This window comes from Perna viridis, chromosome 7, assembly GCF_037379345.1.
Source record: "Perna viridis isolate PV_CMFRI_1.1 ecotype Kerala chromosome 7, ASM3737934v1, whole genome shotgun sequence".
Classification (NCBI taxonomy): domain Eukaryota; kingdom Metazoa; phylum Mollusca; class Bivalvia; order Mytilida; family Mytilidae; genus Perna; species Perna viridis.
In genome coordinates, this window is record NC_142451.1 from 6333056 (window position 1) to 6405144 (window position 72089).

At 34.1% G+C, this 72089-nt stretch overlaps 2 protein-coding genes and 1 pseudogene across 2 annotated transcripts; 1 reads left to right on the plus strand and 2 right to left on the minus strand.

Annotated features, from left to right (window-relative positions):
- Positions 1-7349: 7349 nt before the first annotated feature.
- Positions 7350-12974, minus strand: LOC148611098 (uncharacterized). The gene is made up of 2 exons (XM_088591253.1): positions 12855-12974; positions 7350-9687 (listed from the first exon to the last, which is right to left on the minus strand). Exons 1-2 carry the CDS (start codon positions 12855-12857, stop codon positions 8611-8613), a joined length of 1080 nt encoding a protein of 359 aa, XP_088447379.1. The 5' UTR covers positions 12858-12974; the 3' UTR covers positions 7350-8610.
- A 4194-nt stretch (positions 12975-17168) lies between these two features.
- Positions 17169-18276, minus strand: LOC148611099 (uncharacterized; annotated as a pseudogene).
- A 43303-nt stretch (positions 18277-61579) lies between these two features.
- Positions 61580-62914, plus strand: LOC148611100 (acetylcholine receptor subunit beta-type acr-2-like). The gene has a single exon (XM_088591254.1). The coding sequence runs from the start codon at positions 61737-61739 to the stop codon at positions 62883-62885; it is 1149 nt and encodes a 382-aa protein (XP_088447380.1). The 5' UTR covers positions 61580-61736; the 3' UTR covers positions 62886-62914.
- The last annotated feature ends 9175 nt before the right edge of the window (positions 62915-72089 follow it).

Below are 72089 nucleotides of genomic sequence, written 5' to 3' on the forward strand. Positions count from 1 at the left end.
AGTTTTAAAAATGTAAAACGAATAAAAATGAATATAAAAAACCACAAACACTTATAAGGGTACTTGAAAATCATACTTTGGTCGATGAGTGTGGGGAAAAGGGGGGTAATCTCAGCCCACGTACTACATGTAATAGTATAAGCTTCCATTTTGAATAAAAACGCATGATAAACTAATTGGCCAATTATGAGGGTGGCTACGATGGGACATTTTGGATGAAAAACATTAGCCAACAATTAGGGAAATATGGGACATTTTCTTTGTTGTGTGTGTGTCTATTTTCCCTGTCTAGTATTTTTCGTGGAAAACATATCGAATATCGCTCGAGTCTCGTTTGGTTTACACCATAATTGTGTTATGCTGTTGGCGAAACGTTTTGTTCAGTTTTGGCTCAGTGTATGGATTATGTAAATAGGCCAAAATCCTGCAATACTCTGACAAAAAGCTAGCTTTTACAAATACTTTAAGTTCATAATGAGAAACATGAAATGCACCGGTAAGATTTGTATCAATAAACCTGATGCGATAATGTGTTTTGTCCTCTTTTTAAATCAGCCTCTTGACCTGACTTCTTTAAAAATGCAGACATCAATTTGCATCCTTGGTAAAAAGTGTGTATTTTGAGGAAGTTCTGTTCTGCCTCCATCCCTAATGAAGATGAATTTGTCGAATACATGTATTAAAAAGGAAAGTTTACACGAATCGATCCCTCAATCTTTACGATTACCCTCATGGGGAGCGCATTGTGCAATTATCATATTCGGTGAGCATACTCTCGTAACTACTCCATTTTATAAGTAGGACACTTTCATTCGAGTCCAGTAAACAGAGAGTATATATATATATATATATATATATATAAGGTTTGACCTACATTTAGTAACATTTAGCCTTTAAATAAACAATTACAGCTTGAAAATGAGCGAAAGTATCAATTTGTTAGTATGATTATCAGACAATTGTCACTTTTGACCTACAAATAAACTTCTTTTAAAAGTTAACATTGAAACAGACAAACAACAAATAAAGATAAAAACCTTTAAATAAGTCTGAAAACTTCATTTCAAATTTAGTGAACAGTATAAAGCTTTTTGAGATAAATATCTCTAGGCCACTCAATCAGTAGACAGTTTCGTTTCTCATACAATGTTAGTACATAAAAAATGCGATTGTTGCCAAATCAGATATTTGATATTTTTTTAATGTTGGAAGTATAAAAAATGTTATTCAGGAAAAAAAATATGGCAAAACATATAATGGTGACATTACTGTTTTTTTTTTTCTGAAAGCAGGTGGAATGTTCTCATTCTTAACGGCAAACATTAAGGTAAATGTGTAATAAATATTTTTTGTTTGAGCATTTTTACTTGACGGTTTGGGTCTAAAACAAATCAACAGTTAATAGACGTACGACAAAAATGAAACTCTAAACACTTTTTTATCCTTTAAAATAATCCCTTGCCGACCATTTAGTTCAGTAATATATTTTAAAATGAGAATATTGTCATATAATTTAAATGCGCCATTTTTGTGATTAATGCCTCATTCGGTTGTCATCGAAATTTATCGTTAAAACATAATAAACATAAAGAACTAAAATCTCCGAGAATAAGTCTTGCTATCTTTGATTTTAAGATATTCTGAGTATTTCAGGGATAAGAGTATACTACACGTCGCATAACACGTTCACAGTGGTAAAATGGGAGCAATTGTCTACGGAAAAATATTTATATTTTACATATAATACAGTGGATTAAATTGTCACTAAATAGATGACATGATAAAAGATTAATCGAGGGAACCAAAATTCTAGCGGAAATCAAAAGAATGTTATCCAGGGACAAAGACGTGACATGGAAAACAGACAAAAACAACAAAGAACATAAAACAACCAAATTATTACAAACAAAGTTAAATGAGCCATTCGGACTCCACTAAAAACTGGGAGCATGGACCAGGGGCACTGGTAGGATAAGCGTCCTCTGCTTTTCTAGAAACATCCGCTGTTTTGCTCATAAAAATTCAAGACCGAGGTAGACAAAAGAGGAAAGGAAAACTATGACACGTTGAACGAATCAGTTTTCATGGTGTAGATGAATACACGATAACGATCCACGAGTTCATGATGACGACCTTAAAACTTCTGTAGTGATGACTTCAATCTTGTAGCAACATAAACCAGTTCGAGAAGCCTAATTGTAAGAAGTCTAGTGCGATGCAAAAAACCTGCATAGTTACGGCAAGCTCTGGAATAGCGTATGAATTGTGATATGAAAACTCCATAGGCAGGTAATGAAGAGATGTTGCCACAGATGAAGGGAAAGTTGACAATACTGAATGAAAAGACATTATGGTTGTCGTAAAGTTTGGTCGACAGTTTTACTTTACCATCGATATCGTATTGTTGGTCAACATATTAGGCTGACTTCACAGTGCCTGTAGTATCCTTTATCTCGAGTTCTTTGGGGTAGATGCCATGTATCAAATCTCCAAAACTAGGATTGTTTAACGCAAATACGTCATCTATAATACGGAAACTAAGATTAAAGGACCCAGCTAAAAGATTTTCTTTTTTTTTCGGATCAGATACCTACGGAATTATATAATATCAATGTTTTATAATATCTTGTAAACATTCACGAAATATAGTGGTATTCTTGAATACATATTAACAATGACAATTAGACATTGCAATTATATGTTTTATAAAATAGTGATATTCGGTCATCTTGTCGATCACTTGATGTGATACGTGTTTGCTCATCTCAAATATCAATCGTCTTTAAATCATTAAGTATTTTACTAAATTAAGCTCAGAAAGTTTTGTTGAAAAATGATTCAAATGATTCCAATACCTGAATCATCTCGATATAAATTTTATACGATTACTTGAAAGTTTTGAACAGTTTGAACATTCATTCTCATCAGTTTTCAATCTTGACCTTAGCAAATTTCTCCCGCAAAATTCAAAATAATTAATCGTAAGCTCCCATGTCAGTTGACTTTATTTCTCGATTGTAGATATTTGGGGGTTTTCCTCATTTCAAATTCGGTGTGGAGGCCTCACATTCTTTATTAACGCGTTTTATCTGTATTTTATGTAGTGGTTAGTTCTTTTTTGTGCCTTCCAAATGTAAAACTTTTATTTATATATTCATAATAAGTGGCATTTCCAAAAGAGTACAAAACGGAAATCCTCGTTTTTTGTGTACGTTTGGCTGTTTTCAATTGGTGTGAGAAAAGCGTTATTAAGTATTAAAAAATGAATTGTATATTGTTTGATATCGTCTATAGATGACAAATTGTTTGAATTCCATTAACGTAATAAAAAAATGATCCTCCGTGATTGTAATGTTTGTTAAGATGAAATTGATGTTTAATAAATAAATATGTTGAAGTCCGACAACATGCAAGTATTTTTACAAATTGTACGTGGACAAGTCTTTTAAGAGTTCAGGAAAAAACGGAAAAGAGTTTTAGACGCGGATCATTGTAATTCGAACTGAATCCACAAGAGCTCCTTTAGAACCGCCAAAAACTTTAGATTACAAAATTTTCAATAAAAATGTATATCCGTCAAATGTTTGGTAACAACGCTTTCCTATGTAAATGCATAGTATTGCTTATTGTAATTTTGAGCGATTTGGAGTATTTCAGTTTTTGTTTCTTTGTTTAGGTTTAACGTCCGAGCAGCAATATTTAAGCTATATCCAGACGATGAACATGAAATTGATGATAAAATGAACATGAAATGATTATGAAATGAAAAAGGGATGGGACACAAGGACAATGGGGTCGACAAATTTTGATTGCCACTGAAAATAGGGAGAGGTGGGTAGGGTCGGGCAATTTAGCCTCCTGTGGCGGAGCCCTATGGTTCCTACTCCGGGAGAATACCACAGTAGGGTTCTTTAACGTGCGAGGAACGTGGCATCTTTCCCAACACGGTGCACCACTATGGTTTGCGGTCAGGTTTTCCGTATTGTAGCCTGACAATCCCAGCATGTAACACGCCAGGGGTACCCCATTCCACCACCTGGGGCACACATCCCAGTTGCCCTGTGGGCAGGGCGCCCTAGCCCCCGGCTAAGGTTCTGAGCACTATTTAGTCGCCTTTTACGACAAGCTTAGCGCTGCTGCAGGTCTATTCTTTTAACACCCGGACCTGAACGGCGCGGAGTATTTCAGGCATTCCAAGTATCGCATGATAGTTAACACGTTTACAGAGATAAAATAGAAGTAATTGTCTACGGAAAATACCATCTGGAGTAATATCACCACTTTATAATACAGTTCATTTATTTCTTTCATAAAGCATGATGCGACATTGTTATATGTAGACGTTTACGTTAACAGGTTGCCATTTTAATCACCAGAAGGCCAAGTTTAATGAGCACGAGTTCAGGTTTAATGTAGGGATATGTAACCCTTAAGCTCAGTAACAGTAGAGCGAGCATTTAAATAACGCAAAAATTCAGGTATGTTTACAACATTTTTTAGCCATTTATTTCCTTCCGAAATTGTTGCTGACCACAGTAGCTTAAAATGACTAGAGTTCAAAATAATGTATTGAGTAATCAACAGGAGGAGGTTTTTTTTCATTACAATGAATGAGACGCGCGCAGCTTTACGTTGAGTTAAACATTTTTTTCGGCATTCGAGGTCACCCATATTTCACATGTGAGTGGAATCATGTGGTTCCAAATCATAACGCTAGTGACAGGGAAGGTTTTGTTAAGCTGTTTTGATGCATTTTCGTTCTCTTGGTTGTTTTGATACATCGATTTATTACGATTCCAGCGTACACGTATTCGTCTTTATTTTCAAAAAGTGTTTCGAAGACGAAGAGTTCGGATTCATATATCATTCAACCCTAAACTTTTTGTTCCAAATGAGTAAATGACAAGACAACGACATGCATATTCCTGAACATAATCGTTAAAGTTCACATGAGGAAGTTCTGAGTAAAGTTGGGTCATCTGCAAGGAAAATGGCCGGAATGTCCAAGTCTCTAATTCTGATTCCACTGTTCATAGCTTGGAGTTTAGAAATCAAGTCATTTACAATGAATGTGTACAGAGAAAAACCAAGCAGAGATGACTCATTCGTGCCCGTCCATTTCGAATATTGCAAAATCTTTACCTATGTAACCGTTGTATTGCAAATGCGCACTAGCGTTTTTTTATATGAGAGAAACAGTGAAAAGAAAAAAAAGTTTCAGAAAAAGTATGCCATGCAATATTGTGTCAAAGGCTTTTTGGTTATCAAGAAAACAAATGGGAAGTGTGGATTTGCTGTACTGAAAAATGTTTATGCATCCCTTTAGTGTGTAAGGAGCTGATAAAGACCCATGCTTAGGAACGAATCCGAATTGTAGAGGATCAGGAAATATCTTCCTCATCTGGTAAAACGTGATAATGTATTCTTTTTTTTTGTACATCTTTACTTTACTATAACTGACCTTAATTTTGATAGTTTGTTCTTTTTATATCCTTTGTACAGAAGAATAATCATTCCATGATGATAGAGGACGAGAATATATTCACTCTCAAGTATCATATTGAAAATATAATAATATCCTTTCACAAGCGTTTTACCTCCGTGAATGATGTTCATTTGTTTTATAGGCAGGCACTGGAGAACACTTGCCTTTAAGAGTCTGAATATGCTTCCAGACTTCATCTATTGTATACGGATTATCATGAATAGTATAAGATGTTTTCGGAGAATGTTACTACATTCCTTGACCTTTGATGAAACAATGTTATAAAACGAATTATTCAATGGAGTCATTTAATCACTTAAATATAAACAGTTTGCAAATACCACTGTTAGCTGTTGCGGTCCATTGTCAAGACATTGAGCATGTATGTGTCCCCTAAAATTCTCGCATCATTTCTGTAGAACATATTCAGACCAATTATGTCCCCTTTTACAGACTTTCTCCACAAATTATGACCCTTTGAAGGAGGCTTTTCACAATCAATGTTGGTAAGTTTGCCATAGAAAATTATAATTGTAAAAAATTCGTTAAACATATCATGTTTACATTATTTTAAGCACCATTAATTATTTGAAAACATATATGTCTGAATGCTTTTGAAAGAAGGCAGACATGAATGTTCCATGTAATAGGTACAATCTACATAAAGTATGGATTCTGAAATTTATCTGTCGGAAATGAAATAGTTCGATCTTGATTATTCAATCTTAAGACTATAAAGCAGAGCTAATGTTTCTAGCAACTCTGTTTCCACACTGTGATTATTATAACTAATGGGAAAAAAACTTATCGTCGAAGACGTTCAATTGTTTTGAACAGCTTGAATGGTCAAGCACATTAGCGACAACAAATATGTTTTTTGATTTATTTCCTTTTTAATCTTGACATCAGCATTTCTTCCACAAAGACATATAATCGTAAGCTTCCGTGGCCAATTTACTTCTCTGGTGTCGACATTGAGGAGTTCTCCTTTATTCTCAATCGGTGTGAAAGCCTCATAATCTTTTTTTCACGCGCTTTATCTGTATTTTATTTGTATTCGTTTTTTTTAAACGAGAATGGTTATGGTAATTTTGTCATAGAGACAACAACCCGGGAATGAAAAAAATAAAAACAAAATCGGGATGAAAAATGCAAGTTTAAGTTTGATCCTTTCATTTGTTATTTTTTACCTATTTATTATTCATAAAAATGTAGTTGAAAAATATTCCTTGTTATATAGATATTAAATAAGGAAATAGGTTTGAGACCAGCAACATAAGAAAACTTCATCTTCAGCAGAAATCACAGAACAGTTAATAGAACTTTTTGGAAAGTTGTGTCCGTGAAATGAAAAGAACAATAAACCATATTTTGTTTGCTATACTTGCAGACTTGAAAATTGTGTATGATTGATATCAAATGGTTTTCAATTTAGATATATCAAAGAATGTCAATACTATACACTATTTCCTCTTGTGCAATATTTATACATTTGCTGTTTTTTTATTGACAAACTTTGGTATAGCTTATCGCCGCTGGCTTCCTAATTTGATGATATAGGTTTTCAGTACTTCTTGATATGTCTGCTGTTTTAGTACTTCTTGGGTATAGGAGAGTTCTTCGTGATGTCATCACTTACCTGCGATTTGGTTTTGGTTGGCAAAAAAATCCATGGAATGGCATGGGGCATCAACTTTAAATCATCATAACTTTTTCAATTTTAAAGATACATGTAATTGAAAAATTATTTTGGTTCCCTTAACTCGAAATAAAACTCTTTTTATCCTGGAATTTTTAAGTAAATATTCATTAGTTAGACCATATGAGCATATAATTTTTAAAAAATATTTTATATGAAAATAGAGGTTTACAAATAAATATTATTTCAAATTTATTCTTCAAGTGAAAGAGATAAAAATTCCCATACAAAGTATGAATTATCTAAATAAAACATTTTACAGGACCAAAATTGGATTTCAAATAACAAAGTTATAAAGATTTGAACATTGGGATTATAATCATGAAATTGGCATTTTATTTAGTTGTTTATTTACCAACCAATTTCACACTTAATGATATGCCTATTTGTGAATATGATATCACTAATGAGATTGGCAAAATCTCCTATACTTTACTTAGTAGATCTTTACCTTACAAAGTTTTTATAAATATATACAATGATTGGTACTGTTGTAATTCAAATACAAAATTAATGTCTTTTTATTCAACAAAGCAATTTCGAAATTTTATTTTTTTTTCTTTTAAGCAAACACGCATACAGAAATATCATATTTATGTTTGATCAAGTTAGTCCAGAAAAAATGCATATATTTGGATACATTATCTCGTAAAAACAATTTTACCTTTTTGTATTAGTATTGAGTGTACCTGGACCGTTAACCGTACACCTCGATTTATATATTTCTTTTAACCTCGTATCATTGTTTGAGGGAAACAAAACCCCGACTTAAGAGGTGGATGACCTCGCATAAAACTGACATATTTCAGTCTACTCCTTAGAGTGGTAGACCATGTCGGGAAATATCAACGAAAAAAACAAAAACAAAAAAAAACAAAACAATATATATACAAGTTAATTTAAGGAAAAATCATTCACAGAGAAAACTTTTGCAAAAATTAAATGTCTCCAAGAGATGTTGTTCTGAGTTTTATAGACAAAATTTTCAACATAGACGTTAAACATGTAAGAAGGATATTTGAACACTTTTTTTACAAATGTAGGGATGTGCTGGATTAAATCCATTTTATCGGTGTTTTTTTTAATATTTGAAATATAACATTAAACTTGAGTAAATTTCATCAATATATGCTTCTCCTCAGCAAAAATAAAAAATAAAACAAACGTCAATACACTGAGTATCTAAGTGTAGGTAGTTGTTATCAGTAATTATTCAGCTATCTATAACTTACCGAACATACCTTTTTCCATACTGCCTGTATTTAAATGAGTTTATGAGTAGTTATATACGGACTTTTAGACTTTTCTCTATAGAGCTGTTTCTTCCATATATTTCAAACAAAAAAATAAAGAAAATAAAGCAGATTTAAGGCGCAAGGTGCAGAAGCAAACACAAAAGTTGCAAAAAACTAGTTTTGAATAAATGTTATTGAATGGGAGGTAATTTTGCTAATGTTTTTATAATTCCACCCTCCACCATAGCCTTGTCAATAGAGGATACTTTCACTTTCATAACCGATCTTTTACGATGTTTTGTTGTCAAATCGTCCGGGAAGTTCCTGTCGACATTTGAATCTTCACAGTGGGTTGGCAATTTCATCACAAAATCATTTTCTTCTTTATAGGTTGTGTTTGTGCTTTGGTGTTTGAAAAACACAGTACTACTTGAACGATGTTGTAGTTTTTGTTGGTGATTGTGACCATTAGCTGGGTCAGATAGAACTCTCTCAATCTGCGCCCTCTTCGAGCAGGCACGCTCAATTCCATCATCCGAATGAAATTTATTGCTCAAGCTTCTATTGAGATTACCCATTCGTTCTATGTGATTGACAGATCCACAATGAGTGCTTGAAAAGGATTGCGTTTTTCTCCTCGATTTGTCTTGAATATCATATAACGCGGGCGGGGTATCGGACGTGCGTCGAAGGGTATCAAGCTTAGCGTTAACAATTCGACCCCCTATATCGTTGGTGTTCTGAAATATATTTAGGCTTGTGCGTTGTTTTCTCTTACTTTGTTTTCCAGTGTGATGTTGAGCCTGAAAATCGATCTCATTATTATTTTCCTCAATTTTCTTTATCCTTTGCTTATACTCTATACTGTTTTTCATGTAATGCCTGTATTTTGACCATACTTTATCACTAATGAAGTCAAATGCATTTAGTCCGTTCATATCAGTAATGTAGGGATCTGCACCATTCTTTAATAGTTCGTCTATTACACTGAGGGACAGAGCATGGCGAAACGCATACATGATAGCTGTTTTCCCCATTATGTCTTTCATATTTGGATCTGCACCATTTTGAAGCAGAAGCTTTATCAGCACCGCGAGAGTCTCTGTGTCTCGATCTTCTTCCTCTGGTACAAAGCTGCATGCTATGATTAAGGGCGTTTTGCCGTCGTAACCTTGATTATCTAGATCGACACCACCTTGTACCAGAACTTTGACCAACTTTGTCTTCCTTTGTGCTACAGCTTTGAGAAGTAGATCTTCGTCCGTCACCTTTCATGTTAAATTATGAAATAATTAAAGCAAAATGGACATGGATACTATGGTACTCGAGTTGGAAAATGATGATTAGACAATTACAAGCATAATAAAATCACATGTTATTGATGAAGTTGATCTAAAATTGCAAACAAACAGTAAATATATAATGGAAGGACATGCTACAATGTATGCATGTATTGAACATTAACTTTACAATAAGATTTGGATTTTTATAATATTATACATTTGACACAATAGTTGTTCATTTACTAAATCATAGCACTGCAATTCTGCATGGAAATACAGTGAATAGATAAACTGATGAAATAATTATGCTCGCATTATGTCAAAATATTTTAAAAATGTATTTTTAAAGCATTAAGTATACCTATGAAAACGTTATGAATATAAAATTAATGCTGATAAGGACAAGAGCCATGATACATACCGCCCCGTGCAGGTCCGGGTATTAAAAGAATAGGCCTGCAGCAGCGTTTAACTTGTCGTAAAAGGCGACTAAATAGTGCTCAGAAACCTTGCCGGGGGCTAGGACGCTCTGCCCACAGAGCAACTGGGATGTGTGCCCCAGGTGGTGGAATGGGGTACCCCTGGCGTGTTATATGCTGGGGTTGTCAGGCTATAATACGGAAAACCTGACTGCAAACCATTAGTGGTGCACCGTGTTGGGAAAGATGCCACGTTCCTCGCACGTTAAAGAACCCTACTGTGGTATTCTCCCGGAGTAGGAACAATAAGGCTCCGCCACAGGAGGCTAAATTGCCCGGCCCTACCCACCTCTCCCTATTTTCAGTGGCAATCAAAATTTGTCGACCCCATTGTCCTTGTGTCTCATCCCTTTTTCATTTCATCATCATTTCATGTTCATTTTATCATCAATTTCATGTTCATCGTCTGAATATATCTGAAATATTGCTGCTCGGACGTTAAACCCCAACAAACAAACAAACATGATACATACCTCCATCTCAAATGCAAATCAATGGTAAGATTTACAAATGATGACAGAGCATGATATATAACTGACTGTATATTAGCACCTCATTAAAATATCTCACTATCTGATTGTTTGATACCATACGATTGGACTTTTGTAGAGACATTTAGCTCGTTAGCTTGGTGTAACTTAAACGTTTATGAAATTGAAATAGCAACAACTTAAACCTGCAATAACAAGACTACCTTTTCGATCTTTCAATACTTTCAAAAAATCGTTCGGATGACCATTAAATAATCAAACGTCGTGGATCGAAAGTAAATTTCGGCAGTAATGCCCCCGCACTCAACATTGACTATATAAGAAAAACAGTCTAGGCAAGAATATCCTACACACATTTTTGTGTATGGGAGACACATGTGATGCCTCCTCACAGAGAAAGAAATATTTTTATTGACACTTATGCGACTCAATAAAAAAAAACTTTTCACTAAGTAGATTTTCTATTAATACTCCATACACAAATGCATATTGCATACATTTCCGTAACCAGAAAACAAAACATTGGAATTTTTCCAAACATTTATTTCTACAATGAATATATACACTGTCCCAGAATATTATTATAATTTGGGAAAACTGGAAAACACTCATCATGAAAACAAACAAGCATCAATTTTGAATTTTTTTTAATTACTTCATTTTTTTATTGTTTAAAACGTGTATTTTCCTTTATTTGTATTTATGTTTGGTACCAACCAATATCAAAGTTTCTCAAGATCAGTTAAGCATGGCACTCACTTTGCAATCTCTTAATTGCAGCATGTCCTCGTCGTCAATTTAGCGCTGCACTTTTCAATGTTCAATGATATCATTTCTTTTATTTTCCTTAAAGAAGATTTGCATTTTTCAAATCTATAGATATATACTTGAGCAAACAATAAATGTGTATTTTAGATTATTAATAAGTAGATGATACCTATTACACATGGCATTATTTTCTGTCATCTTGCTAAATCTTACTGAAGAATGTTTCGTCAAAGAGCAGGTAAAATGTCCTTAAATTAATCCAAAAGATTTAATGGTATAAATCTACATGTATGGTAAGAATACAAAAACTTTGATTGTAAAAATCCTCTGTAAAAGGGGAAATAATTTGTGAGAAAATGTTCTACAGAAATGTAATGTAGCGGGAATTTTATTTCTTTTTAATATTTCTAAAAAAGAAAAATGGATGACCCCAAATTTTATTTTGGAAATTATGATATAATCATTCGAACGATTTGGCCGTGACGATTATCGTTTGTAAAGCTCATATTATCATGATTATGCAATACGAATACTACTTTAAATATTTTCTTTCACACATACCCTTTCGTTATGACATGAAATGAGAATCTTCAATAAATATTTAATCGTTGATTGTAAACCAGTGTCAATTTAATTTTTACTGTTCTGTTTCCTTCCATTGAAAAAATACGTATTTCTTGTGTATGTAAATAATTTACTTTTTACTGTGCATATCATTAAAATGGTTCACGCTAATCTCATCGGTTTTATACAGGGCATGCCTACAATATTCAGGGACACTTGAAGATTTCTAAAAGACGTTGAACCTCTGAAATGAAATCAAGATTGATTGTTGAGGTTTAACGCCCGAGCAGCAATATTTCAGCTATATTCAGGCGATGAACATGAAAAGGATGATAAAATGAACATGAATGATGATGAAATGAAACAAGGGATGGGACACAAGGACAATAGGGTCGACAAATTTGGGTTTCCACTATGAAAAGGGGGGTGGGTAGGGTCGGGCAATTTAGCCTCCTGTGGCGGAGCGCAAAGGCTCCTACTCCTATCGAATACAACAGCAGGGTTCTTTAACGTGCGAGGAACGTGGCATCTTTCCCAACACGGTGCACCACTATGGTTTGCGGTCAGGTTTTCCGTATTATAGCCTGACAACCCCAGCGTGTAACACACCAGGGGTACCCCATTCCACCACCTGGGGTACACATCCCAGTTGCTCTGTGGGCAGAGCGCCTAGCCCCCGGCTAGGTTTCTGAGCACTATTTAGTCGCCTTTTACGACAAGCTTAGCGCTGCTGCAGGCCTATTCGTTTCACACCCGGACCTGCACGGGTTGATTATACGAGGAAAACTCATAAGATATAATGTTGCAAATTAAAATGTCGCGTGAAGACTCCCACACTTACCACACTTACCATGTTTACAGTTGTTATTGATATTGTTGATCAATTAAATACTTGTTGATTTACGAATGCTATTCATATTTTAAAAGATTAGTTGGTATGTATCAACTAATCATAATGGTAGTGATATCGATGACGCATTGACTTGATGACTAGGGAGAGGTCCTTGACGAGGTATACGTAGTTGATGTTGGGAGAATTTAGCTTGTTTAATTTATTTTCTATCGTTTTATTCATCAAATATATGATTTAATACACTTAACAAAAAATCGACACCACAAAAGTCAATCTGCAATACACCACTGGTTATATAATAGTCCTTTGGAAACATCTTAAATAAACTGATCCTACGAATTGTCATTTACTCCATTATCCGTATCTTGTAAGGCTGTAATAGAAAACAGAAAAATGTTAGATTTATGAATTATCTAGTAGATACACACTTGAAGTACATCAAATTTTTAAAATATGAATAACACGTGAATATAGTATGTCTCAAAATATGATAATTCACATGTTGGAAACTTGATAACTTCTGACATATATGTGTTTCTGCATGTACGTGTGTGTGTGTTTGATACATTCAATCTACAATAATTTTCATTCCATCTTAATCATGTTGAATTCCCGGGTTCTGGAGGGTGGGCTTGCAATGCTATATCTTATTCATTTTCCTCGTATAATCTTGATTCTATTTCAGGCGTTGAACGTCTTCTAGAAATCTTCAGTTATACATCGGAAAACTCATAAGATATAACATTGCAACTTTAAAGCGAATATACATAATAAAATTTAATTACCTAAATTCACATCCAACACTCTTATCCCATAACTACCATCTTCCTGTGGTTCTGCTGGTTTTCTATAATAAAAACGTTTAAAAATTAAGACATTCGTTCAATCAGCTATTTTCAATATTTCTACTATAGAAATGCCTTGTTGGTTGGCTTTACTAGTGGATGATCCCCGAGAAGAAGGGCCCTTAAACTTATTTGTATCAATACCTGCTTCTTTCATAATATACATTTTGTATTTGATCCAATTTGCTATGGTATTAGCAAATGTCCCTTTATGTGGCTTAACCAAAGTTATTTGTTTGGATCATGTTTTCCTTCATTTCTGAACTCTGACGAATGTTTTAAATACACATGTAAACAATTGACTACACATAACGTTTCATTTGCATCATTCCTTGGGTAGAATATTTCCCTTGAATTACAATCTTCTTGTATTTTTGATAAACCTGGAAGTTGAAATTTCGCCCAAACACTATTGATATGCACGAACCTTATATCTAGACGCGCAAGATCTGAAGACCTTTTTGGAGCAGCATTGGATAATAATACAGCTAATTTCTTCGTCAAAACTTTAAAATCTAATTCCAAATTTGAATCAAGCCTGACAGAAAACTTCAGAACAATTTCAATATCCCACAATTCTTGATACCAAGAAAGAGGAGGATTTTCATGTAAAATACCCCTCATAAGTTTCTTAACCATCGTAGCTTGACCGACTGGTTGGCCATCGATATGGGGTAAAATGGATGAAAGAACTGACCTATGCACATTGACTGTTCTATACTGAAAACCTTTGTGAAACATCCAGGCCAAAATTCAAGGATGGCAGTTAGAGATGCCGAAAAGGGATCAATTTCCATCTCCAAACACCTAACCCACTTATTCCAGGTCGAATCATACGATTTCTGAGTCTCTTGACCCAAGGAGTTAAGAAGTTTTTAAACCTAATCTGATATTTCCATTGTTTGATATGATCTCCCGAGATAAGCCCACCTACTAGTTTAAGGGTATTGTTCTGAATGAGGAGGTGCTGATTCCCCTGAGGAGGCAGTAGAATTTCTGTGAACAATGGCAGTGGAATGGGGTCTTGGACTGACAACTCCAGAAGTGTTGTGTATCAAGATTGTGCATTACAAGCTGGAGTAACAAGAACTATCGTTGATCATTCTGCATTCACTTTCTTGAGACATTGTCAAATCAGACAAAATGAAGGGAAAGCATAACCCTTGAGATTGTTCCAAGGATGAAGTATTGCATTGAATGCGACATCCCCTGGGTCTTGTAACCAACTCGTCTAAATTTGAGTTTGAGCATTGCTTCTGTCTGCAAACAGATCTGAGACTTGAAAAGCAGTGGGTAAAGTTTCCAATTGCTTGAGTCGTCCTAGGATGAAATCTGCCTTGATTTCTACATTTCTCTGTAGACACCAAGCACAGAGATCTAGTGCAATTTTGTTGTAAACATTGGAAACCGTGCCACCCATCCTGTTTAGATACGTCAAAGTTGTTAAATTGTCTGTTTGAACCACAACATGTAGAAAATTTTGTCCTTCAGAATGGATTTTACAGCATATGTTACTGCCATAAGTTCTTTGGGATTTACATTGAGAGACTTCTCTGTTTCTAACCAAAGGCCCCCATTTTCCCAATTCGTACTTTGTCTAAAACAGAGACCCACCCTTGATTGCTTACATCTGTCTGAATCAACACAGTCGATTAAATTGATATCAGTGTCCGTCCTTTCCAATTCACCAGTCTATTTTGTCTTTTGCCTCCGAAAGTACAACCTGAGTTGATTGATTGATTGATTGTTGGGGTTTAACGTCCGAGCAGCAATATTTCAGCTATATTCAGACAATGAACATGAAATGGATGATAAAATGAACATGAAATGATGAAATGAAGAAAGAGGACGGGGCACAAGGATAATAGGGTCGACAAATTTTGATTTCCACACGATAAAAGGTGGGATGGGCAGGGTCGGGCAATTTAGCCTCCTGTGGCGGAGCGCAAAGGTTCCTACTCCGGGAGAATACCACAGCAGGTTTCTTTAACGTGCGAGGAACGTGGCATCTTTCCCAACGCGGTGCACCACTATGGTTTGCGGTCAGATTTTCCGTATTATAGCCTGACAAACCCAGCGTGTAACACGCCAGGGGTATCCCATTCCACCACCTGGGGCACACATCCCAGTTGCTTTGTGGGCAGAGCGCCTAGCCCCCAGCTAGGTTTCTGAGCACTATTAAGTCGCCTTTTACGAAAAGTTTAGCGCTGCTGCAGGCCTATTCTTTTGACACCCGGACCTGCACGGGGCTACAAAGAATTGTAGCTCATTGTCTGAGGTAAACTTTGATTTTTCTCCATTTGAAGAGTCTGTAATTGAGGGGAGCTGGGAAAATAGCTTGAATTGAAGCTGTCAAATTGCCTATCAACTCTGACAAATTCCGAACCGATATTTTGTTCATTGCTTTGAATTTGATGTACATTTTTTTTTATTTTCTGAATTTTTTGCAGTGGAAGTGATAATGTCATTTCTACTGTGTTCAGGATAAAAATACCATTTCTTGAGACGGTATCAGAACTAACTTGATTTTGTTTACTAGAAAGCCTAGCTGTTCTAATAGATTCAAAGCTATTTGTGACTCGGACAGACAAAATTGTTTGTATTGATTCATCAGGGGAATATCGTCCAAATAAACCACCAAACGAATGCCAATTCGCCGAAAAAAAATTCATTGGAATTTTCACTAACTTTGTAAATACCACAGGGCCACCGAAATTCCAAGAGGGAGTGACTGAAATTGAAATGTTTTCCCTTTTGAATTGAACTGAAGGAACTTTTGAAATTGTTTTGATATTGGTACTGTTAAAAAGCATCTGTCAGATCTTATTTGACCATCCAATCTGAATTCTTAATTAAATCCTTCACTGATTGAATCTCTTCCATTCTCTGAAATGATTGCAGACCAGATATTCGTTCAAACCTCTTAAATTTCTAACTGGTCTCTGGCCTCCCCCTTTTTTTTTGACAAGGAATAGGTGACTTAAAAAATATTATTGATCATGGTTTATCTAACAAATTGCATTTTTGTCTAAGAGAAATTGAACCTCTTTGTCTATTAGTCCTTCTTTTTCGTTACTGAATAGGAAATTTGTAAGTTGTAAATATTTTGGAGGGTCCTGACACAACTTTAATTTCAGTCCCTGAACTGTTTGTAAAAGTTAGGCATTGCCAATTTTTGAGAAAACTTCCATTCTTCCCTTACAGGTAGGTGCATAAATTTGTCTGTCTGAATTGGAAAAAATTCTAAATCTGTAATTTTTACCTGTTTGTTTTCTAGTTCTTGGCACCAAGTCTCTTGAACTGGCTTTGGCCTCTGTCTCTGCCCCCAAACTAGTCAATATTTGGGGTTCGACACTTTGGCTATTGTGTCCAACACCTCGACCACCACTGAAATGAGATTTTTTAGATCGAGTTTTTATTGTTGTGTTTGTAACCAGAACTACCGGACAATAGACTGTAAAGTTCTCTATTCTTTATTGTCCTTGCTCTCCTCTGTCAGACGTTTACGGAACTTCCTACCAAAAGGCTTTAAAAGCTAGAATCTTTAAGTAGAGCTTTTTTACCATCTCTATCGTCGAGCAAATCCAGGCATTCTGGCAATAATCTGCCCAGTAACGCCTTGCATCTATCTGTCATGTATACTTCATGGGCATTTACAAGTAAAACTAAAGCTAGTTTGGCAATGTCAATAATATCATCTGGATTTAAATCCTGCTTGCATTTTCTCGCCTTTTCTTCAACTACCCATAAAAAAGCTAATGGACCAGTAGCGTCCAAATTTTATTTTGAGAATTTATATGTTTCTTTCTTTTTTTTGCATTCATGAGCTTACCAAACTTTTTACGAAAGAGCTTTTTCATATATCTGTCGGTATCTCTAGAGGCCAACCTGTAAGAAGCAGGAATATTACAAATTTTAGTCACCTCTAATCTGACTTTTACTGATGCCCTGATTTGCGTACTTCTCAATATACCTAGTAATTTTACCCGGAACATTAGTTCTTTTTTTTTACATTTCAAACGGGTCCAAACAGCTTATTATCATCACTATTAGTATCAGAATTAGACGATGAATCGTCCTGTGAGGGAGATTCTGACTCACCCTCTTCATGGTATTTTTTCTCTTTTGATCGGAAACCTGCAAGGTACGAACTGGTTCTTTCCCAACAATTCTTTCCGAAACCTAGTTTTGCGGACTATGATCCGACTCATCAGACACAACCTCGTCTGAAATATGCCTTCAGTTGTAATGTCGCTGTCCTGAATGGCACTATCGCTGCCATGACTGGCATTTTTACCATGAATTTTATTACTTTTGCCCTGACTGGCATCTATATTGCCCTTATTGGCATGTGTTTAATTGCCCTCATTGGCGTCATTAAAGTGCCCTTCTTCGTGGCTAGACATTTCAGATATATAGTCTGAATCATCAACTAAATCACGCGTAGGATTATGTTTCCCCTTAAAACCCGAAGACAAAAGCAGCCTTTGAGCAAAAATACACTACAAATTTAATATGCATTCTCGACGAGCTAAAATTGAAAGCAATTATAATATCTTACCTCCGTGTTGCATATCTGTTGTCACTAAGGTGTCCAGTCGTCTTTTATACTCGAGTGATTCTTTAAACAGGTGATTTATTCTCGCAATTCAGTAAATTTGACGGCAATTGCAATGCTATATCTTAAGAGTTTTCCGATGTATAATTTTATTCATCTCTGCGAAATGCTTTTTCTGTGGTATAATTTCTGAAAATAAAATAGAAATAAAAAAGATAATCATTTCAAATTAGTTGTAAGAATTACATGTTTCATTTTAATTTGATGTTACATCGGCTTATCAGATCGTTGATTGTAGCACATTTGCACTGAAGCAAATGACCGTCCAACGCTAGCCGATGAAGCATAAGAAGAGAATCCCGTCGTATGTACTAACGCGCTTAATCGAAAATGTGCCACGATCAACGATAATACACGCCGATATAGCATATAAAAGAAACATTTCATTTTTAAATAAACGCAATTGGTGCATTTACACCTAATAATTTCTCGGTGATGCATTTGAGTTCAATATTGTTGGTTTTAATGATTCCTGTTAAGATTTTGATATACACTTGTTGAAATGCTCCTGACGGGAAGTTACTCCTCGAACAGCAAAACGAAGTTTGCAATGTTTTTATGATTACCATCATGAACTCGTGGATCGTTACGGTGTATCTATCTGCGCCATGAAAACTGATTTGTTCAACGTGTCATAGTTTTCCTTTCCTCTTTCGTCTACACAGGACTTGACTTTTTATGAGAACCTCGGCGGATGTTTCTAGAAAAGCAGAGGACGCTTACCACTGAAAAATGACTGAAATTCATAGTACTGTAAAAAGGAAGAAAATGTAAGTACTGAAATTACCGAAAAAAATTCCTTACTGAAATGTTTTGTGAAAGGAAAGTACTGATTTTATATCGGCATTAAAAGTACATTAAATCCGTAGTTAAATTCCTGATAGTGTACGGTGTATCCATCTGTACGATGAAAACTTATTTGTTCAACGTGTCATAGTTTTCCTTTCCTCGTTTCTCTACCCCGGACTTGACTTTTTATGAGCAACTCGGCGGGTTTTTCTAGAAAAACAGAGGACGCTTATCCTACCGGTGTACCTGGTCCATGCTCCCAGTTTTTAGTGGAGTCCGAGTTGCTCATTTGCTTTTTTTACTTTGTATGTATGATTTTAGTTACTTTATGTTCTTTGTTGTGTATGTCTGTTTTCCATGTCTGATCTTTGTCCCTGGATTACATTCTGTTGATTACCGCTATAAACTTGGTTCCCTTGATTACTCTTACAGTATGTTATATTCCTATTTTTCTATATCTAGTTTCTGGGACTGAATAGTTATTGCTACCTTGAAATTGGGTACGATTCCGGGATCGGAGCAGAGGTTTTTTGATATTTTGTTGATCGTCTGCTTGGTAAATTTTATGTGTATTCATGAATAGGAATGTGAAAAATTGTTGTTTGAAAACGAACAAAAATTTATAAGTTTAAAACAGTTCGTAATTCTTTAGTTGATAATTGTTTCTCTGACTCAAATAACTCGACATGGTGGAAAACCAGAACCGAAGCTGAAGCAGGTACATTATGTACGTCATATGTTTGACACGTTCGTTGACGTGTTGACTGATGTCGTTTTTGAAAGAACGAAAACAAATTGAACGCCTTGAACATTTTTCCAGTTATCATGTATCGAAAATTCCTACTGTGTTAACTGACGGTATTAAGGGACCTTATTTGCAGGATGGGCTAATTTCTAGGATAGAAAACAAGATCGCATGGTGGTGCAAGTCCGGAGCTCGATACAGGGACCAGTATAGTTTTCTTGTAGACAATCTCGGCAGAACGATTTGAGAACGTGACAATAAAATAACAATGATGGTATGGTAAAAATCGCCCCGGTCTTTTTAGATTTTTGATGGATACTCCGTGCCACAATTGATATGAGAGTCTTTAATGAGACACAAGTTGAAGCTGATTTAAATTTGTTCTGAAATTTTTACCAATATTATGAACTTGTGAACTTGTACTCAGGTCCTAACTAAACATAAACAAACATGGATGCCTCCTTGAGTGACGATTATGTAACCCAGTCCCAACCCAACAGAAACGCCTAGTAATATAGCCGAACTGGCCGAGTGGTCTAGGGCACTGGACTTTGTGTAGGCGGTGTTGCCAGATATCACAGCGGTACGAGTTCGAGTCCCGAGGAGAGAACAGTTCTAATATCGTGGGGAATTATACAGACCCTTCTATAAGTTTACATTATCTTCCCTGATCCGATGGAGCAGTGTAGCGAATAGAGTCGTCACATTCTGAGAAGTTGTATAATATTGATTTGTTGTGACAGGCATCATTAATTTGATCCTCTATCCTACATAATAACACCTAGATGAACTGTCCCGTACTACCATACATGGTATACTAAGTTACAACCCTAGATTAATCCTACGAGGAGGAATAACCCGGTCAGCGAAAGCTATATTTTATATAGTCTAGCTGGCCGAGTGGTCTAGGGTGTTGGACTTTGTGCAGGCGGTACGAGTTCAAGTCTGCGGAGGAAACAACCAAAAATGTGCCTCGCAAATTTGACAGTTCTTATATCGTCGCGGTAATACATGTACGTCAACATGATCTTCATTATCCGAAAACAGGAAGGCAATTATGGTTTCGCCATCTCGTTCTTAGTAGTGAATAACGAACACAACGGGTTAGAGGAAAAAATGTTATGGCAATTATTATAATGTTGTTCTACATGGAACTTATTCCACTGCTTATTAAGGATAATGACAATTAAAGTAATGCAAAACTTCGATAAAACAACTTTATCGTCATTTATTATAATGTCAAACACAATATTGATAATCCAAATGTGTTTTAGATTGTGTCATGGGCGCGATGCCAAGTGATGTGTTTCCTTCATTTACGTACAGTGTAGTTTAAAACTTTTATTTTTAAGTCGCTATTGTTGTTAGCGACTTCTTGCACTCGTAATTTCAGTATTTTATATCCGCATATGATTTCCATAATTATATATTTATGCTCCACGTAAGTTTGAAGATCTGTGCCGTGTTTACCGCCATAGCACCATAGTTCTAACTTTATACATGTACGAGATAAAATATGACTCTCAAATAACATACACATGAATTCTACGTACGTTTCTTGCTTGTATGAGAACGGGAATTTTATATGAAATGATCTGTTAGCGTTACTTATATAGTAGAGCCTACGGCTCGGTCATTATCACGGTCTTAGTCAATACCGCTGTCCTGTGGGCAGTCTAAATATCACGATATTGACCAGTTAATCGACAACTATTATGTTTATTTCATTGAGGAACCATATCCTTGATTTTTTCAGAGTGCCATGCAAATCATATTTCTGCATATTTACATTGACAACTGCTTGATTACGAATGCGTTTTAATAAGGAGATGTAACTCGTAATGCCAGCGAGCATTATCACATTATGATATTGACATTATAATACGTTATAGTGCAGGTTAGTTTATACCACGTGTAAAGGTTTCAGCCAATTGAAGTTGCTGTTTTTTACTGATATGAAATTAATGACTATATATAATCAATGGAACCAAGATTCTAGCGGAAATCAAAAGAATGTAATCCAGGGACAAAGACCAGACATGGAAAACAGACATACACAACAAAGAACATAAAGTAACTAAAATCATACATACAAAGTAAAAAAAGCAAATGAGCAACTCGGACTCCACTAAAATCTGGGAGCATGGACCAGGTACACCGGTAGGTTAAGCGTCCTCTGTTTTTTTTTCTAGATACACCTGCCGAGTTGCTCATAAAAAGTCAAGTCCGGGGTAGAGAAACGAGGAAAGGAAATCTATGACACGTTGAACAAATAAGTTTTCATGGTACAGATGGATACACCGTACACTACCAGGAATTTAAGTACAGATTTCATGTACTGTTAATGCCGATGTAAAATCAGTACTTTCCTTTCACAAAACATTTCAGTAAGGAATTTCTTTCGGTATTTCAGTACTTACATTTTCTTCCTTTTTACAGTACTATGAATTTCAATCATTTTTCAGTACATGAATTTTAGTCATTTTTCAGTACTGTAAATTTCAGTCAACTTTCAGTATTGAAAATTTCAGTCAATTCTCAGTACTATAAATTGCAGTCAATTTTCAGTACTGAAAAATTCAGTCAATTTTCAGTATTGTGGTTTTCTGTCGTTCCTTGGTACTTTTATTATTTCAAATGAAACTATGATATTTTCTGATTTTTTTTGTCACCTCTCATGATTATGTTTTCCTTGAATATGTGTATTGTTTTCTTTATCTTTTAAGGTTTCTTGTCCTACTCCAATTCACAGTTTTATTCGGCCAAAATCCAAACATCTTTTTAAGATTCGTTTTTGAGACATTTTCTTCTGGTTTCCTTCCATTGTTAGATTGATTTTACATTTAATTTCTGGTTAAATGCTTTTTAGATTATGTAAATTGGATTTCAGGGCGAGTTTTCATTTTTTCGAATATAAACACATCATTATAAAACTTGGTACATGTACACATAAAATTACAAGCATAATATGTGTTATGCAACAACTCTTGATGGTTTTCTATGTTACCAATTTTTATTCTCTGCAGGAATGACACATTTAAATTAATGATTTTTTTTTTTCGAAAAAGCATTAATTTTTAACATATAAATTAATTGTTTCATATATATCAATAATAACTGGAATGGGTTTAGAACGACTCTAATGCGTGGAAATATAAACATCTGTGCCCAGAACACGTAACACCCATCCCCATATGGAAATAAACTAATAACCTGCCAAAACTGCGCACAGCTTCAAACAACAAGTATCTGAATTTTAATTGTGATTCAATATTTGATACAGAAACTAATTTGACCAGAATAACAGTGGCACCCTTATTCCGCAATGAGCGCAACCCCCAAAATCAATCCTAGCCTTCCTATTGTGGTATGACACCTTCTGGTATAATTTCAAAGAGATTCATTCATATTTTCTCAAGTTTTGTTTTTGAAGAAATCATAAAAATGCTTGTTTCTGATTCCTTTTTCATGAACAGTTCAAGACACTGTCCAAAATCAATCCCAGACTTCCTTAAAGGTATGTCATCTTGTAGTATAACTTCATAAACATATACACTCATAATCAAGTTATTAAGAGATGAAGGGTCTATAGACAATGACAACAGCATACCATTATATGATCACCATTTGTTTGCGGTCTCATAAAAAGGATTTGCAGAGGTCAATTTCAGAACACTTTAGGCATTTAAGAACACAACATTTAAACTTGATACAATAAGATAGCTTAAGATTCTTAGTAGAAAAAGAAAATGGTAAAAGAACTTAAACAAATTTCAAGAGAATAGAACTTCAAAAAAGGAAATTACAATAAGATAGAAATGATAGCAATAAAAAATTTTGGGGTCTGGCACTTAGTGGTACAATTTCAAAGAGATTCATTTACTTAAAATACATTTAGTGTCTGAATTTCTGGAAAATGCTTGCTTCCTGTCTAGTTGTGTTGCTTTATTCCTAAATGGCTAAAGTCTTAACCCAGGAATAAAATATTGTGGTACAGCATCAGACATCCATGTGCTTTCATTGGAGTTATGTAGTAAAATTATATTAAATGCTTGAATTTGTAGCAATTTTTATACCCTAATTCTTAAACAGTTGGGCAATAAAATCTATTTTAGTGGTCATGTAAAAATTTCAATTATTAAAAAAAATATATATTGCTTCACAAAGCCACATGTCCCTCCTCGCCAAAAAAACAATTAAAGATCACACGCCCTATAACTCATGTAAAATTGCTCAAATCACAATTCCGTTATGATCAACGAATTATGGTGACTAACGATCCGATAAAATTTAAACAAAACCTGTACAGCTGTCTTCCGAGGAGTTGCATCCACAAAGTGTACCTATAGTGTAACATGTACAATTTCAAGAAAGTCCCATAACTCCTGTAAAACTTGTCAAACCAAAATGGTGGCCAAATATAATAAACGAAATATGATGACTAACAATCCAATAAAATTTGAACAAAATCTATACAGCTGTGTCCGAGAAAATGCATCCACTCAAATGCTCCTATAATGTAGCATGTGTAATTTTAACAAAGTCCCATAACTCATGTAATATTGGTCAAATTAAAATGGCAGCCCAATATGATCAATCATTGACTGGTGTTCAAATGTAATAAAAACTGCCTATACAATACAAAGAACAAAAGTGTGCAAATTTGGGATTTAGCCGTCTAAAACGTCATAATGGCATGGTAAAAACCCACATTTCCATAAGCCAATATAATGTTTTGGACTTATAAGTCAATAAAGGTATAATTGGGTTAAGGTTTTCCATATTGGCTGAATTTTTGGTCCACGGGCGGACATATTGGACCAATATGAAAACCTTACACAATAATAATATACATGTATGTTAAATATGATGACTAACAATCCGATACAATTTGAACAAATTCTGTACAGCTGTCTCTGGGAAGTTGCGTCCACAAAGCGTTCTTTAATGTAGCATGTACAATTCAACAACGTCCAAAAACTCCTGTAAAACTTGTTTAATCAAAATGGTTGCCCAATGTGATCAAATACATATAGTGACTAACAATCCTACATAATTAGAACAAAATCCCTCAACAAAGTCAAATGTGATGGTATTTCAGTACATGTATGTTCTTCCATGTAGCAGCAGGGAACAAAAACAAGACTTATAGTTTTAAAAATTTATTCTCTTATACAGTTGTAGCAAAAACTTTGCACAGTTTGAAGTAAATTGAACATGCATTTTCCAAAATACTGTAAAATCTTGACCCTCCACCTTTTTTAGAAAAAGTCTCTTAACTTAGAAACTTAAACTAGAATTTTCTCTTGAAAGCATACAAACCATAAAACCATGATAACAAAGAATTTTATAAAGGATAAAAATAAGGTTTACTATTCAAAGGATTAACATATTACATGTTAACACAGACAGATGGATGGATATATGTATGTGTACCATAATACCCATCTCTAAGTGACAGGCAAACATGTATGAAAATTGTTTCAATAAATCTTTTTCCTTGATTATAATATAGTTTCTTCAATATTGCTCTCTTGTTTCATTCCTTTTGTTCACAATGTGGGCTTTACAACCAACCTAAAATGTAAAAAATAAATCTAAATATTATAAATGCTTTACATTATTACCAAAATTGTACAGTACCATATACCATGCAGTACATATAAAATAAAATATAATATTACTTATGAAACATAACTAGACATTGACCCTAATGGGATTTATACATCTCACAGCCTGTTGAATCCTGTACATTTGAGGAAAACTACGCCATAACATTATACCACTGCAAATTTTTGCAGTGGTAAAATAAAATTCAAAAAGGAACAAATTGACAACAAAATCATACAAAATACGATTTTCAGTAACTTTTCCCCCTTATAGTCCCTTTTTCAAAGAGGGTGGTGCAAAATTCTTCAGAAACTGAGCGACCTTCCTTGGTGTCGATAGGAAAGAGTAAACAAGGGAACCAGGATTCTAGCAAAAGAATATAATCCATGGATAAAGGCCAGGCATGGGAAACAGAACCACACAACAAATAAAACAACCAAAATAAAATGTACGAAGCAACAAAAGTAAATGAGCAACTCGGACTCCACTAAAAAGCATGGACCTGGTTCACCGATAGGGTAAGAGCCCACTGCTTTTCTGGAAAGACCCACGGATTTGCTAATAAAAAGTGAAGTCCAGAGTAGACAAAAGAGGAACATTGGAACACTTTTTTTAATCTGATAAATTTTACTAAAGTTGTACCTAAATAAATAAAACATTGAAGGACATCAACAACAATAAGGATACTGAGGGTGATACAATGTAATTGCAAACATTTCTTGTGGTGGTGTAAGAAACAAGAGGCTCCCAGTAGCCTGAATCGCTCACCTGCTTAAATGTTTGCCTTCCAATGGGAATAACTCTAACAAGGAGTTGTCCGTCAATTTTGACTGTATGAAAACTTTTGTAGGCCTTATCATTAGGATCATTTCAGCAACTGAAAGTTTCTTTCTATCTATTATAGTTTTCAAGATATTGACTGAAAACTAAAACTTTATCATTTTTCACCTTTCAAGGGCAATAACTCTCACAAGAAGTCGTCCAACAACTCTTATACCTGCAGACTTTTGTAAGCCTTATAATAAGGATCATTTCGACAATCGAAAGAATTTTCCTAAACCTAAAGCTTTTGGAGATACATGTCAAAAATGTCTGATCCCTATGTTCTATTTTTAGTAAAAGACACTTTGTTCTACCTTTATTTGCTTTAATTTCAAAAGTAAGTCTTACTTTTCAGTTTTTGGACTATCATCATCAGTCAAATCTCCTGGTACAGACATGGTCATCCTGGAAATCTGCATTTAGTTGACATCATGGCCACAGAAAGGCTAAAAGAGAGAAAATTGATAAAGCATTATCATCTTTCCCTTGTTCTGAACAATTGAATCATATTTTATTCTTCACTGATTTTGTGAAAGACTGTGAAAATTAATTTAAGTTTTATAAAATAGAGAAAGGGGTTACTTACAAATGTATCTATTGAGTATTGCAACACTATTCAAGTGGTAGTTCTTGTATGAGTCATGCAGTCTCTGTAATATGGGATATCGATACACCTCCAAAAAGACAACAAATTTTAATTTTTGTTATTATTAAAGTACATTTTGTACAATTACAATTTGTCTGGTCTTAGGAGATAATTCATATCAAAACTCTAATTAGCAAATAGTTCATAATGCTTAGGGTCATATGATATGGCACTAATATAGACCGGTTGGTCGGCCTAAAATAATTACATGGACAGAAGCGCAGGTGAAGTCCATTGAATTTTTTGGGGCGACCAACCGGTTCATATAATGCAATTTGACCCAAAGTAACTTGAACTATTTGCTATACCATACTTTTTACATGTACATGTATGAAGTTTACTTTGGATATTTGGATCATTTGTGTGGAAGAAAAGAGAAAACATACGAAACTTCTTACAATGTGACGTCAATTTCTTAATTTGAAAGTGAAGTGGTCCATACATTGTATAATTTCCTACAGGTCCATATCATCATATGACCTTATATGGACAGGCAGGTATATATAAAAGAAAGTACAGTCACAAATAAAAATCTTAAAAGTATAATATTAGTTTCTAGTTCATTCCAGTATCAATTACTTAGTTATCTCCCTTAACTTTGAATTATACAATAAATTCTGTATAATTTATATCTCCTAAAACCAAGGGTTGTATGAAAAGCCACATGTTAATTTATGTATACTTAACAGTTAAAATGCTAAAAAAAAACCTGAGCAATGCTCACTAACTTGATACACCCTCTCTCCATTTGACAACATGCACTTTCTGACCTCCAAATTAAATCTAAAATAAAAGATACACAATAGGAATATATAATATAGATTCATTCAATTTCATTCAGTGGTGTAGAAGGAGTAACACATAAAAGATGGGTCCCCTCCTTGCGCAACGTAAGGACAGTAGAAAGGACAGAAGGACACCTCATAACACTACAAAATGTATGTACTTCCCACTTGAAAAGTACCCCAAAAATGTGGTTGGGGGGATAAATATCAAGGACTTGTGACTTGTTCCCAACCTGGTGAGTGCAGATACGTCTGATTAGTATCTGTATTGAACATTGCGTCAATTCCCAATTCCAGTTCTTCTACGAAATTATTGTTCCTTTTCCTTCTTCTGGTGTAGTCTGTATCGTAGTAAGCTGTCGTTATCTTGTTTTACGATGACTTTATCGCGACAGCGACATTTCCAGTTTGTACGTCAGTTTCCGTTTTTCGTCGGTATCAGATGTTTATAGCGGAAATTGAGATTGAATTGAAGGATCTATTTAAACGATATTCTTTCTTTCTGATCAGGTCAGCTATAAATTCAGCCTCATAAGAGTGGATGAATAGGTCAGCAAATAGAGGAGCATAAGAGTTATGACATCGCAAGAAAGGAAGACCTCCAATGTTCGAGCTAGAATAAGCGATATAATTGACATAAATTACCTGAAGCGACTGAAATAAACGACTTTTAACGTCGTTGTGTTAATATCTTACTACTTGAAAAAATAATTATAACTTAAAACCTATATATTCATATAGAACAATCTAATAAGTACATGTAAGTAGGAGGAATGAATATCTTTCATTTCCTGTTTTTATTCTTTCTTTCTGTAAAAAGGTATGTATTACCTCATCAGGAATGGTTTCCCAATCAAAAACAGTGTAATGTTTAAATTTGTTGAAAGAATAAAAACCGTAAGTAAAAGAAGTTTATTCAACCTGGCTACCTTATGTGTTTGTTTACATATAAATATTTCCTTGTTCTGTTTTGAATGAGTAATAATTTTTTAGTGCAGAAAAATATAGGCAGATGTGACGTTTCGGTATGTTATATTTGTCTTATGAAATTGTGTTCAACACAAATTAAGGATATAAAGAAATTCGTTTGCTGAACATTACTACGTATGTAGACCTTCCAAAAGACTTGTCGGTATCGCTGTAAGTCCTGTCCTTGAACTAGTTTTGCCAAATTTTAAAGAAAATTAGCTGCAGGTTCTGGATTCTGTAAATTATTGTTCAACTGGAAAAACTATGGATCTGATAGACAAATTATTTAATCTCGAAGAGCAAATACTGTATATAGGCTCTTCTTAAAAACATTTTTGCTTAGTTTTGCATCACTTATTTTATCTAATTATTTTCTATACATGTACATATTGAGTATAAAACTGTAGATATTGCAATTTACTCGAACTTTGAGGACTTGCTTGTAGGCCTACAAATATGATCTGTTGTAACTTCTCATACAAGCTGCCAAAAGAAAAATGACTGTAAACGTGTCATAGAACAGTTCAAAAGCCTGCTCTTCTGACACGTTTACTGATGTATTCAATGGGTCATAGTTTTCCTTTCCTCGTTTGTCTACCCCGGACTTGACTTTTTATGAGCAACTCGGCGGGTGTTTCTAGAAAAGCAGAGGACGCTTACCCTACCGGTGCACCTGGTCCATGCTCCCAGTTTTTAGTGGAGTCCGAGTTGCTCATTTGCTTTTGTTACTTTGTATGTATGATTTTAGTTACTTTATGTTCTTTGTTGTGAATGTCTGTTTTCCATGTCTGGTCTTTGTCCCTGGATTACATTCTTTTTGATTACCGCTATAACCTTGGTTCTCTTGATTACTCTTTACCAGAGCTGGACAACTAATTCTAAACCTGTTATGATAAAGTTGGTTCTAATAGAACTGTAAGGAGAACTGGCTCTGTTCAAAGCATTAGATTGATTGTTTGTTGGGGTTAAACGCCCGATCAGCAATATTTCAGCTATATTCAGGCGATGAACATGACATGGATTATAATATGAACATGAAATGATGAGTTGGAATAAAAAATGGGATAGGATACAAGGATAATAGTGTCAAATATTTTGATTGCCACAAGAAAAAGGGAGGGTTGGGTAGGGTCGGGTAATTCAGCCTCCTGTGGCGGAGCGCAAAGGTTCCTACTCCGGGAGAATACCACAGCATGGTTCTTTAACCTGCGAGAAACGTGGCATCTTTCCCAATACGGTTCACCACTGTAGTTTGCGGTCAGGTTTTCCGTATTATAGCCTGACAACCCCAGCATGTAACACGCCAGGGGTACCCCATGCCACCACCTGAGGCACACAACCCAGTTGCTCTGTGGGCAGAGCCCCTAGCCCCGGCTAGGGTTCTGAGCACTATTTAGTCGCCTTTTACAAGCTTAGTGCTGCTGCAGGCCTATTCTTTCGACACCCGGACATGCACGAGGTCAAAGCATTAGAAGAGCTTTCTATTTAAGAAATGTTCTCGTAGTGTTGGCTCTTGTCCACATCATTATAAAGTTGGCATCTTTTCATTAATAATATGTACAGATTTGTTTATTGTAATATGTAATCCTCTGGTTAGAATGATCAGATCGTTCACCAATCACAAGCAAAGGATAAATGTACTTTAGAATGGAGAGCTTTTGTTACATTAGTGTATATTAGAACACACATTTATAATAGTTCACGAAGTATGCTATACAGCTAATAATACACTATCTAAATTAAGGTGGATTTGGTTGTTCTTCGATAAGCCTTTTTTGTGCGATGATTCTGTTTTTTTTAAGATGTTACAGCTGCATATTGTGTCATAATTATTATCTTCAAAAGAGTTGGTTTTATATTTCGATAACGATTATTTCGGTGTGTAAACGAAAGTTCTGCACCACAGAGAAAGTTATCATTTCTTCTTGGTTTTCTCTGATGATTTTGTTCTTTTTTCATTCGTTGTGTTCTTGTTTTTAGTCTGATGAGTTCAAGGTATTAGGCGAGCGGCGAAAAGGTAGAAATCAAAAGTCTAAGTTGCTTGAAAATCACATGGAATTTTAATGGCTCATTTGAAAGAGCAAAGTCTGATCTTAACGGAAATCATGTCGTAAAATTCTGAATGTGGTCCCTTAATACCGAAAACTCGGGTCAAAGGACATGACCCGCAAAATGTAAAATTTTATATAATTTTTCTATGCTTCTATTTATTAACATAAAAGAATAAAAAAAAACAAAATCTGATCATATGGAATATCAATCGATCTATGCTCAGACGGAATCAACTGGTGATGACGTAATAATGACGTATAATTATGTCTAACTCTAAGTCCCTTTACAAAAGGCTGATTTTTTACATTAAAGTTTATCTCTATTAAATGGTTAAGACATTTGTTTCAATTTTTACCGCATTCATGGCATATATGTTCGGGTTAGATTTATCCTAAATTTTGCGATTTCTGAAAGAAAAATCGTCTTAAACTGCTTAAGCCTGACCAAGTGCATTTTTCAATATTGTACTTGAACCTTTAGAGTTGCATTTTTAAAGCATATTTCAAAACACCCATTATATTATGATCTATAGTTATTTACGAAATAATCAAACAAAGTTTTCAAATAATTTGTGTTAAAAAAGCTGAACTATTGACTCTAGCACACTATTCACTGCACAGTGAAACAATTCCGTTTTTGTCAATTTCCAAGTTTTCACGTTAAATAGAGGAGTTGTAGTAATTTTCACCAGTAAGCTGGTGTCACTTACATGTGCATCAAAAATACTTGTTATTATGTTCCCATAACGAAGTGAAGGACTATATTGTTTTTGTTCCTGTCTTTTCTTCCATTTTTTTCTTCTTTCTCCAAAACTTTTGTTCTCAGAAGTGGCTACACAGAAGGAACCAAGTTGTGCACACACTGACACAATTCGGCTACCATTTGAAGTTGTGCAATGATATACTAAGAAATCCAACATGGCCGCCGTTTCAAGATGAGCACCGGTTCAAGACGAAAAACAAAATTATAATAAACAAGGGACAAAATCTTACAGACTTGATTTTGGGTTAATAAAATAGGTCATCACAAGAGATTTTGGTAGGCAATATTGAAATTTAAAAAATGGCCGCCGGTCGAAAATATTTGAAATTTAAAAAACAAATCGAAAAAGGGAATTGTATTAACTGATTTTGGAATCTCCTTAGAGCAATGGGAACTTTCTGATAACATACTCGTAAAGTACTAGTTAAATTAATGTTTTTTTATTGATGAAGTATTTAGCAATAATTACTCAGCAACATCACCGTCTTCAGGTTCAGTGATATCTTTTTCAAGAATTGATATTGTGACAGTAGTCAGTATGTTGATATGAATGTAAGACAGAGCAAGTCATTTCTTGCTCTTTGCTGACACGTGTGCTTAAACATGCTTTTTGGCCCTTGCATTAACAAATAAGATCTCAAAGAAAAGCAGAAGCCATCTGATTGTCAAAGAGTACAGGCATATGAACTTACACTTAGACCGTCTGGTAGGAAAGACTGATAAATCTTCATGATTGTAGCCATGTGAAAATTTTTTTTCTCTCTGATAAAATCTTGGTCTAAAATTTTGGTAAGGTTTTCAAATGCAAAGGCTTGTACCGAAGCTCCTGTTTAAGCTTTTACCGTCAAATAGGTAGTCAGACAAACAGAATGATAAACAGCATTACAAGTTAGGATTTATGAGAAATCCTGAACAACATTTATCAATGAACCTTAAAGTAGCCCCCTCAAGACCATTCATTTTCTCATCAGAAAGCAGTTTGTGTAGTGTTTTATTTTTTGTGAGTTTTACTCTTACATATAGAGCGATGAGCATTACTAAGAGAAAAAACTGCTTTCTGATGAATTGGCTAAAGATTCAAAAGAACTGGGGTTTCCACCAACAGCAAGCTTTTGTCCTTTATTTTATTTGCATGGAGCCTTAATTCTTCAGTGGTTTGCTTACTGGTGTATCTTTTGAAACATGAATGGTGGTACTGCACTGTGCATGGCTCTGAAGAGACATCGGACTCCTTAAAATTTACGTCCAGGTTTTGATACTTTCAAAGTTTCTTATCAGTATCAATAATCAAACACACCAAATATACAAACACACCGCAAAACAACAATAATAATCGCAAAATTACAACTAAAACAACCCGAAAAGGAACAAAGAACTATGAATACAAATCAAGCGAATGAATAATGCGTGTAAAATTGTAGCGATTCGTCAACCAACTGATTTCAAACAGCAATGACAAAATCGCAAGATTTGACCTTGAAAGTAAAATCAAATCGGATTTGGTAAAACCATGTAAAATATTTGGAATCACATTATGACAAATCGCAATAACTTTTATAAAAATATTTTGCTTCATGAATTATTTAAAAATCATTGTTTTATTTTAAATCACGCATCGTTGCTTTGCTTTCATCGTAAAAAAAAATCACTTTCAATAAGCCTTTAATTAATTGAAGCGAGGTGAAAAGGATTTAAAAGAGTAATCATGGGAACCAAGGTTATAGCGGTAATCAAAAGAATGTATTCCAGGGAGAAAGACCAGACCTGGAAAACAGATATACACAACAAAGAACATAAAGTAACTAAAATCATACATACAAAGTAACAAAAGTAAATGAGCAACTCGGACTCCACTAAAAACTGGGAGCATGGACCGGGTGCACCGGTAGGGTAAGCGTCCTCTGCTTTTCTAGAAACACCCGCCGAGTTGCTCATAAAAAGTCAAGTCCGGCGTAGACAAACGAGGAAAGGAAAACCATGACCCGTTGAATAAATCAGGTTTTTATGGTGCTGATGGATACACCATAACGATCCACGAGTTCATGATGACGACCATAAAACTTCTGTTATGATGACTTCAATCTTGTAGCAACATAACCCTGTTCCAGAATCCTTTGTTAGAGTTCTAGTGCGATACAAAAAGTCTGCGTAGTTTCGGCAAGCTCTGGCATAACGTATGAGTTGTGATATGAACACTCCATACGCAGGAGCCGAAGGGATGTTGCCACAGATGAAAGGAAAGTTGACAATTCTGAATGAAAAGTCATCACGTTTGTCGTAAAGTTTGGTCAATAGTTTTCCTTTACCATCGATTTCTAAGTCTAGGTCAAGATTTGAGGCTGACTTCACAGTGTCTGTAGTATCCTTTATCTCAAGTTCTTTTGGGTAGATGCGATGTATCAAATCCCCGAAATTAGGATTGTTTAAAGACAATACGTCATCTATATAGCGGAAACTGAGATTAAAGGATCTAGCCAAACGATATTCTCTTTCTGATCAGATCAGCTATAAAGTCAGCCTCATAAGAGTGAAGGAATAGGTCAGCAAGTAAAGGAGCACAATTTGTTCCCATTGGAATGCCGACCGTTTGTTGAAAAACACGTCCACCACACTGGACAAATATGTTGTCGATTAAAAATTCCAGCATTTTGTAAACATCTTCCTCTGTATATTTGGAAGATGATTTGGTATTATTTATTAATGGAAGTATGAGGAATCTCTACCAAGAACTATATATTTGTATCTAGGTGTACCATTTTTTTTGGAAAAACAACGATGTATAATTTTTTAAGTCGGGATTTTAACTGAGTATGGGGAACAGAAGTATACAGTGTTGAAAAATCATAGGTTTTAATGCTATTATATTCAGATAATAGTCTTGAACTGATTGTCTCCAAAAGATCTTTCGAATTTTTCAGGATCAACATTGAATTAATACCACTATAAATAAAAAACACTGTAAATATGCACAACTTTCAGCAGGTCTGCATGTATTCAATTCTGCACGTGTTCCTTTCACAAATTAATGAGACGATAGTCCGATGTGTATACTGACAGGTTTGAATAAAAAACGATTTCAAAATATAGACTTTTCATAAAATCTTTGTTGAATCGTGCGTGGGGTCGTTAACTCATAGAGGGTGTCACATTTAAATCGTATTTAAATTCCTAAAGGGACCATTTTTGACACTTTACGACATTATGACGTGAAACTTGAATAATCAACTGACTACCTAAAACAATAAATTCCATGTGACGTTTAGGTAATTCAAACTTTTTAAGTAGCTGTCTTTGTAAAAATCATGCAAAATCTGAAAAATGTGATACACCCCAAAAAGGCTACATGTTTTTATTTTTGTAATTAAGTTGTTTTATGGGTCTATACTATGAAATGTGTAATTATTCATTCAAATCTGCCTTCTCTTAGGAGATAATCAACATTGAAAATCAAGTAGATTCTATTGTATTTCAGCGTGAGGTTTAACTTAAATGATTGATTGATTGTTAGGGTTTAATGTCCGAGCAGCAATATTTCAGCTATATTCAGACGATGAACATGAAATGGATGATAAAATGAACATGAAATGATGATGATATGAAAGAGGGATGGGACACAAGGACAATGGGGTCGACAAATTTTGATTGCCACTGGAAATAGGGAGAGGTGGGTAGTGCCGGGCAATTTAGCCTCCTGTGGCGGAGCCCTATGGTTCCTACTCCGGGAGAATACCACAGTAGGATTCTTTAACGTGCGAGGAACGTGGCATCATTCCCAACACGGTGCACCACTATGGTTTGCGGTCAGGTTTTCCGTATTATAGCCTGACAACCCCAGCATGTAACACGCCAGGGGTACCCCATTCCACCACCTGGGGCACACATTCCAGCTGCTCTGTGGGCAAAGCTCCCTAGCCCCCGGCTAGGGTTCTGAGCACTATTTAGTTGCCTTTTACGACAAGCTTAGTGCTGCTGCAGGCCTATTCTTTTAACACCCGGAGCTGCACGGGGCAGGTTTAACTTAAAACAATCTATTCTTTTTTTTTACTAAAACACATCTGAAATTTTCAATAATGAACATAACATTGATTTCCTAGGCAAACATAAATATACACAAATGTATGCATAAATCGGCGTTACCGTTTATTCATCTATCGTTGAAGGACCATTTTGCAGGAACTTAATTGTGTACAGCAATCCCTCTAAATGGAGAAAGACTTTTTGTTTCTTAAAAAATATATTCTTAGATCTTTCATATTAAGTTACACGTTCATATTTCTAAGATATGTACTACTTCAAAGAACAAAATCAATATGGTTAAGTACGGTGCAAGCACCGGAAAGTTGCAGTTGACGTAGACTGGTTCCCTGTCGCAATATTCAGTATGCTATACATATACAAATATAATCAAATAATTTTTATTTTTACTTCTACAATAGATACTTGCATCAGAGATACATAATTATATAAGAGCATGTGTTGTATTATAATATCGTCATTTCATATATTGATGTATTCTTTGAAATAAAAATATGTTTAAACTAAATAATTTTAAACATGGGAGTTTAAACACTAAACTTTAGATGTTAAGCTAAAAAATGTATTACTTGATATATTAATGTTTGATTTGAAAAAAAAAAAATGCATATACGTATTTGAAAAAGCAAATAAGTTTTTTGGAGAAATGTGAGTATTTGACCTTTGACCCAATTTTCGTCGTCCCCAAACTATGATGGATAGTGACGTCATCGATATTCCGATGGGTCATCGTCTGCTCTATCCAACAATAAATAATATTGCTGTGGGTCATACTATTAAGGCTAATTGACGAGAATCTATACCCTGTTACAATACTATAAGGACACTCCAGTGATTTATTTTTCTACTTTTCTATATAAAATCAAACGAACAATATGATGATGGGGACAGGGAATGGGAATCCTCCAATTCTGTTTAAGAGACACGAAGATATGGATAAGGCATAGGTTTTTTTTTAAATACATGTATATGTAAACAAGGGTATAATGTAATTATTTTAATTTCTTATTGGTTACTTATTATTTTTTCCCATTTATTTCAAGTTGTTTTAATGATTATAAACACTTAATGATTGCTTATTTGGCATCATAACTGCATGCACATTATGATCTCTCAGACAAAGTTGAGCCATCTTACAAATTATTTTCTTTATAAAGAAGTTCGTAATAATTGAAAAAAAAAAGATTTTTAAATAATTTTGTTTTCAGTTTGATATGTACAAATTATTGTTTTACATGTATTAAACTATTTCCACATTAGTTCTCAGCCATCAAAAACAAGATTTTTAGTCTGAAACAGGGACTACCGGGTATATATACTAAAAATCTGTAATACAAATGTAAGGTCCCTGTCTGAAGTTCTTGTAGGTCTATTCATAAATGCGTTACACAGTACAAGCTACATGATAGCAGGGAGTCTATATTAGAGGGAGAAGTCACTTGTAATAATCTATATACTGTAGAATACTGCCGTTGCTAATTGGCTGTTTATTAGCCAATTTTCTCAAACTTCTGTGGTGAAAATAGGGTAACTTTGCTAAGGGTATTTGTTAAAACCACTGGATGGACTTAGATGAGTGATGCCCCAAGTTGAAGATAAAAGATTAGAAAATTGCAACATGTATTTTTTTATTTATTTAAAATAAGAGGTATATAAATATTTCCAAATATTTTCAAAAATATTTTCAAAATTTCAATAAACTGTCTTTTTAGACACATATTAAAGCAAAAAAAACCACTTTGAATGTTTGTGAAAACTATTGCATCTATTAAAATGAAATTAATATCAAATGAAAGAGAAGAATCTGCTATATGGCAATGGGTATTTTTAATAAGTGTACTTTGAATAACAATAAAACGATACATATATATTAATTGGTTACATAAATACATTACATATGAATGAACAGGTGTCAGTTTTTCATTGTCAGAATATAAGAATGGGGTGGGTAAAAATTTTCTGGGCTGCACATCAGTACCCTTTTACCTGTTGAGTCCATTTTGAACATTGAAAATAAAACTCTTTCTAATTTAAATTTGCAATTCTAATTTTTGCAAATCCCCAAATCGTCATTTTTAGAGTAAACATATTATATTATGCACCAAACTGTGCAGAATTAAATTGGAAAAAAAAATATAATAATTTCTTTGTGAAGATAGTAAACATATTCTTTAAGTTTTGAAAAAAGAAAAAAATGGGAAAATTTATTCCAATAGGAAAACTTGATTTCCAATTGGAATATTGACTTTCCAATTGGAAAACCAATTTTCCCATTGGAAATTCACTTTTTCCAATTGGAAAACAAAATTTCCAGTTGGAAACTTTCTTCCCATTGCCATTGGAGAAAATAATTCCAGTTGGAAAATTAATTTTCCCATTGGAAAAAAATATTCCAATTGGAATATTGATTTCCAATTGGAACATTATTATTCCAATGGGAATTATTTATCAATTATTTGCTCCAATTGGAAGACAATTTTCCTATAGGAATTTTTTCCAATTGGAAGTTTTAAAAGTCAAAATTGTACAAGGCAAATCATTCAAATTATAAATCAAAAACTTGAATTATCGAAATTAGAAATCAAATGTGATACCAACAATATCCAAAAGTGGCTTAAAGCATTTATCATTTGTTCTATATCAACTAAAATCCTCTTTGTAGTGAATATAAATCTAGAAGTCCCGAATTTTAAGCGATTAAATATAAAAGTAGAAGGGGAACTTTAAACATTTCACAAAACTTCACCAATATAACTGAAAACCTAGCCTTTTACTGACATGTCAATGTCAAAGGTACAAATACTGTATACCATGACACTCTCAGCTTCTGTTGTTTCTTTCTAAGTTAAACTCTGCTTATTGGTAATCATTACGTAATCTATCAATATGCATCAATGCAATCAGATGGTTTAAATCTTAAATACCAGTATTAGATGTTTATGTATATTTTTTTTATGATGTTGACAGTAAAAAAGAAATTATTATATTAAATTTATATGAAATAGTTATCAAACAGTACTTGTAGGGACTACATGTACATGTATTCTACAGGAAGTATCTCCCAACTTTCTAGACCATTTCCAACAGGACAACAAAGTTAATTTTAAATGAAGATTGCCATATTGAAACTTGTCTGACTTCATTTGTTCATTTGTTTTATCTTATATATGTAAATATGCAGCTCCATGTATCTTAGAAGATATTGTTACATTATTGGACACAGGTTTTATCTAAACAATAATCATGGTTGTTCTTTTTTTTCTTAATAGTGGGGCACTGATAAAAGAGATTTTCCAACTGATGTGAGATATATTCTTAAGTATGTGTTTATTTTGCTGGAATCTAATAAAAACTTCGACTGATCAAAATAAAAATCATATTGATATATTATCTATTTATTTTGCAATTGTCCTTTATACTTGTGTCAACATCAAGTGTCCACAATGTTTGTTGTGGTATTGGCAAAATATACATAATTGCTATGAATAGTTAGTTCATTGAATGATTTTAAAGTTTTATGAATGAAACTAGTGTAACGTATTGTCCTAAACTGCAAACCAGATTTTTCCCATAACTGAATTCACTGTGAAATAGGTCCATCTTGTTTGGTCTTGAGAATAAACTTTCACCACAAAAACATGTAGGCTCCTACAAAAGAGAAATTTAAGTACAGAAGTTCTGAGTCAATTAAGAAAAAAAAGCTGCATAAGATATATTCTATAGAACATTATGTACACATGCCTGCATACCAGAAAGGATCTCAAAGCAGTTACAATGACATACATAGGTATTCACGGCTTTTTGAATTATTAATGAATAACAGAAAGCAAGATTTGTCATTTAAGACAATGCTAATTTTGATTTTGTCTTTAAAAAGTTCCTTTATTGATGTGTATTGCCTAGAGAATAATTTTATTGATAAGATATTGATTGATTGATTATGGATTACCATTCAATGGCAGATATTTAATGCATTTCAATGCCGATCAAACAAACTCTGCTTTGTACTAGTTCGACACGTTTAGGCAGATCTTCATTTGGTAGCTCACAGAAGCAACAGCTGTAGGAAGACATGTCACCTTACTTTAATACATCATTTTGACTGTGCAAACCAGCTGTCACACTGTCTTTTGAAATAGGGTATGCTTGACGGAAAGGCAGTGACTGCCAATTTTAAAGTCTTTGGTGTGATTCCGCCAGGGATCAAACTCATGATCTCCATTCCTTATGATGAGCACATTTACCTGAGACCACCAAGACGGTTTATAAAATACATGTAGTAATATTATGTTAAATTCATTTGTGGCTAAATATAAGTGTTCAGTAGCAGTACACTATTTTTGCTGTTCAGATGTGCATCATTAAAATGTTTAATTTGCCCCAAATGAATTCTAACTGATTTTAGCAAGTTTTACATGCTCAAGCTCAACTACTCTAAAACCAATATGTGCTTGATATAAGATTATTATAATTGTAAAAACTCCAGAGAAATAACAATTCACTATAAAGTTGCCTTTGATTTTTATAATTGGTTTTTATTGTATCTTGTTTAATCTGGTAAACAAATGGATCATCAAATTTGATGCATTTTTTGACCGTTTTTGAGTTATAAGGAGTCATTTTTAGACATGTGAACATCTTAGCAAGGCACAGTTGAGTACAGTTAAGTCCTTCTGATTCTGCTTATTTTCCTGTCTAAAGTTAATCCCTACAAGTATATGAATTCGTTCATTTTATATGAAAAAGAGTGATTTTTTAGTTTCTTAAGGTAAAAAGTCTTGCAATAATTCCAAGAAGGACTTGCAGGAGAGGTAATACATTTTTGGTCAACTGAATAAATAAGTTGTCCAAATTACACTGCAGAATTTCTCTTTATGACCAATGAAAAATGCTTCGCAAGGGCACAGCTTCATACAGCCACAGAAGTTCAACCCTGAACCCAGTTTGGGCAAGTATTGAAACACTACTAAAGCATGTCAAGCTTGAAAAAATGGAATTTTAATTGTGGTTAGACATTTGACACATGATAAGAATTTGACTAGAATGACAAAACTGTGGCCCTTTTTGGTCTTTAACTCCTAAAAGGTTTGAATCACAACTACCAAATTACTTTAAAATCTTCATTTGGGGGGAGGGGGTACGGCACCTTGTGGTAAAATTTCAAAGAGTTCCATTCTTTTTTTTTTACTCAAGTTATCCAGACATTAGGAGTCTGTTCAATTTTTGGCCCTTAATTACTAACTTGTTCAAATCACAGCTAAAAAAATTAGTCCCAGACTCTCTTTGGTGGTTTGCCACTTGTAATTTCAAACAGATTCATTCATTTATTGTAAAACTATTGTCATGCATTTGGAAAATGGTTGTTTCTGGCACTGTAAACAAGTTCTCTCTTTAGCAGTAAAATTGTTTCTTTTTTTCTTATTTTTCACATTTCATTCAGGAAATAACATATGACACACATGTACAATTTCTATTTTCGAAACATTTTTTTTTTTAACGCCACTAAGTTATCAGTATTTGGCCAATTGGAAAACAGAATTGTGATCAGGTGACTTGTGTTTCAATGGAAGAGCGTCTTTAAGGTCAAAGGATAAAAATCGAAAATATAACGACCCTCTTAATTCTAACGGTACAGGTCCTAACCCCAAAAAGTTGAACACTACTCTACTTTTGTGATATAAAGTTTGTTGATCAATATCATAGAGATCCATAAATACAGTTAAATTACTTTTGGCCTATACATTAATTCCAAACCAGTTGGGACCATAACCTAAAAATCAATACTAACCTTCCTTTTGTGGATTGGAGACCTATTTTAAAACTTGATTAAGATAAATTAACTCAACTTAAATATCAAAGTTATTCCACATCAACCAAGTGTCTAAGGACAAAAATAACAGCACCATACATCAAAAGACTGCAAAATCTGGAGACTTGGTACACCACTATCAAGGTCTTTAAAAAAAAAACACTTACAAAACTTTACCTTGTTTTCATATCAATCATTTGTGTGCTTCTGAATCTACTTTTTTCAATTTCTGAATGGAAGTTGGTGCTGTAGCTACACTTTATGTGTAGTGGAGAGCGGCTTTAAACATAAGTAACTTCAGGGTTTGACAATAACAGTGGCCGGTGGTCCTATGCCTACCTTACATTGGAGGACAACCTTGAAATTTAAATTGGTAGTCCTCAGGGCACCCTTAATTATTTTTTCATTTATTTAGTTCTAAGGAGAGGATCCCAAAACAATTTTTAGGACCACTTACTTTATCTATCAAATAGTCCTGTGGGCTAAATAGCCAGGAAAGTTAAGGGTAAAACCCTAAACTTATAAAGCCCTTACTGATGTCCCCAGTACTTAAACATACAACTTTGAAGTTACAGTAAATTTTAAAATTTTCAAGATTTGTGTGGTCTAGGTTTACTCTCAGTAGTTGTCTGTGCAAAATTATAAAATCGGTCTGAAAACTGTTCTTTAATTGGCCATAAATGACTTCATTTTGCTTCAGTATAAAATTAGATAAGAATAGTGTAAAAAGTATAATGAAGATAAATTTGAAATCTAGGAGTGAAATACACAGTGTTAATATACAACGTGACATGTATGTTGATTACCTTATACCATGTACATAGCTGATAATTACCTGTACGGCTTTAGTAGCCAAGTGGACAAATAACCTTCCCAAATAACATCCTGTTGTTATTTAAAGTTGTTAATTCAGGAGTATGTTATGTTAGTTGTATTTAGTGGCAGGGACTAATCCCTTTTGGGTTTCGGCGCTGGAGATTATTGTTGTTAAATGATTGACCTTAACAAACTATTTTCATTATATTTTCCATTTTTACGATGCTTCTTTACTTAGGAAATTTTCCCCAGAAATACAACTTCAGGCAAAACGGGCAGAAAAATTATAATTGTAGGATTAAAAAAGAAGATACTTTTATGGGTATAGTCCTATTCAATGTGAATATTGAAAATCTTCATTTATATTTCTATATCAAATTTAGTTATTATGTGACCCCGCATTATCTTAGGGGTAACAAGCGCAGATGTCTGACCTCGGTGCAAGATCAATAAATTAAGAATTCAGACCCCCCCCCCCCCGAAAAAAAATATCCGTGCACTGCATTCACACTAAGCAGTCGTTTAAACATGCACAACTTACCACATTCTCAAAAACTTTAAAAAAAAAAAAATAAGCAATAAAATTCTAACTCACAAAGTTTCGGGTTTGTTACGTGAGGCCCATGTTGGCTGAAAGTCATGATACCAGTATCGTATTGCATATCTCTAGGCGGGTGTACGTCAAAACATGGATGCTATAAAAATATAGTGCATTTTCTTTTTGCCTCTCTACAAACTAATGTTTTGTCAAAGGATATGAACAATGACTTACAAAATAGAGCAAACATCACATTGTAAGATGAAGAACTTTTTTAAAAGAAAATCTAAAATAATAACATAAAAATGTTCCACTGAAAAGGATGGTTTGGTGAGGGCCAAACAAAAGTGAAAGTAGGGAAAATGGCAATTTATAGTTAAAGACTACTTTTCTGTCCCATCTTCGTGGTCTCACCCTATTTTCTTTGCGGGAAATTATTTTTTCACATGTCCTTAGAAATGCTACATAAGTGAAAGTTATATTTAATCAATTTACATATTTAAAAAAAAAAATCCTAAAAGTATTCACTATAGAAGTCTATGGGAAAATTAATACGATACTGAGACCTCATACAGGGATATGGTAAAACGGGGAGTGAAATATACATGCCGACGTTGGTCCGATGCGTTATTTCGTCACTAATCCATTGTATCACGTGTCCTGAGTTACTGGGTCTATATATTCCCGAAAGGGAACCCGTTTTTTTTCTATATATATTTAATTAACCAAGTAAGACTAGGGGTAATTAAAATGATGTACATAAAAAATACTTCTCCATTTTTTTTTTTGCACGTCAGTTGTGCATTAAGATAGCTTGGCGAGACCCGTAACTTCATTAAGTTTTCAGGTAGGGGGAGCAGCGGCCAAATTACGCCTTTATTATATACTAGTATTAAGTGCCATCAAAACGTATACCTTTTATATGCATTTTAAAACCAAGGAGTTAAATATAGATATGCTATATATAAATCATTGATAAAACGAAAAAAACCGCACCTATAACCTTACAGGCTTGCTGGTGCATATTGAAAGAAGTTTTCAATCTTAAAACTACAACTTAACCCTATCATAGGCTATGGCAAGCCAAAGACGCAAAAATGAGAGTTTTCTAATATTAAAAAATGATTTTTCAATATTACAAATTCATTTGTTAATATCACACATTTGATTTCTCATATTACAAAACCCTTTTTAAACATTAAAAAAATCCTCTTTTTCATTTTAAAAATGCAATTGAATTTCTAAAATTGAAAAATCATTTTTTAATATTAGAAACTGATTTTCTAATATTAGGAAATGGATTTGTTGTATTCAATAACGATATTTTTAATATTAGAAAATCATTTTGTAATACAAAAAAATATGAATGATTTTGCAATATTGCAAAGCGATTTCTTAATATTACAAATTAATTTTCTAATATTACAAATTCAATTTGTAATATTACTAAATGTGTGCTATTTTGTGTTATTACTAAATGGGAATTTGTAATATTAGAAAATGAATTTATAATATTGCAGAATGAATTTTTGATATTACAAAATGAATTTCTAATATTAGAAAATGAATTTTAATATTAAAAAATATTTTCTAATATTACAAAATATTTATTTTTGTCCACTTTGGCTTGCCATATAACCCTTTATATCATATAATAACAGTCTAATTTTCTTATCCGTATCATGTAATTTAAAGCGTATAAAATGTGATCTGTTACAGCGGGTCATATCTATTACATTGTTTATTGGATGTTTCCCCTCTTCCCAAGTCAAATAGAAAGTGACACAGAGTAAATGTAAAAACTTTGTCTCAGTTATAATCTAAATATATAAATTGGCATTGTCGTCCATTTGTGTTCGGCAGCATATCGCAACGAGTTCTATTGTGAACCAGGTTAATATTTCCATGTATATAAAATATTAAATATACAAGTCTATGATATTTCTAACAACAATACTACGTGACTGATCGGCAATTTATGACATTACACAGAGAATGTATAGTAAAGTAATTATATGAAGTCCATAACTAGAGATCATGGCATGCATACCCGAAAATGCAGTCATAAAAAAAACTCACAGGTAGTTCGTGGATTCGTAGTATCGATATTAAGTAGCTGTCTTTGTAAGAATCATGCAAAATCTGAAAAATGTGATACACCCCAAAAAAGGCTACACATTTTTATTTTTGTAATTAAGTTGTTTTATGGGTCTGTCTCATGAAATGTGTAATTATTCATTCAAATCTACCTGCTCTTAAGAGATAATCAACATTAAAAATCTAATAGATTCTATTGTATTTGAGTGTCATTTACAGAGTTATCTCCCTTAATTTTGAATTTTACATTGCATTCTATACAATTTTTATCTCCCATGAACACGGTTTATACCAAAAACCAAATGTTAATTTCTGTTGACTGAAGCATTTTAAACAAAATATCAAAAATAAAAATATGCAGGCTTTTCACCCATGTATCACTTTTTGCATGTTTCTTAGCTGGAACACTACTTAATAAGTTAGGTACATATCTTTTTGTGTGTCCATCTCAAATGCATTACTTAATCTTTTTTTTATTCGAAAAGTCTTATGACAGTCTTGATATGCATTTCATTAGCATGTGATTCCTTCAACTCGTACTTGAATAAATTCTAATGTGCAAACAGACAGGCAGATATTTGTGTTTCTTTCTTATTCATAAATCAAATATTTACAACAATTACGGACACAGTATTAAGAATAAAATGAAGTCAAGCTGACATAGTATACACCACACGTGACACTAATTGAGTAACTCGGCGGATGAGCATACAAAATGTATATCAGGGGCGGATTCAGGCAGGGGCCTGGCGGGCGTACGCCCCCCTAAAAAAATAAAATTGCAAAGCATGGGATATCAGGGGTAGATCTAGGCGGTTTGAGGTTGAAACTTTAATTTCTCGCTAATTTTACAACAAATGGTATCTACATTGCACCCATTCTAGAAGACTATTTTAAAAATTGAACCTCAAATAATTTTTCGCTTCGCTACGCTCGGCGAAATTTTAACTGTGCGCCCCCCTAATCTGAAATCCTGGATCCGCCCCTGTATATAGGACATCATACCTTTGAATCCTGGTTATACCTTGATTTTTCCTTACAAAGAAATTGCAGTTAAATATTTAATCAGAATTTTCAGTATAAAATTAAGTACCATTATACACATAGATACAATCATACAGTTTTCCTTGGCAAGTTAGATTTTAAAAACCTACCAAGTTATGTTTTATAAACAAATAATTATAGTCTAAAAATTGGGATAGATTGTTCAGGGATGTGAAATTATGCCATACCTAATTTATGAAGTAATACTTCCAAAATTTCAAAACATACAGTGGTAAAAACAAAGGCTTGTTCCCATTTCGCGTTAGTAAGATTTGGAGTGGACTAAGGCGAAATGGGAACTCGAATAAACATGTAATTAAGTGCTACTTGTGTTTTTATAGCAATTAAATATGTAATTTATATACATATCAATCCCAGAATGGCATGAGGCTATATTACCTGGCATTTATAGTCAAGATGGGTAGAATCAAACCCAGCATGCCGGAAATCAGGGTTCCACTCTCGGGGCTGCATTTCCGACTTACAGATTTAAGATTGTAATTGATTATTTCAATATAGGGGATTGATCCAAAGAGAAAGTGGTCGCGGGCATCCCTGAAGTCAATCCCCCGTTTTTTGTAGAGACCTTTTATTTGATACTGGATTGGTTGCCGTCTTTCGAAAATTTCTGCCTTGGGTCCACTCCTGGCACATGTTGTATATTCATTTTATGCTCCCCACTTAACGGTCGATAAACGGCTCACTTCCTGTATATTGATGCCGAATAAACAAATTGTCCTGTATACGTACGTACCTGTGATCAGGTAGTTAAAACTGTTGTGATTTGAAATCTATGGATTTCAGCTGACTTAAGGGGGCCTTAATAAAATTAATAGGGATAGTCATTCAGGCTTCAGATAGTCCGAATTTCTTCTGAACCTACAATGTAACCCTCCTATTGAAATGTTGCGTTGAGACCAGAATGATGTGCTCTCCATAAAGGTGGTATTTCTGCAGTAATACGGAGTGGCGCACACCATATGCTGGGTTTACCATGTAAAATGTATGTGGTATCAGCATACTCGAAAAGGACTTCGGAATCCTACTAGATAGAACACAATCGTTAGAAGCACTTGAAGTACTATACTCTGCAGTACCAATAAAATCCAACTTTTTGTATCACACATCATTCTGACCCCAACCCGACAGATCAATATCAAAATAATGCCGAGTCAGAGGAAACGATTTGGACAAGACGTCTCTTCAAATTCCAATGCAACTTATAACAGTGCATCTTTTTATCTCGGAAATTTAGGGGCTTGAACAGTGGTAAAATCTTGTATTTGCAGGTAATTCATCAGGTACATTTAAAGGCAAAGCCTCCGTTATATATATGATTCCCTAAGATATTCGGCAAATTTTGTATATGGCTTGCAGTAAGTTATCTTGTTGCATGCCTCCTCATAATGTACGATGTTTGTGTATAAAGGATGTGGTAAGCAGGATCACATGGGCTTTTAACTGCTGTGACAGAAAGGAATTAATTTCGAATAAACATCAGACCACTTCTAAACACACAGGATTTCTTAAACAAATTATTACATGAGAAAATCAACTGACTTCTTAAAATGATATTAAATGAAATTTTAGGCAGATAACTTAATTTTCAATAAACAAAGATGTTGCCCAGACAACATGCCTCCGTTGGGCCAACGTTGGTTGATGGTTGGATCGTTGGCTTTTAGTTGGCGTTGGCAAGACAACGTTGGCCCAACGTAGTAGTCCGTAGTTGGACATGTTTCTTCTTGATTTGTTTTTAACCAAAATTGTTTTTGTTTGACAACCAAATGATTAAGCACGACATTTTGAAATTTTAAATACTTTCATAATATAAAAAGGTTCTACGTTAACCCAACGTTGGTCCAACGTTGGCCCTACTATATTTGAAAAACAATTTCATTTTAAGTTTCTCTTTAAAAACTTGTTTAGAAGCGAATTCTGCGTGAGAGTATTGTTAAATTTTGATTTTTAAATCAAAACCATGACTACATTATTTGCATTATTCTACATTTGTCCAACCCAGAGCCAACAGTGAGCCAACACTTAACCAACATTTAACCAACGTCGAAACAAAGTTGGTAGCAAACATATTAAAATAAGACTTAATATTATTCTTGATGCAAAAATATATGTCGGTCTCAAGAAAGTAAAACTAGAAAGTAAATCAAGATGTATGAAAGCAAATATTGTGTTGCATCTAAAATGCGATACTAAGTTGGGCCAACGTTGGCCCAACGTTGAAAGACCAATATATATATATATATTTATTAATATAATTTTACTTCTTTCAAAAAAGTATTGTAGGCTATTTTCTCGAGTTCTGTTAACTGCATGTTTAATATTCATGCAACAAGTATTCGCATTTAGTATTTAGAACTTAATAACACAAAATAATCATTATGAATAATCAAATCTAATTTATGATAACAACAGTGTACATGATTATCTCCCCCTAATGCAGCTTTGTAACTGAGACCACAATACACCTTTTCAAGAAAACAGTTGTCTCTCATTTTAACAAATGTATACATATTTTCAATGTAAATTCAACCTAAACACAAAACATTGACAGGTATTATCATATTTCTATTCAATGAAAAAAAATATCAATAATTAGTATACCAATACTCATAGTATCTGTTAATTTTATAATAGATTTTCTTGTTTTAATCTTGTCAACTACAATCAGCTTGTCCTTGGTATATTCTTACTGTAAAGAATTTATATGATTAACTGAGTAGAAATGGGAGCCTTACTCTTGTAGGAGAGCACAGCCTCAGCACTCTGCGGCATCACCAGGAAATACATAATGAAATTATGTTCTAATATCTTACGGAATACAATCGTCTGGCCTTATAGTTGGGTTAACGTTAGGCTTATATTGGGCAAACATTGGGGATTCGTTGTGTCAGTGTTGGCATTCCGTTGAGCCAACGTTGGCCCAAATATTGGTTGCCTCCGCTGAGCCAACGTTGGCTCTCTTTGCATTTACAACGTTGGGCCATCATTGGGTACCCTACGTTGGCCCAACGTAATTGACTCCGTTGAACCAACGTTGGCCCAACGTAGCAATGATGTCTGGGTGGTAATAATTTGTGATTATTGTAATAACAGGCAGACACACACACACACACAAAAGAAATAACCAACGAAGCAACAAAAGTTAATGAACTCCACTAAAAACTGGAAGCATGGACCAGGTGCACCTCTAGGATAAGCATTCTCTTCTTTCCTGGAAACACCCGCCGAGTTGTTCATTAAAATTCAATTCAGGGGTAGACAAAAGAGAAAAGAAAGCTAAGACACGATGAAAAAGTTCGTCTCGTGGTGCAGATGGATATATACACCGTCACGACCCACGAGTTCATGATTACGACCATAAAACTTCTGTAGTGATAACTTCAATCTTGTTTCAACATATGACCCAAAATCTTAATTATAAGAAGTGTAGCACATAACGAAAGTCTGTGTTTTTACGGCAAACTCTGGATTGATGTATGAGTGATCATAAGAAAATTCCAAAAGCAGGAGGTAAAGGGATGATTCCAGATATGAAAGGAAAGTTGACAACACGGTACGAAAAGTCTTCGCATTTGACTGATTCAGGTGTACTTGTAACTCATTTATAAGTTCTCTACTGACTGCTGCATAAAGAAGCATGTGATTTTATTGCCGAATGAATGAGATGGAACTGGAATAGAAGAAAAATACATGTAGTGGAAATCAGTTCATCAAATATTTAGTTTAGGATGCCTTTCACGAAAAAAAGATGTCAAGAAATGCTAGTTCCCTATAACATCACACGTATTTGTACCTGTACATGTGCATTTATCTGTATTTATTTCATTAAAATTTTGTAATTTAAAAATGCAGGTTTACTTTGCACTTCATGACTTATGCAGGTATATCAATCAAATCATTTTATTTCATGAATATATGAAATAACGGAGAAATTAAAGCTATCCTCAGTATCATATATATTCCAATCGAAATTTTTATCTTCAAATTGAGAATTATATCTTCCAATTGGAAAGTACACTTCCCTTTGGAAATAAAAAATTCCGTTGGGAAAAATTATTTTCCCATTGGAAAAAAAGTCTCCAATGGGAAATTTTTCCAATGGGAGCACTCGTTCTCCAATGGGAAAATTGGTTTTCCAACTGGAAAGTCGATATTCCAATTGAAAATCAAGTTTTCCTATTGGAATAAAGTTTCCCAGGGACCTCATGAGAGTGTGTACCTGGAACGCAGTCCCGGGAACCAGGATACAGTTGACGTCAAATTACTAGTATACAGTGTACATGTATATTGAATGTTTCACTAGGTTTTCCGTATTATCTTTGCAATCGAGTGCATCAAGCCTATTTTTGTCGGTCGACATATTTTCATTGCGTGGATCTCTCTAGAAATATTTAAGTTAGAAGAACTTTTTTTTTAACGTATATCAATTTCTTTGTTTTTTGAAAGAGTAATCAAGGAAGCCAAGGTTATGGCGGTAGTCAAAAGAATGTAATCCAGGGACAAAGACCAGACATGTAAAATAGACACACACAAAAAGAACACAAAGTAACTAAAATCATACATACAAAGTAACAAAAGCAAATGAGCAACTCCACTAAAAACTGGAGGTAGATTATTTATAAGACATTAGTTTATCCCTCCTCTGCCAGATGTAGATTGACCAGACAGTATAAGAGACTCCTCCATTGACTGCTAAGCTCTTGGGATAAACTGTTACATATATGTTTTAGGTGGGCAAACATTTTCTTGTGCGTGATCAGAAATAAAGGTCACAATAGTATATCCCAAATGACCACTAAAATATTAATCATCCCTGTAACAGTTATAGGCCTTCGCGTAAACAATTGACACGAATCGTCTATACTTCGTTACCAAAAGTGGAAATATAAAGATCTAATTTTATTTGCCTAAAAAACGATTTTATTGCATCTTTTCACCAATATAACATGGGACAGATTCAATATAACACTGCTCATTTTCGCATCGTTCTTAACAATCCATGAATCGAAGGTACATGTAGTTACTAATATATGAGAACAGTTCTTTGTTTTTCTTACCGTTTTAACGGAGAAAAAAACACACACACATACACACACACACACACACAACTGATGTAAAATTTCGGTAAATTTCGGTAGAAATATAAGAACGTACAGCAAAACACAGCTGACATAATATTTCTGATTGTATTTTCTTATTAACTGTGCCATATTGAGCCTCTTTAAATGCCGTGATAGCATGTTACAATGTACCTAACTTAATTTATTAGGTATTCTTACTTGTAAATAACAATGATTGGAATAAAGACTCCCCGTTTGTCTACCCGGACTTGACTTTTTATGAGCATCTCGACGGGTGTTTCTAGAAAAGTAGAGGACGCTTTACCTACCGGTGCACCTGGTCCATGCTCCCAGTTTTTAGTGGAGTCCGAGTTGCTCATTTGCTTTTGTTACTTTCAAACAAAACCAGATGGATTTATCAAGTGCCCTTCAGTCTTTTTTTACATCGTTGTCTATTCGATAATTTAGAATTTAAAAAAAACTGAAGGGCAGTTGATAAATCCATCTGGTTTTCTAAGATCTTAGAACCCTGTTTTGCAAAGCATTTGACCTTTCACTTTAATAACAGCGAGCATTCCTTTAGAGATCTGGTTTTGTTTATATGGTTCATATCAAGGGATTACATGGAGAGGACGCATTATTGGGTGGATTTTAAGGTGTGTATGTTGTTTCAGTTCATTTTTGACCTTATTTTAAATGTGAAGGTTAAGGCCCTATTAAACTTGTTTAAGGCCATACAGATTCCATGGCCAGTCTAGAGTAAGAGGATGCCATTTAATTATTTGTTTATTATTTATTTCACTTTTCAGTTTTGATTATTTTAAATAGGTTATTGTCAATGACCTGTTATCATACGATTATTACTCTTGTTGTCGAGACCTTTCAGAACTTGTTTGAGTGTTATGTTATATGGTCAAACAATCAAAGAATATGAGACACTTGCGCGTTTTTCTGTCTGGACAGTCTGATCAGTCGTAAAAAAATTGAGAAAAAATTAAGATAAAAAGGAAGAAGAAAAAAAAGAAAAAAATGACATATTCTGTAAATTCAAATTCAGGGAACATACTGTAACTTTCAGACGTTAAATTTACTCAGAAATGGTAGGTTATATTCAGTTTATCTGAGAATAACCCATTTTAAACACCACATTGCAGTAAGAATTAAGCTACTAAGGAAAGAGAATCAGCTACGCTGTGTAGTCAGCTGTTTGTTTACATACCTGTAAAAAGGGGGAGTACTCAAAAGCCTGTGTCACGGAACTCTGTAGCAATCTTTCAAAAGCACTAGAATACTTGGGTTATGATAAAAAGCTCTATAAATCCCAAAGTTTTCGAATTGGGGCAACAACAGCAGCTCATGCAAGCAATATTTCAGATGATAAGATAAAATACATGGAGAGGTGGCGGTCTTTTTCATACAAGAAGTACATTAAAATCCCAATCACAAGTAAAAAGGGGAAATTTCATGGTTTTATATTCCAGACTGAGTTTAGGCAGTTGGAAGTAAAACATATATCCAATTATTTAAGAATAAAGTAGGACAAAAAAGACTGTCGCATGATTCACTAGTTAACCAGATAGATAGATCAATACAAGTACATGTATCTGTTATCTTTCGTTGCTAATAAAAAAGCATTGTCTGACTTAGCTTCATGCTCATTTAAATATACATGTATTACTAGAGGCTTAGGCGGTTAGGTTACTTAATGTACAATATGATTTATCTAGTCAAGTATAAATATGAACATAGATTTGGTTAATAGACAAGATTGTCTTAGACTGACTTACAAATGTAGACAACTACATGTAGGTCACTTTGAATAAGTATGTAGGAAATTAGTTTCAAAAGGATATGATACAATATAGTATACATAAAAATTTCACAACACAGGCACAGTGCGGAACAGAAAAGTCGGCGGTTACAGAATAGATGAAACATACTCCTCAGCTGTGATAAGGCAGTGTTTTTGTAACTAAACGTAAATCAATATATCTTTTTATTTTATTTTGTACATGTAGCTGAATATACCGAATCACCCATTGTTTATGTATTCAGACTGGTCTTAGGCAGCTGACTTAGATGTTTTGAAAGTAGAAATGTCAGCTGTAAGATATTTGAGGCATACTTGGGTGGCGGGATGTTTGTTTTTGCAACACGGTTTCCTGCTGCAAATTCAAGCACTGTTGCCACATTTTTACATACCACCTTCGCTGTTTCTTAATTTTATATTGTAGGATTATTTGATAAATTTTGATTCTAAGTTCAAATTTGCAGTAAGTTTGTTCTTAATGTTTGTATATCATGTATATATTTTGTAATTCCTATTGTTTTATGTTTTTCATTTTGTTGAACAGCATTTAAGTAAATGCAAATTTTCAGTAAATCAATGTGTTTTCGATAAACAGCGAACCAGCTTCGTATGCCTCATTTATCCCGTTAATATGCCTGTTGGGGCTAAATGGTATGCCATTGTCGAATTCATCCCACTTTTGACATGTAGTTAAGCTTCATACATTGAGAATCAAATCTATTGTTAATGGTATGCTACCGCCATCGTCATACTCCTGAGTACATGTATATACATATGTAATATGCTTCTGGGATTTTGGCAAGGTTTTAACAAATCATAAAGGTGTGTTTACACTTGTTGAAGACTGTATGGTGACCTCTTAAGGTGTTTATATAATTACTGTTTTGGATTTAAGTTTTACGCTGGAGCATTTAATTGTCACGTTTCACGTCCGCTCTTTTACCACTATAATAGTTCTAAACAGCTGACTGTTGACAATGTATTAAAGCTTTTAGGAATAAATGGATCCTTTATAAACTTGTAAATATCACTGAAAATGCTTTGTGTATTTGACATCTAATTACTTCCGTTAACAAAGAAACGTTTGGCTATTAAAAAAGCTTTTAGATATTGCAGTCCCTAAGAACAATGCGGTGTAGGAAGAACCTTTTATTTTCCAAAGAGTCTTGTATTTGTTCAAAAAGTTATATTCATGATAACCATATCAATATAAGATGTATCTAAATTTAGTAAAAAATAAAATTGTCAAACAAACTGAACAGACATTCCCTGTTATTTTTCACTAGCTAGTAATTTTTCCTGATCCTTTTTTATTAGAATTGTAAGCAAGTACTGGATTACCACATCAGGTAATCAATTGACAACTTTTAATGTGAAAACCATAACGTGAACGGACAGTAGGAATAGTTATAGGTCGGTAAACGCACGATGACGTCGCAAACCATATTCATGTGGTAACTAAAGATCAACAAACTCGTCTGCCGCAAACTGACATGACACCAAATATTGACCCAGGTATCGGAAGAAGTCGTATCGACCGCGCAAAACGCCGTTTTGCGCTTGCGCAACAGCACATTGAATGCGGAAAATATAACTTCGACTTAGCTGTAATCCCGTTGTTTTATTCCAGAATTTAAATTCAGGATAATACTTTTCATCCGTCCGTATTTGGTTCAGGAACTGTCTGATACTTACTTTTGTGCTACTAAGTCACGAAGAACGTTCAAAGTAAATACTGTAACCATTTTGTATTGTTTTCTACGATATTATTATTGATAAAACTGTTGCATCGCTTATTTTGTTGACAAGTATTTTTTTTTAATAATCCAAGATCGATCCCCTGTCGCTATAACTGCTTTGACCTATTGATGCATTTATACTTTTTTAGGAAATTGGCATGATATAGATTTATATCATTCTTTACAAGAAGCCTAGTTGAACATGTACGTTTAGTTTTATATCTGATATGTTCTTATTATTTTTACGCTTTTTTAGTTTTTTGTATAGTTTCTCGTATAAAGACAGTCATGTGCATTCAAACTTTTCCATCTTCTTCCGGATGTTGTTAATCAGAAGCGACTGTGATAAGTAACTAAAGGAATTAAAAACGGAAAGAACACGATTTTTCTGTAGTTAATTATTTAGAATGTATACAGCATGAAGATATTTTTGAAAAGAAGCGTTATTGTTTTTGTAGTGCTTTTCCGAGGAAAGGGGACGGATGGAACCTTTTTCCGAGATTTATTGACAGATTACGACCGTCAACTTTTCCCTACATGGAATGACACAGAATCGTTGAAAATCACAGTTTATTTTGTTCCCATAATTCTCATGAACTTCGACGCAGTTGGGGAAAAGATTTCGATTTTCCTTTCTGTATCATTGAATTGGAACGACCAAAGATTATCTTGGAATAGACATTTCAGAGAAGTAGACCATATATTTATAACGACCGATGAAATATGGCTACCAAAATTATACCTTTACAACACTGCACGGGAATTAAGACCATTGGGCTATGGATCGTCATTTTATGCAAGCCTTTATAGCAACGGAAATGTGTTTTGGCTGCCTGGAGGAATAATAGAAGCATCATGTACACCAAAACTATTAAAATTTCCTTTTGACACACAACGTTGTTCCCTTCAGTTTGGAATGTACGCAATTGACACAGGTATCGAGTACAGTATTTTGTCTGAACAACCGATAATGGATTACTTTGTTAACCATTCTGATTGGGAGTTACTTCAAATAAAGCAGTGGGCAAATAACACGCAAACGTATCCCAATTTGAATTTGTCGATTTTAATCAGACGAAAACCAATGTATTACGTCATAACCGTTATAGCGCCTACATTATCATTTTCTATTATGAATCCTCTTGTTTTGTACCTACCAGCAGAATCAGGGGAGAGAATTTCATTTGGAATGACGATATTATTAGCATATACCATATTCCTAACAATGGTATCGTCGTCGATTCCGGCTAAATCTAGCCCGGTTTGTATTTTGATATTAGTATTAGTGCTTATTATGTTAATAAGTGGTATCACTGTGTTTTTTTCTGTGATGAGTTTGCATTATTATCATAAAGAAGTGGACGATGTTTGGTCTTGTTTCAAGTGGCTAGCCAGACAACGGAAAAAGAAGAGGAAGTGCAATGAGAAAACAAAAAATGCAACTTCTGTAGAAAAAGATGAAGTAACTGTTGTTGAAATAACAGGAAAAGATATATCTAAAGCCCTCGATACTGTTTTTTGTGCTTTGGCTTATGTCATGTTCTTTTCGGTTTTGGTTGGTTACTTTATATTTATTTCTGTGGCAGACACCGAATTTTAATACATAACGTATGCTTATAAAAATACATCAGATGTAAAGTTTCGTACTTCAATAGGCCTTCTGAATTACTAAAAAAAATCTTTCATTAAAAAAAAACTTAGGGACGTCCAACATAGGTACAAAATGTAGATCCTCCGTCAAAATATGAATGGCACAAAATCTTTTTTGTCGGAATAGTCGTATTTCGGAAATGATGTATGCAGTTACGAAGTGAGTGTTAATACTTTAACGCAGATCTAGACGCACAGCGTGTGTTAAATGGGAAGTCTCGCATATTCTCGTTGGTCAAGACATCAGCAGTATGGAAGAGTAGTAGCCTTACATTATTAGTACAAATAGCGCCGTCCCCTATAGGCAAAGCCTAAATTAAATCATATTACATCTAATAAATTCGATCTATGATTATTGTAAATATTCGCGATTTTTAGTACACTTAAATTCGTGTATTTCTTTTTAAGAAAACGTTGAAGCTTTTGCTTGTCTTTTTAAAATTTTTTTACCAATGACTTTAATTTTAAATTTAACGAACTGACAATTTATCCGGACATGACAAAAGGAAATAAGAGAAAAACCCAAGGACATTCAGGTGAGACCCGACCATGTAAAACGACGATAACAATGGCGGGTACACTTCAACCGCAATCTCAAGCCCAAAGCCAGCCCCTATCACTTGTCCTGCACCAAGCATTCGAGTTCCACCTTAGTCCACAGGTTCACTCAACGGATCGCTTAATCAGTATCCCAACAATTTGACTTTTCCTGTTTTCTGCTACAACGGCATGCCCAGACCGGGTCTTCAATTACCTGTTAATCACAGTACTCAACAGGCATCTGTTGGGGTACAACCTCAACTTCAGTCCCAACAACCTCTGCCACCAAACAACATTATACAGCAGCCTATTGCAGTACCGATATGTCAAAACCAGGTCGACTCGAAATCTCTCTAAATAATTTTATCCGCTACGGAGGGTCTTAACCGGAGATTTGATCAAAAAGACTCTTTCATGAAAGATAAACTCTCGAAACTTGATGTAATAAATAAGATCAATGAAAATTTTGTCAAATTTCACATATGAAAACAGAAATTCAGGCATCAAAACTGTCCAAGATCAGCACAAAGATATAATCGAGGTTGAAGAGCTATACGATAATGGCATACACGAAAGGTTGTATTCTCTTGAAATGAAGGCATTTGAAGTTATTGAACATTTTGAACAGTAGAAAACTTTATGAAATTACAAAACCATTCGATGAAATACAATCTGATTTTTTGGTGGAATATCAGACGCCAACCTGAAACTGAAAACACGTAGGTAGTGTCAAAACATTTCCTCCATACATATGGAACATTGGGAATATGGAATTTCAGAATGTTCACCGTCTTCGTGCCAGACGAGAAGGAAAACCTAGAAACATTATAGCCAGATTTGTTAATTAAAGGGTCTATGAGATGGTTCATTTGCAAACACTGGAAATTTAGTGGTGAACTAATCGGTATGGTGACTAACCGGTATGGTGACTAACCGGTATGGTGACTAAATTACCCTGAATGATATGTTAAAGCTTTGCCGTTGACAATTTTTTATAATACATGTACCTTGAAGAGGGTCCACCTACATGACGTTTTCTGCCAAACTTGAATTTCATGTTTGAGAGAACGGTTCATATGCATATCCCGGAAATTTAATGGTAAACTAATTGGTATGGTGCCTAATTACATGTAACCCTAAATGGCTTGTAAAAGCTTTGCTGTAGGAATTTTTTATGACACCTTGAAGAGGAGTCCCCTACATGACGTTTTTGCCAAATTTGAATTCCATGTTTTAGTCATGTATCTCTGTACCTATGCGATATGGTAAAGAGAAATATAGATATACATGGGAGAACGGTTCATATGCATACTCTAAAAACTTTGTGGTGAACTAACCGATATAGTGACTAACCAACCGTGAATGGACTGTAAAAGCTTTGCCGTACAAAATTTTTATGACATCTTGAAGATGAATTCCATTTTTGGGAGAACGGTTCTTATGTACACCCTGAAAATTTGGTGGTGAACTATTATGCCATATGGGGTAAGGTACATTGTAGTCTCACTAACAGTTAATTCACCTCTTCTAGGATCTATATTATGAACAGTTCTGAAGAAGTATCGTTTACAAGTTTGCAGTTTATGTCATTCAAGGGACCCCTTTTGAAGAAGTCATAAAATATTTCGTAGCCTTAAGCTTTTGTGGACAATTAAGGGCTGAGTTTTCAATATTTTTGGTTAATTAACCGCCCAATTTCTAGGATGTAAATATACATGTAGATTGTTCCCTTAAATCGGGACCCCCCACCGCCTAACACACACCTTATTTTTCTTATTCTAGTCATGAATTAACTTTTTATAGAAATGTTTTTTGAGAAGTGAAATTTAACAGTGACGGGTAATTATTTGTTTTTATTTCGTTTACTTTTTCTCTTTTGTTTTTTTTTCTGTTATATGTTTTTGTTTGTGTGTTTTGACAAAAAAAAGGTGGAATTTATTTTTGTTTCTTTATAGAAGTGGAATTGCTTATTTTCAACATTATTCTTTCTTAATGTAAATGATATGTGTTAAAAAATTAAAGTTAATGGAGAGTTATCAAACTCAGATTAACAAATGAGGGTCATAACCCAGTGTCTAAAATGAAATTATATCAGTATGAAATCTACTGTCTAACGCCTATTTAGGAAAAGCTTACTAAAGAATTAATTCAATTTTTTAATCTGAATTTATATGGGAAAAAATAGTAATTAGTAGACTGGACATTATGTCACCTTCAAATCCAGTCAATGTTAAATCTAGAAATAGCATTCAAAAGTTTATTTTAAAAGTTTTTAATCTCAATTTCAATAAAGCAATCTAAAATACATCTGAAGTACGTGTATAAACATAGTATAGTCAAAAATTATATTACGAAATTATCCAATGATACATGTGAATGGCACAGTCCGTTTGTGGGTTTGTTATGTTTTATGGTTTTTAGGGATTGAAGTTTTCCCGCGCTTTCTTATTGTTCGCTAGCATGATCTAGCTTGTTGTACGCTAGCTTCAGCTTGGTATTACAATGTAACTCAATGTAAGATGTTTTTTTTTTTAAATAAAATATTTTCCCTAACTGTCTGCCCCATTTTTCTTATTATTTTGCCTTAATCCAAAACGTTTCGAAATAAAATATTTTATAAGCAATAAATACATTATACATGTATATATTAACTTCATGAAGTATATATTTGACCTATAAACACGTTCATAATTTGTGGATATTCATTCATTTATTTATTATTTTAATTCCTCCTTTAGAAGACGTTACAAGTATATCACAGTCATACAAACCAAGTCAATATACAACAAAAATAAAGTGCTAGACATTTCATACAAGACAGGCACGGTCGCGTGCACCCGACTGTCTTGGCTGTAAAAATGTACCTGTCATAGAAAAACAGCGAAAAACGGAAGATGATTTCCGCATTTCACATGTAAATACACAACATGTATGTTGTATTTGGTAGCGTTTCTCCATATTTACTTTGTAAAAACGATTTTAAATTGTCTTCTCAATATATCGAAGGAGGTGTCGTCATAATCCTGGTATTACATGTTACAGACGGTTAGCATTCAAATGGAAACCAATATTGCCTTGCCACTTGGTAACGTTTTCGTGCACTCTTGTTAAGCTGCTTTGTAGCTGATCTTATCCAAAGGAAGGACCATCGTTTAGCCAGATCCCACGATCGCACTTTCCGCTATATAAATAACATTATGTTTTATTATTACCATTCTTAATTCGGGGATTTTATAAATGTGTATACACGTACATATAACTATGGTTTTTAAAATCTTCTCGTTTCACGGGTTTGTTTTGTACGTTTTACTAGTTTGTGAGTTTTTACTTGTCGTAATAGTAACATGCAGAGTGGATTTGTCTTTAAATAGCACTCCAGATAAGAATCATGCAAAATGTGATTCATGGTTGGAAAACCTAGACATTTTCACTTTTGATATTTTGTTTAAAATGTTATATTCAACATATATCAACATGTGGCTTTTCATATAACCCTTTTTCTTAGGAGATAAAAAATATGAAGAATGTTCAGTAGGATTCAAAATTAAGGGAGATAACTTTGTAAACAACACTTAAATACAATACACACTTAAATACAAAAAATAAATATAAACTGTTGAATTTTCAATGTGGATTACATCATTAAACCACGGTGATAAAATGAAGTTTCCAAGATTTATTTGTAATCATACCTTGGGATATATTTAGGGTTTTTCAATGTTTTGTACAAAGAGCAAAGCTCACAAAAATGTACTCTCCACCCTCCTCCAAATAAAAAGCATATTTGTTGATTGCACTCGAGTCTGAATTTAATGGGATAATAACTATGCCGCCTGAGTCTGAAATCGAGTCTCCCACGATATATCTTTTCCACATAAAGCTTCTCTGACATACCGAGTAAATGTGTTTGCTTGTTTGTTTGTTGGGGTTTAACGTCCGAGCAGCAATATTTCAGCCATATTCAGACGATGAACATGAAATTGATGATAAAATGAACATGAAATAATGATGAAATGAAAAAGGGATGGGACACAAGGACAATAGGGTCGACAAATTTTGATTGCCACTGGAAATAGGGAGAGGTGGGTAGGGTCGGGCAATTTAGCCTCCTGTGGCGGAGCCCTATGGTTCCTAATCCGGGAGAATACCACAGTAGGGTTCTTTCACGTGCGAGGAACGTGACATATTTCCCAACACGGTGCACCACTATGGTTTGCGGTCAGGTTTTCCGCATTATAGCCTGACAACCCCAGCATGTAACACGCCAGGGGTACCCCATTCCACCACCTGGGGCACACATCCCAGTTGCTCTGTGGGCAGAGCGCCCTAGCCCCCGGCTAGGATTCTGAGCACTATTCAGTCGCCTTGTACGACAAGCTTAGCGCTGCAGGATTATTCTTTTAACACCCGGACCTGCACGAGGCCCGAGTAAATGTGATATGTGCAAGTATGTTACAAAAAAGTCCCCAAAAAGAAATTGATTTTACTCGACTGTGAAACCGAACCCCGCGATATGACATATCTATTTCAAGATTTTCTCAAAGCGTCACGTGGTTGTGCCAATTAGCACAAGAGAAACTAAAGAAACAGATGTGGACGAACGATTAAATGAATAGACGGACGTACGGACACCACAGTTGTCACCATTAACTACAAGGTTTACATGTAACTAATGACCGACAAATGAATTAAAATATTAATAGTACATTGTACAAAATGTACTCGGTAGATTAACTATTTTAAAACATTTAAAAACCGACCCACAGAATTACGAAAATAATTTGTGGTATTCTTCCGTGTTGGTTTTACACATAAACTATATGAATTTACTAACTTTGTCACTTGTTTACATATTACCTTTTTACAATAATTCACCAGTGTTCCGCTTGAAAAAAATCTATTCAGAAATTTAAAAGGTGTCGTATTTCGTAATAGCCTTTTTTACAATAACAGAGACCCGACAATATTCATGTTTTATTTTGAGATCAGGATAGTTTAAGTGACCACATTTTTTTTTATCAAGCAATTTACCTAAAATGGAAATTAACAAAGATTAAAACTTGTCATCCACTCGAACATGTTCTTTGCTATGTTTGTAGATAACATGGATGCATTTATTGTGCGAGTGTTTTATTGGATAAATTTCGTACCTACAATGCTTGTAGTCCTTCACCTGGAAGATACAGGAGCTCAGTTGTATTCTGACATGCAAAACCTTTATAAAAACTTGACAAGGGACTATCAAAAAGAAATAGTACCATTGACAGATTTTAGCCAACAATTTGTGATTAATTTTCAAATAGTGCCGCTTGTGTTAAATTCATTTCAAGAGACAGATGAAGTGATGTCTGTTACCATGGCCACAAATTTTATTTGGAATGATTCTAAATTAATATGGGACCCTTCTTTGTTCGGTGGTGCGACGAATATAACAATTTTAACGAACGACATATGGCTACCAAGGATTCATCTTGAAAATAGTGTTGAAGACATGAAACCAATAGGACACGATTCAGAAATTTATGTGGTTGTAAGGCATAACGGACAAATTGACTGGACACCTGGAGGGATTTTAAAAGCAAAATGTCCTACAAATATCCTTAGATTTCCGTTTGACTCACAGGAGTGTTATTTTGTGTTCACAATGTGGGGTGCCACAGATGTAAGAACTGTGTACGTACCGATGATGCCCGAAGGTTTGATGACGTATTACACGAAAAATTCCAATTGGGACGTTGTTGAAACGAAGCAAAGCATTAAAAACGGTGCAATAAGTGAATTTATCTTCAAAATGAAAATCAGAAGGAAACCAATGTACATTGTAGTCGTAATAATTCTACCGACTATACTGTTTTGCTTAATGAACCCTTTAGTATTTTTACTTCCGGTAGATTCCGGAGAAAGGGTGTCTCTCGGAATGACGATTCTTTTATCATATGCAATTTTTTTAACAATCGTGGCCGGCTCATTGCCAGCCACCTCTAATCCAATGTGTCTCCTCCTCTTCATTATGATAATGATAATGATGGTAAGTGGTCTGATAGTTGTGTTTATCATTATTAACTCGTATTTCCATCACAAAGACAACAGTAGTTCTGAGTACATAGTGCACAATGGAGTGAACATTGCACAGCGTCTAGACAACATCTGTATGATAATATCATACGCTTTGCTGGTTTCGTCGATGATTGGTTACTTTGTTTATATTGCTGCTACTCACGATTAAACGTGCTGAAGGCACGAAACCACGATTAATTTTCCCACTGTCTTCTTTATAGCCTTTCTGTAATTTAAAAAACATTCCACCGACGCAATTCAATTCAGATTTTCAGGGATGTTAATTTGAACCTTCCAACAACTTATATAAAAAATATATAAAAAAATTACCATTATTTTATCAATTTATATGCAAAAACACAGAGATACCCTAACAAATGACCCAAATTACCATTATTTTATCAATTTATATGCAAAAACACAGAGATACCCTAACAAATGACCCAAAATGGCTTCCGGATGTCACAAACTTGACCTTTTTTGACCTCACCAAATCACAACCTAAATGTCAAATTTCTCATTTCAACACATCTACTAAAATAATTTCATTATTCCTCTTCCATTTGAGCACAAAAAGTATGAGAAATTCTGAAAGGAAGTGTTTCTAAAAAATTTTTAAAAAATCCCCTATTATTATAGAACTTTATTCGTATACAACGAAAAGCTAAGGGCAGATAATTGTGGTCTCGTACCTGAAAATTACTTTCTTCTTGCTATAACACAACGAACACTCTGAAAGGAATTACTTAGAAACCTTAAATAAAAAAATCAACATTACGGAAGCCTTTAAGGGCCATACAATTTATTTTAATTATTGATTTGTTATAACAGAATATTAAGTTGATATAACAAGTTACTAATTTGATATGATAAGTTATTAATTTGTTATAACAGATTATTAATTTGATAGTACAAGTTAGTGATTTGATGTAACAAGATAAGAATGTGATATAACAGATCACTATAATTCGATATATAACAGATGACTAATTTGATATAAAAAATACTTATTTGATATTACAGATTACAGATTACTACTTCAACTTTGATATAATTCCTCTTTTACTTGGTGTAATTACATTAATATATAACAGTCAATTTTACATTCGGTAACATGGAGTAGTGACTTATTTATCAGATGTCTGTTAAGAGATCAACATGGAACATAGTAATCAAGGGAACCATGGTTATAGCGGTAATCAAAAGAATGTAATCCAGGGACAAAGACCAGACATGGAAAATAGACATACACAACAAAGAACACAAAGTAACTAAAATCATACATACAAAGTAACAAAAGCAAATGAGCAACTCGGACTCAAAAAAGTTGATAGAAATGTATTATAATCTACGCCTTATTTTGGAAGAAATTAAGTTTATCTTATCAAGCAAGAATAAAAAAAATAATTCAACAAGACAATGGAAGTGCGTTACTGCGTCGCTTGGGTTATACAGACGAAAACTTTCCTGTAATTTGCTAGACCTTGCAACATTTATATAGGAAAAGTTAAAAGAATCTGCACATTACCATGGATACCGATTTATGGTTAACAAATGTTTAGAAAGTGGAGTTGATATAGACATCAGTTCGGGAAATGCAGACTGCTCTAAGGAATTGTAATGGACATGAAGATGACGCAATTCTTTATGATACAATTCAATGTAATCAAATGATGGAGATGTGGTGGAATATAGTACGGAAACAATGTGCTCAGTTTTGGATGAATATGTTCAATACTATTTAAAACTGGTTGTTTACCGAGTGACAAACGTCACATCTGTGGATGTCTGGATGGTATCATAAAACTGGTAGTCAACCCGGCGACAAACGTGACATCTATGGATGTCTGGACTATACCAGTAAACTAGTATTCTACCGGGCGATAAACGTGCCATCTATATATGTCTGGATGATACCATAAAGCTGTTAATCTTACGGTTAAGGGAAAAACATGACCTCTACGGATGTCTTGACGATACCGTAAAACTGGTATTCTACCAGGCGACAAACGTGACATCCATGGATGTATGGACGATACTACGGGGCACCGAGCGTGACTTTTTGTAATCAAAAAGGGCATATCATATGGTTGATGCGCTTTTCAGGAAATTATTTGTTTTGTTTGCTGGTGTTTAACGTCCGAGCAGCAATGTTTCAGCTATATTCAGACGATGAACATGAAATTGATGATAAAATGAACATGAAATGATGATGAAATGAAAAAGGGATGGGACACAAGGACAATGGGGTCGACAAATTTTGATTGCCACAGGAAATAGGGAGAGGTGGGTAAGGTCGGGCAGTTTAGCCTCCTGTGGCGGAGCCCTATGGTTCCTACTCCGGGAGAATACCACAGTAGGGTTCTTTAACGTGCGAGGAACGTGGCATATTTCCCAACACGGTGCACCACTATGGTTTGCGGTCAGGTTTTCCGTATTAAAGCCTGACAACCCCAGCATGTAACACACCAGGGGTACCCCATTCCACCACCTGGGGCACACATCCCAGTTGCTCTGTGGGCAGAGGGCCCTAGCCCCCGGCTAAGATTCTGAGCACTATTTACTCGCCTTTTACGACAAGCTTAGCGCTGCTGCAGGCCTATTCTTTTAACACCCGGACCTGCACGGGGCTTCAGGAAATTAAAGTGAGTGTGACTTTATTAGGTATTACTTACTTTTGCAGAATACCTCATCACCCATTGATATCCCCTTGCTCGAAGTAATCGGAAACCTGCGAGACCCTCGGTTACTATATCCAATGAGAGGCCTTTTTACAAAATGGTAATGTCATTTAGATAATTCATTTGCATATCCAAAGGATTCTATAAACTAATTTGCATACAAAATTGACTTTTGTTACCCAATAAAGTTAAGTCTATGATGTCAAAAATGAATTTTGTCCACTGAAATATTACTTTGTATGACAAAATTTAAATTTGTAGTATGTTATAAATTTTGTTAATTTGAACTCATTTTTGTTGAACAAAACCACAAGAGTCACATTCGGCGCCCCGTACATGCCACTCATTAAATTACATTGTCTCGAGATAGTTTACCCTAGCATAGGATATATGATTTTTTTTTTGGGGGGGGGGGGCTTAAATAAAAGACCGATAACTGTCAAATGGACACAAATATCATACCTTGCCGAATGTCGGTGATCTCTTTTGAACAAAACTTTTATTAGTCTTGTAGATAAATACTGTACGTATCCGTCCCCTGAAAATTCGTATATTGGGACCGACAGCAGAGGTTCGCCCAGTGGGTATTTTCGGGACTTCGACATTTTACAAAGAATCGTACAATGTTCTGTCTATGTATTATGCATATAAAAATGTATACATAACAGGAGGGGGTGCTTTTAACGGTAAACAATACTAATTTAACCTATGACCGTAGAAGCAGAGGGCCCGATCTCAGTCTGACATGAAGTTAAACCTGTAACACCCAGTCACAGCGTCAAGCGAGAGAAATGAACGTGAACAGATCTATAATATAAGTCAAGCCGTGAATGGAGGACATAAAGGATGTTCGCTGGTCATATTTTGTTAGAATTTCGGACTCCTCTGGTTTTATCCTTTTCATAGCATTAATATCTCTTGCTCAGTGACCCTCACTTTTCTTTTCATTATTTCATTAAACACACCTTAACATGTTATTTGGGCATTTTTATGACACGCTTGTTATATATTCAGTAGATATGATAGATAAAACCTACTCAGACAAAATCGATAGAAAATGTATAGAAATCCTTTTCTCGCTGAAATTTCAATTGCTTATATCTCAAAAATCGTACACACTGACCCATCTATTTTTTCTATATTGTTCAAACATGAAATATCTTAAAAATATTCTATTTGGGTTCCCCTTGGGTGATTCTCAGGATTCACCACTGTTGCCCGGTATTACATGCAACCTATCATATGTATTATTCAAGGTTGTTTGAAGTAAGGCATATGAAATACGTACAAGTTTAATATCATTTACTACACGATTAAGCAACATTTGAAAATATCATTATTCATTTACAAAGCACAAAAGCAAACAAAACCATTTAAAAAAGTCTGATTACATAGAATACACGTTGTATAAAAGTGAACTTTTAAAATAAATATGGTATCAGTACCAAGGAAAATGAATCATGAATGGAACTTCAAAATGTAAGTAAGAAACGCATGCGTGATTTTAGCTGGAAATCATAAGAAGCGCTAGAAATGCTCTTTGTTTAGTAATACATGTATAGAACTAACCACAACCCGATATATCAGTATCTATGTGAAAAACAGATATGTTTAACATTACGATTTCGTCATAGTTTCTTCAAAATTTGACTGCAAATTACACATACGGATTGTTAATCTCCATTAAATCCATATTAAAATAATACAAAGTTCAAGATTTTGCGAATCGTCTTCAAAAATTACAACTGACAGTACGATTGGTCTTAAAGTAACACACCCAGGACTAGTAAAACAGGAAGCTTTCAGGTTCACAGGAAATTTGGACTGAAAACGCCTGTATCAGTTGTAACGTCCGATAACCCTTATCGGAACGTCGTTTGGTAACGGCCCACATTAAGACGATTGTCTTTGTATATGACTCACATATTATATACATATAGTTTATGCCATTTATTTTGTAAAATTAGATCAACACACCTGGAGGAATACATAATCGTCTGAAATTAGCCACAATATATTCTAATCACAAACAATTTGAAATACAGTACCAGACAAAAACCAAATTACGATATCGCAGGTCATATAGATTGTATACAGCACCGAACCGTGCACCTTTTCTGAATTACATGTGGGACCTGCAACGAGTAAATATCATCACAGATGCGCTATGTAGATGTGGTACTAACATGGAAGATGTTGACCACTACCTCTTTCAATGTCCTTTACATATAGACCATAGACAAACTTTGTTACTACATGTAATTCAAGATGGCTCTGTGATACTTATCCACTGAATGCAAACATTTTACTATCTGGAAACCCTGAATTAATATATAATGATGAAAACATTTGTATTTTTCAGCAGGTTTTTCAGTACATAAAAGAGTCAAAAAGATTTCTTGTTGTATGATTTGTAAATCAAGCTGATATTTTTTGTGTTTTTGCTGTGTTATAGATCGTCACCACCACACCCCCTTCGCCAAACTTTTTTCCTCTCAAGTTGACTTTTAGTTACACTCATTACAATAATGTATTACTCATATATTGTTAAAGCATGCTCACTTATTCTATATGTACATGTATATATCGTATTTAGGATAGGACTGAATCAGTTAAATTTACTTTTGTCCAATCCATTTTGTTTTTGAGCCAATAAAATATGTTTAAACTAGACTAAAAACCGAACCATGCATGCACTTATAATCCCTTTTGATTATTGGAACAGAAGTAATGTTTGGATTAGACATAGTACTAATTATGTATCTATTTGAAAATGACATTAAAACCATAATTATCACCCTTTAAATAAATTATCGCATCATTGGACCAGAATACAATTCGGTCATTGACTGACATCTAAGTTTGGCATTTTGATCACGAATCATGTCAAGTAATCTTTATCCATTAACATTAACTATTTTGCAATTTGATTACATTTTTGGAAGGAGAATTTGAGGACAATCTACAAACAAGCTAGATAAAATAAGTACAAAGTTCAGGATTAATTATTTTTTTTTTAAATTTATAAGACTAATTCATATATGTACAAGGTACATAGTTTGTACCATGTCAGACTAACATTACGTAGGCTTCGAAGTTATTTTGTGTAGTTGTGTTTTATATGCACTTTTAAGATATTGTTCATGTATTTACTATTGCAAATGCTTTAGTCTTTTTGGTGGGGTTTTGTTTCACTTATTTTTAGTTTTTATATGTAATTGTGTTTAATCATATGCGCTACGTTTTGTATGCTCATCATCTTCCGTAATATTTCGTGTTTTCATGCTAAGGCCATGTATTTAATGATTCTGAATTATCTTTCTAGTTTTGAAGTTTAAGTTATGAGTATTTTGCCGAAGTTTTTTTCGATCAATGAAGTTCTTTCGTGTCACTGTCGGAAATACTGCTTTAATGTATATGTATTGTGAATAGTTCGTAAAGCATTTAGATATTGAAAGATATTTGTTCTTCTGCTAATGCCATTACGGCGATCAATATTTGATATTTACTCATAACGTTGATTTGAATCTAGTAAATATTGACTGTCTAAATGTATTTTAAATGTAAATGACCGTTTGGAGCATACAGAAATTGTATTGTAGAAATACATTTGTACATGCATTATGTGACAGCTAAGGACGGCAATGATCTAAAGTACTTACATGTATCTCTAGTGCACCAAGAACATGCTTGCAGAAGTTCTTAAGTTATCCTACCGAACATTACAAGCGGGTTTTGAGGCGGTCTGTAAGGACCAAGACATGCCAGCTCCAGACCAGTATAAACCTACAAAAAGTTATGTCCTTATCGTTTGTAAAATCTATCCCCATTCTTCTCATGCGAGTTTGATAACCACGGTACATCACCAGTCGTACAATAAGGACACGACTCGTGTAATGCCAAAGACTGCTTTTATATAAAGTGTGTTAGCCCTATAAGAGAATCAATGTTTCTAAAAAATGATATCTGTAACGATAACAATATTAAATGAGCGTAATCAACAGTTTAGTTAACTTGTGTATACCCCATAAGTGAATCAAAAACTATAAATTATATAATCGCATGCCTTATGGGAGCCCTTGTTGTACCAGAATTTAATCATATCCGAAATGTGTCAGTCTGCACCTACGCAACTGTTCCGGGTTAATTTTTTTTGATAGTCGTATGAAGCTATGAGTACCCTCTGCTATTGCTTGTTCTAGAAAGAGAGAATTAGACATGTTAAAGGTACATGTAACTCTGGTCAAGTTTTCAGCGACATACATTTAATTATATTTGTAAGTGTGATCAGCTGAACCTAATCTATTATTAAACACACGGAAGTTATTTTTGAAAAGAATAGCAATTTTGACATGGACTTAAAAACATTGGTGAATAGTTTTAAAAACGGACTATAACTGGTAGTGTCACTCATAAGGTATTTATGCTCTTTGTTATGGTTGAATGATTACAAAGAAAATTGTTGGTTATTAATTGTAGAGGGAGTTCGGAAATATATCCCCGTTTAAACAGTTTTAAATGGACAATGTATGTTCTGTCGGGTTTACTGTGGAAATTTAAAGTGAAATTTGTAACAACTTTAACCATTCACCTGGGAGGAAGCAAAAGTTGGATATTGTCTGAAATCCTACTGAAATAATAGAAAATGTATTATCAGCGATTGATCAAGGTAATTTATGTAATAGTGCCCTTCGTGTATGCGTCGGATAATGGGATTTACGACGAAATCTTCAGTGATTACAAAAAACAATTATTTCCAAACTGGAACTCACAACAAGTATTGAATTTGTCGATAAATGCTTACCCTACGAGTCTACCATTCTTCGCTGAAACTGAAGAAAAGTTAACTATGACAGCTTCGATTCAGATAATTTGGAAAGATCCAAGACTAAAATGGAATGGATACAAGTATAATAAAACTTATTCTATGTTTATTTCTCCCGATGATATATGGTTGCCGAATTTCTATCTTGCAAATACGGTGAATGAGTTGAAACCAATAGGACACGAGTCTGTGTTTTATGCCTACATTATTGCAAGTGGAGATGTCATTTGGACTCCTGGAGCAATTTTAGAGGCTCAATGTACTCCTAATGTTTTTCAGTTCCCGTTTGATACACAGCAGTGTGTTTATGTTTTCATGATGTGGGGCGTATTTTCAGGAATATATTTTCATGTTCCTTCTGATAAACCCGACTTAACTTACTTTTATCCGAATTCTGACTGGGACCTTGTAGATGCAAGGCAGAAGGTTGATCAATATTTACCGTTATACACGATCGAACTTGAAATTAGACGACAGTCTATGTACTACATTATTACAGTAGCCCTACCGACAGTACTATTTGCCTTTATGAACCCTCTTGTGTTTTGCTTACCAACTGAAGCTGGAGAAAGAATTTCACTGGGAATGACAATTTTGCTTTCTTATGCAATTTTTCTAACGATCGTGTCTTCTTCAATTCCTGCTAAATCGAATCCAATTTGTGTTGTCATCTTAGTTCTAGTTTTAATCATGGTAATGAGCGGCGTCATTGTATTCTTCCTAATCGTAACGATGCATTTTTACTACAAAACAGAAACTGATGACGTATGCTCTTGTTTGAAGTCTCTTGCAAGGAAATGCAGAAAGAAAAGGGATAAATATAGAAGTGGGACTGTTAGCGAAACAGAAGACAGTGTAACTGGACCAGAGATCTCAAACGCCCTTGACATTGTTTTCTGTGTACTCTCTTATGTTGTGTTTATTGTTCTTTTATTAGGTTACGTTTTATTCATAATTGTCACTCGATGAAAATTTCTACCTCTAATGATTAATTATACTATGGTTTTCGCGAAATCAAATTGATTTTCCTATGTATTATATAGATGTAATCAATAATATATTGTTTTTGTATATTTTTTATTGATGTTACATCACATAAAGTTTACTTCACAAGAAAAAGTGTTGTGACTTTTTGGCAGGGTTTTCCCGAGAGTGAAACAACTTGTGATTTATCAAAATTTATTACACAGGGAACATTCACTTATGGCAAGCCAAAGTGGACAAAAATCAATATTTTGTAATACTAGAAAAAATATTTTTAATATTACAAAATCATTTTTTTTTATTAGAAAATATTTTTAAATATTAGAAATTCATTTTGTAATATTATAAAATATCACACATTTTATAATATTACAAATTGAATTTGTAATACTAAAAAGTAAATTATTAGAACATAAATTTGTAATATTAAAAAAATCACTTTGCATTATTGCAAAATCAGTCACATTTTTTTAATATTACAAAATGATTTTCTAATATTAACAAATCGTAATTGAATACAACAAATCCATTTTCTAATATTAGAAAATCAATTTCTAGTATCAAAAAAGTTTCATGATATTAGAAATTCAATTGAATTCTCATTATTTAAAAGGGTTTTGTGGTATTAGAAATCAAATTTGTAATATTAGAAAACACTTATTTTGTAATATAGGAAAACACACATTTTTTATATTACAATGTATCAGAAAATAATTTTTAATATTATAAATTCATTTTGTTGTATCAAAAATTAAGTTTCTGATATTACAAATTCCTGATTAAGTGATATTACAAAATATCACACATTTGGTAATATTACGAATTGAATTTGTAATATTAGAAAATGAATTTGTTATATTAGAAAATGAATTTCAAATATTAC

Bases quoted from the DNA above. Each gene is read 5' to 3' on its own strand.
- LOC148611100 (XM_088591254.1), top strand. From the start codon at position 61,737: ATGTTCTTTGCTATGTTTGTAGATAACATGGATGCATTTATTGTGCGA.